Genomic DNA, 72,089 nt, shown 5'->3' with positions numbered 1-72,089 from the left:
ACCCAAGTTTGACAAATTTAGAGGAAAAGGAGACCCTGTCACACATATCAAAGAATTTTACATGCACTGCCAAGAAGTGGCATATGATGACGTCTTCCTCTTGTGTCTCTTTCCCAAAAGCTTGGCCGGACTAGCTCTTGAATGGTTTTATAGAATACCATATGGCACAATTAGAAAATTTGCTGAATTGTCTGAGGCATAGCCCAATATGCCCATCTTGTTGAAATAGAGCTATCAGTAGTTGATCTTGTCCACACTAAGCAAAAAGGTGGAGAAAGCCTTCCCGAATATCTGTAAAGATGGCAAACCCTTACCACTTGCATATCTTGCACCTTACCAGAGCACCATTTGGTGAAAATGTTTATTGATAATGCCCATCCCAGCTTGGCTCACCACATGACCATGAACTGTTTGCAGACCTACAAAGATATCAAAGAGAAAGGAATGATCCTTGAGCAAGGACTCATTAAAGATGGTGTGGTCAAGATTTACAAGGAAGCCAACCAAAATCAGACACATTCAAATGACAAGTCTAGGTATTGGAACAAAAACAAGCACGTTGCAACAGATGGCGTCATTGACACCAGACATGTGAATATTGTTGGTCCTTCCCAAAATCAATCCAACCCACCATATCAACCAAACAATCAACAAGCTATCAACTACCAACAGTAGAATAACCAAAGCTATCAAAACCACAATCCAAGACCCAACTTCCAAGGATCTAGCAATCAAGCTAATGCCATCAATGTAGCTGCAGGGCAAAAGCCCAGATTCCAACCTGCACCTAGAAACTATACACCCCTTGGTGAGCCATTGGATTTCATTTTTGAAAAATTAGTCAAGGAAAACCTCATCAAATTTCCTCATACCCAGCAAATCGACCCAATCCAATCCAAAGCTGCATGGTACAAAGACAATGAGTACTGCAAATTTTATAGGGTAAAAGGTCACACTACCCTCAGATGCATGAAACTGAAAGATTATGTGCAGGACCTCATTGATCAGAAAGAAATCACCGTTGGTGCCCAAACCTCTCCCAATGCAAGCTTACAGATCTATCAAAATGCTTTTCCTCCTCACAACAACCAAAATCATGGAAAAGCACCTATCCAAACCAACAACAACAACACCAACAACCACCAGCCAAACCAACAGCATGGAAAGAACAATGACCACACTTCATCCTACATAGACTATGGTAGCCTCATCGGTTGTATATCTAAAAAAGAGCCTTCTGTCAATGTTATCAATATCCAAAGACCAAACAATGAGTGTGCAGTCACCACTCGAAGAGCGCGATTTAACATCGCAGGCCCACCAGCACCATCAGCTCCATCAAAAAGCCAATATAATATCTTGGAACACCTTGGGAACATGCCAGCCCAAATCTCCATTTTAGACCTTCTCCGCACCAATCCTGTGTACAAAAGCATCCTTGAAAATGCTCTCATAGAATCCTATGTCCCTTCAGATATCAACGCTACTAATTTTTGTAATCTTGTTGGACACCTTTCATCCTCATGTGCCTTATCTTTCAAACCCACTAACATACCTGTGGTCGAGCCAGATCACACCCTTCCGCTTCACATAGCCATCATGGTATCCAATTTTGCCGTGAAAAGAGTAATGATAGATAATGGATCAGCCTTGAATATTTGCAACCCTAAAATTCATAAAACAAGCTGGGTATACTGAGGCAGATATCATCAGTGAGGTTATCACCATCAAAGCTTATGACAACTTGGAAAGAACCATAGAAGGAACCATTTTGCTACCAATCAAGGTTGGGCCAGTCATCCAAGAAACACTCTGCCACTTTATTGATCTAAACTTACCATTTAACATCCTCCTCGATCGCCCATGGATTCATGCCATGAAAGCCGTTCCATCCACTTACCATCAATGCATCAAATTCTCGCATCAGGGCACTGAGGTAACCATCCATGCCGATCCAGAACCCTTTGCTTACTGCAATGCGGTTGAAGCTTCATATGCAAACCATTTCCCTAGAATTGATATCGGCACAGCCATTGCCAGTTCATCCCATACTTGTAATGACCCAGAAACCATCCTTGCCTCCACCCTATCTACCATGAAGATCAATAACAAAGGTTGTGGAGTGTATAATCTGTCAGATGCATTTGTTGTTGGGGTACTCCCACTTGATCCACACGCCCATGGATGACCGACATATCACAAAGCTAAGGAGACTGCACCTCCTCGATACAAACAGTTTGGCCCAACAACCTTTGTATCTTCAAAAATCTCTTTTCATGAGGAGCTCACTCCAGATATCAACAATTGGTTACATAAGGATGCACCTCCAAGAAATCAAGCACGCCTTGATCACTTCAGCCAGAAGTATCCTCAAGAACATAAGCTCATCACTAACAAATGGAACTATCAAGGTGGTGGTCTAGGACCAAAAGAAAGAGGCATGCAGTGCCCCATCGAAGCACACCAGTGGGAAACAAAGTCAAGTCTTGGCTTTGGCATACCCACAACTGGGGGCACCAATGAGAACGGTCACGCTTTTTCGAACATTCACCGCGACCTTGTCGAAATCGAAGACATTCCTGAGGAAGTTGAAAAGAGAGCCTACGACGATATCCCAGACCAAATCTCCCTGGGAGACTCTGTTCTCCAAGAACTATCCATCCATTTCATCGACCTACCACTCGCCCATCCACAACTCATAGATTGGGACCAACCAAGCGTCATACACATTGATGAGTTCACATCAGAGGAAGCACTTCTGAGATTCATGAGAGTCGAAACTCCTCACAAGAAAACAAAGCCAGATTCTGCCTATATCTATAAGCTAGATCCCAAGGGGTATTTTGGAGAAAATCCTCAACCTAGTTCCGATACACCCAAAATTGGAACAAAGGTGAATCCGGGACTAGCTAAGGCAGTGAAGAGAGCCCCTCAGCAAAAAAATCCAGAGTCACAAGCAGAACATGAGGATTTAGCATTGCCTCCTCAAGATAATCTACCAGAGGTGTCTTCTATTCTAATTGAGGATACTAGAGAAGTCAACGTCGGTTCTTCAGAGATCCCCAGACTTGTTCACATTGTTGCATCCCTATCACAAGACCAAGTTGATCTCCTCTTTGAGGTCTTAAGAGAGAACATTGGCCGATTTGCATGGTCATATCAGGACATGCCAGGGCTGGATCCAAAGCTTGTAGTTCATCATCTTGCAGTCGATCCAAAGATCAAGCCCGTCAGACAAAAGCTTAGAAAAATGCACCCCAAGGTGGCTTTACTGGTCAAAGCTAAATTAGAAAGAATGTTAGCTGCTAAGGTTATCCAACCTATTGACTACTCAGAGTGGATCTCCAACATGGTCCCCATCACTAAACCTTCTAGTGACATCAGAATCTGCACTAATTTCAGAGATCTTAACAAAGCTTGTCCAAAAGATGATTTTCCCTTGCCCAACATAGATATGATTGTAGATCTTATAGTTGGACATGAAATTTTGTCCCTCATGGATGGATTTTTTGGGTATAATCAAATCAAGATTGTAGAAGAGGATCATCATAAGACAACATTCACTACCCCTTGGGAAACCTTTTGTTACAACATGATGCCTTTTGGCCTAAAGAATGCAGGGGCTACCTATCAAACAGCTATGACAGCCATTTTCTATGATCTTATCCATAGCATTTTGGAGGATTATGTGGATGATATCTTCGTTAAATCTCACACCTTCATGGATCATCTTGCTGACCTAGAGAAAGTCTTTGATAGGTTAGCCAAATATCATCTCATGCTGAATCCCAAGAAGTGTGTCTTTGGGGTCACATCTGGCAAGCTTCTAGGCTTTATAGTTTCCAAACAAGGTATAGAGATCGACCCCAAGAAGGTCAAGGCTATCTTAGACATGCCTCCTCCCCAAACACTGCGACAGCTTCACTCTCTTCAGGGAAAGCTCCAATCTGTTCGGTGCTTCATCTCCCAGCTTGCAGATAAGTGTACGCCATTTACACATTTACTGAAGAAAGATGAAAACTTCAAGTGGGATCCTTTATGTCAACGCGGCTTCGATCAGCTCAAGCAATATCTCGCCAATCCCCCTATCTTGGTTCCACTTATTCTTGGTTGTCCCTTGATCTTGTACACATCAGCAACGCCTACTGCTCTAGGGGCACTTCTAGCACAGCTCGATGACAACAGCAGAGAAAGAGCCATCTACTACATCAGTAGAACCCTAGTTGGTTACGAACTCAATTATGCTCCTATGGAAAAGCTTGTTTGGCAGTTGTTTTCTCAACTCAAAAGCTTTGCCACTACATGCTAAGTCATACCATCCAACTAGTCTCCAAGATAGACCCTCTCAAGTATATGTCTCCAGAACAACACTTACAGGCCGTTTGGCCAAATGGGTTATGCTCCTTAGCGAATTTGACATCTAGTATGTGGACAGAAAGGCAATCAAAGGGAAAGCTATAGTAGATCACCTCGCTGATGCACCTCTAATAGATGCATATCCTTTGATCACAGAATTTCCAGATGAGCATATCTATCTAATTGAAGAACAACCCCCATGGAAACTTTACTTTGATGGCTCATACACATCTCATGGATCGGGGGCAGGAATTTTGTTGGTCACACCTCAAGGAGATTACATTCCAAAAGCTTTCAAGCTACAATTCCCTAGCACCAACAATATAGCTAAATATGAGGCTCTCATAGCAAGATTAAAGATAGCTACAAAATGCAACATCACTAAGTTACAAATCTTTGGTGATTCTCAACTCATCATCAAGCAAGCCCTAAATGAATATCAAACCAAGGACGAAAAGCTATTACCCTACAAAGAGCTAGTTGATCAGCTAACCCATCATTTTACAAAGCTTCAGTTTACACAAGTGCCTCGAATGCAAAACAAAGCAATAGATGCTATGGCTACTATCGGCTCGCTCTTGGAAATTCCCCAAGCAGCTACACAGTATGAGTTTTTAGTCGAGCAGCTCCTCACACCTGCTTATGTGAATGATGACTCAAACTGTGTTTGTATCTTGGTTGGTCCCCAATCCCCTTGGTACCATGAGATTTACGCTTACCTTAATGATGGTATCATATCCCCTCACCTCACATGTACCCAACGCCAGAACCTCATCCAAAAATCATCCTGCTATGTTATCATAGCCAATACCCTATATCATTGGGGTTATCACGATACTCTCTCTCGATGTTTAGATGAAAATGAGGCCGCAATGGCGTTAAAAGAAGTACACTTTGGACTTTGCGGTGCCCACACGAGTGGTATTTTCCTAATGTGACAAATCCTTAGAGCAAGCTACTATTGGCCTACCATTGAAGAAGACTCCTGTGACTTTGTCAGAAAGTGTCTCCCATGTCAGCAGCATGCAAATATCATGCACGCTCCAGCACAGGATCTACAGCCTATTGCACCACCTTGGCCTTTTGCTTGTTGGGGCCTTGATCTAGTTGGAACTATCACACCTCTCTCATCTGATGGACATAAATGGATAATAACAGCTATAGATTATTTCACTAAATGGGTGGAAGCAATCCCCCTAGTCTTAGTTACAAGAGTTCAGGTCTCCAAGTTCATCTTGTACCACATTGTTTGCCGCTTTGGTATCCCATCCACCATCTTCACCGACCACGGAGGTAACTTTGAAAATCTCAACATGGAAGAACTATGCACTTCCCTCCGCATCCATCACCGCTTTTCTAGCCCATATTTCCCACAAGGTAATGACCAGGCAGAGGCAACTAACAAAACTATCCTGAAAATCCTAAAGAAAGTTGTCAATGATTCTGGTCGCCATTGGCACCTACAAATAAATCTAGCCCTATGGGCCTATCGAACCTCCTTTCGTACATCCACAGGCACAACTCCATACTCCCTAGTCTATGGTGTTGAAGCGGTACTACCCATTGAGGTTGAACTTCCCTCTTTGCGCATATCCTTGCAAGGGCAAATATCAGATGAAGAATACAGAGTAGCTCGGCTCACCCAGCTAGATCTCTTAGACGAGAAGCGACAAAAAGCCTATGATCATCTCACAGTCTATCAAACTCGTCTCAAAAGGAATTTCAACAAGAAGGTGCTTCCATGACACTTTCAGCCGGGTGACATGGTCCTCAAAGAAAACATGAAAGTCCAAGCAGATCGAGAAAAGAAAGGCAAGTTTGAACCTACCTGGCTTGGTCCTTATGTTGTCACTACATCCTTTGGCTCCGGAGCCTATCAGCTATCTACACCAGAAGGAGAACTCTTGAATGGTCCTACTAACATCATTCATCTCAAGAAGTTCTATGCTTGAAGATCCTTGGTATACCCAGCTTTTGAAAAATACAAAAAAAAAAAATAGTAAAGAGAAATAAGCGTCCAATGGTGAAAACTTGGCAATTCAAGTGCCTTGGCTAGGTACCTTGGTAAAAACCTGGTAATTCAGGCACCTTGTGTACTAAGACTAATCCATTATCTATCACTATCCTATCCCTCATCCATTCACCCACCATCCCATAAAACACCTACTTGTTCCCTTGGTGTTCTAGCCAAATATCCCACATCTAATGAAGCTTGTAAATACCTCCTTGTACAGCTTGTAAATCTTGTACCCCAGCTTATAAATCTTGTATCATCCCTTGTATCATAGCTTGTATATCCAAATCTTGTCCAAAGCTTGTACCATATTCTAGCTTGTATTATATACCAAAGCTTGTATCCTAGCTTGTATCCTATCACATGCACACAAAGAACCTCATTTTTACTTAAGCTTTTCGCAAACCATCTACCTATCCGCCTATCAACTATTACAAACATCCCACCCTTCACAAACATTTCCATCTCACAAAACCCAAACATGAACAACCTTGTACATTTGTAAAATATCTTGGTCTGTCAGCTTGTACATCCTCTTTAGCTTAGTACCATTGTATCTATCCAGCTTTCGTGTCAGTTCCTCCTTGATCAACATCTTGCACACATCGCACAACCCTTGGTTAGCTATTCCAATGCATCCTTTACCTAGATCTCCTGTCCCCAAAGTATTATCCTTCTTAGTTCAGCTTGCCAGACACATCACTCATCCAGATCCATCAGCTTAGGTGCTCTCCAATAAATCCTTGTAGGATATAGCTTTCCTCATGTCTGATCTTGGTCTGTTAGTACCTCGTCCTACCCATCTTGTTGGCAAACTGTCCTCTTTTGGATTTTCACTTTCTTTTGATTTGGAATCTTCCCTTTTGGGTCTTGAAATATCTTTTCCAAGCAATCTTTTTGTTCCCTCCTCAAGGTTGCCACGATCTTCCATATCATGGTATATTGCAAATGGGGCAATTTGAGCGTAAGGTCTTGATCAGGTCTTTCATTTATTTTTCTTTTCTGTTTGTGGGTTACCCAGTGTTGGTTCCACGCTGCTTCCTCCGGGACTCATGTGTGATGCTGGGGCAATCCTTGCGTGTTTGTTTTGAGTCAGTTCGTCAGTCCTCTGGATAGTTGGTGAAAAGGCCTTGATGTTCTTGGTAACCTTGGCAATTAACCAACAGTCTTAAGCAAATCTAGTGCTCAACTACATGGTGGTACTTCTCTTTTAAGTATCCCCTCGCTCAAAAAAGATTCAATGGATTTTCTTCATCTCCATTATCCCCCATCCATATCTGGCATCTATATCTCCTACCCCAGCTTATGCATCAATATCTCTTTGAATCAATCTTCACTTTTAGCCTTAGGGATCCACAATCCTAGTCTTAGGGATCCATCAATCAAATCAATCCGCCAAGCCTCATCTTTCGAGATCCACAATCCTAGTCCTAGGGATCTCTGAAAACCATCTTCCACCAATCTGACCCTTTGAAATCCTATTGCATTAGCTTTATAATCCCCTCATCCTTCTCCCTATCCTAGATTCTTTTTTATAGCACTTCGTTTCTTCATCCTCCACCTTCCCTAAAGTCTTAAACTTGCTTTCTCTTGTGCATCTGATTCTCCTTTATCATTCTCCCATAGTGAGAGTTTGAGTTAACTAAACCTCTTCTCTTAAGCCACTCTTTGTCCTCCCACCTGCCAAGATTCTTGTCCTTTTCAAGAAGTCGTCGAGCCTCGCTTTCTCTCCCCACCGCCTTCTTGAGGGGGCATCTCGCAGTCCATTTTCTCCTCTTCTGCTCTAGCCTTGGGCATCTTATTTTCTTATCTTTGATGCCATGCCACTTGCGGCATCACATCAAAGAGGGGCAAAATGTAGACACCTAAAAATCTTTTTAAAAATCATATTTTTATTTTTTGAAAAAAAGTCCCTGATGATATCATCATTTATTAATTAATTAATTAATTAATTAATTAATTTATTTTTATGCCATTAAATCCCTTTATCTTAATTAAAAATATTTAATTAAGGAATCCCTCCCAAAAATGTTTAAATCTTATTTAAACATTATTTCCTTATTTATTAATTATTTAATTAATAAATTGACCAAAAATCCCAAAATAAATAAAAAAATTATTTTTTGCCCAAAACTTGGCCAATTTCCTTAAGACCACTAATCTCTTCCAAAATCTTCTAATCCTTCTTTAATTTTGATTAAAGGCTAATCCCATCATTTTCTACCCCTAATCCCAACTCAAAATAGTTAATTAAGATTAAATATTAATCCTCATGTTTATTAAAAATATTTTAATAAATATCTCCTCAACCCATACCCTTGAAATAAATAAAACTTTATTTATTTCCTAAAAACCTTATTTATCCTCATCCTAGGAAGTTCTAGACTCTTCTAGAAAGTCTTCATCCTCATCCAAAGCCTAGACTCTTCTAGAAGATGTCAATCATTATCTTTGACCCTAATCCTAATCCCCCCCCCTAACCTTGTCACATTCCCTAAACATGGGTTAAGACTTGCTAACCCAAGCAAAAGCCAAAAAATATCTCCTCCTTCACCCACCCTCATTTATTGTCATCCACTTGCCCATCTCTAACAAGCCTAATCTAATCTTAACCCAAGTCTAATCCAAGCCTTAATTATTTGCACATTCCTAAGTCAAGCTTAAGACTTTCTTAATCCAACCTAAGTCAAAATATCTCAACTCTCTCACAAATATCCCAACCATAAAACTTTATGAAGCCCACAAAGCCATAAATGACTCTTACAAGCCCATTCATTGCTCTTACAAGCCATTATGAGGGTCTTTATGAGCTTTGAGCCTCCTTTGTTGACCCCTCAACCCCTCTTGCTCTAACTAATGACCCTGTGACATGTGTCACTCTCTGATTGGCTACAAGAAAACACAATCCATGTGCTCTCCTCTCATTCAATCTAAACCGTCCATAAGCTTTCTCTCATCCTTGCATCCTAGCCCTTGATCCTTCAAGCCCTTTGCCTATTTAAAGAATCCTCTCCCAAGCCATTTTAACACAATCCATGAAGTAAAGTCATAATGCCATTTTAAGAAGCCATTTTACATCAAAACCATACACTCACACCCAAATTCCAACTCTATTTGAAGCCTTTTTTGAAGCATAAGCTTGAGCATACATCCTATCTATTTAGACAAAGCCACTCAACAAGAGAGCTTCTCATTAAGAGAGCCCATTAATGGCTCATATTCTCAATTGAGAGCTCATCTTAGTCTATCTTGAAGTTTATGAATTTTTTTTAGTTTGTAGAAGCTTTATTTAAATTTGTTTTCTATTAGCATACTAACATTGCTCATATACAGTACAGATAACTGTGTTGTCATAGGACAACTCAGTGAATGATGCATACTCCTGTGTTGTAGACACCATGTGCATAATTAGAGTTGCGTAACTCAATGAGAGTTCACAAACTCCTAAGTGTCTCACCTAAAATAATAATAAAATAATGCAAAATAATTAAATAAAGCATTAGCCCAAGTAAAACTTAAGTAAGTGTAATAAGTCAATACTTATTTACACCAACAAGAATACAAGGCCTAAAGAATTCACCCAAGAACTAAAGAACTCAACACAAGCACACAGTAGACCAAAATAGATAGAGTATGATCAGAATGACGATATTCATTCAATAAGTGCATTGAGAGTACACTAGGAGTGCCTGAATTTAAAGGCCTCAAGAGAGCTTCTAGAATGCATAGAAGTTAGCATCATGATATGTCATACAACCAGGCACATGTCATCAGATATGTGTTATCCTCCATTAAGCACAGGATTAAGTGTGATGATGTGGGGATAAGCCTACAATGGTGTAGCATGCAAATCAGTGGTGTAGACAACATGTGCTAAATGAGGAGTGTTGATAACTGTGTTGTCAACATGACAACTCAGTGAATGATGCATACTCTTGTGTTGTAGACACCATGTGCATAATTAGAGTTGCGTAACTCAATGAGAGTTCACAAAATTCTAAGTGTCTCATCTAAAATAATAATAAAATAATGCAAATAATTAAATAATGCATTAACCTAAGTAAAACTTAAGTAAGTGTAATAAGTAAATACTTATTTACACCAACATCCCCCCTTAAGTGCAACTTAGGGGAATGCCCTTAAGCTTACACAATCTAGGATGAAATGCAGTATGGGTCCTGGCTACTAGGCCATGTTAGGTACCCATGTACATAATGATATGCAATCTCTCATAAAGCGAGGAAAGAGGGAAAACCTCATGGGAAAAACCCTCCTCCAAAAAGAGAGATAAATAAGGATGCATGGATGGATGGAGTAATCAAGACCCCCCCATTATAACATACATTCAGTATATACATAAGAGAATGATGAGAAGAGGTAGAGAGACAGGATGGGCTCCCCCCTCCCCCAAAGAAGAATGTCGAACAGTGACTGCTCCGATGAAGAAGCTGATCCAAGGCTGCATAATGGTGTTCCTCCCCTTAGGAAGAAACAATGCCAAGGGTATAAGTGAGACACTTCTGTTGTGTGTGGAAAGAATCCCATTGATAAGTGATGTCTCTGAAACTTGCTCAACTAGCTGAAGAACTTGTCCCAAAGAATTGTCTGTCCCTGCAACTAATGAAGAACCCTATTGCAACTGTTGATCATAAGTATCCACAATCACTTCAACTTGTGAGGATCGATCATGTAGAGAATGACTAAGAGAGTCAGATGGAACCCTCGTGACAATTGAAGAAGGAACTTTTGCATCAAGAAGAAGAGGCAGATCATCAATACTGTCCCCCAAGTCTGTCACTGAACCTGTATCTAGAAGACTGAAAGTACCCTATTGTTCTGGACCTATCACTGTGGCAATATAGGCATGTGGACTCTAAAGTGTGTCACAATAGGTTTTCTGCCACACCATGCCTCAAAAGGAGTTTTGCCATCTAAGGCCGGATGAGGAGAACGATTAATAATGTGAGTGGCACTAGAGATTGGTTCGACTTCTAATGATGGATTGAGAGACTTGGCATGAATCATGCAACTTGCCATAGACTTAAGAGTGCGAATCCTCAAAGCTGCAACATCTGTCTTATGCAGACTGAATGCTGGAGGAGTCTGAAGATCAATGCCCTCATGTCTGCAAAAGTCATTAAGTCTTCTATTCACATCCATGTTTCCATTGTCCATTCGGAGTACTTTGATGGCCTTTTTGGATTTTCGTTCTACATGAGCCTTGAAGTCTAGAAACTTGTCCAATACTTTATTCTTGTTATGCAGAAAGTAGACCCAAGTGAACTTTGAAAAGTCATCAACTAAGTTAAGTATGTAGCGACCTTGGCTGAATGCAAAAGGACCTGCTAATACGATGTGAACCATCTGTAGAACACCTGTTGCTCTAGAAGACTTCCCTCTTTGTAACTTCCCCTCTGGATGCATATCCACTGAATCTATTGAACATTCACCCTTAGAAAAGTTGATTTGAGGTAGACCTTCATCATGTGGTATGTGCAAAGTTGTTGAAGATAGCGGTAGTCAAGATGACCATACTGCTCATGCCATAATTGCATGTTTGAATTGGATTGAGTTAACAAGGCCTTTGAAGAAGACTTGGGTACTTAATAATCCCACATTCATGGGACTGCAGACTTCGGCTCACTTTAAATAGTGAAGGCCACGAATTTTAAACAAACGAGTGGTAGTGAATTGGATGGGCTGCCCGCCGGTTGTTCCTCGCCGGATGTTGTGGCTCGCTATGATGGGCCTTATGCCGAAAATTGCAAAGGTGCGAAGTTTGACTGCGGTTTGAATGTGGATGCTCGCAAATTAATAATTAAGCCCTGTAATGAATAATAAAATATTCCACCAAATAATAGGGCCGAGCTGGGGTGTCACTGCCCAGTTCGGCCAAAATAATTTTCCCTGCCTGAACCGAAAAAATAATTTCAAAAATACCCAAAAAATTTTGAAAAATAATTCTGAAAATACCAGATACGAAAATAAATTGCAGAGAAAAAATTGAATGCAGATCCAAAAATCAAACTATCAGATCAATAAAAATGATCATACCCAATTGCAAATCGGTGCTTTCGAGTGCTGGTTTGCAAAAAATTTCACGATCAACTTTCATCGAATATAGGCAAGTTTACAGTCAATCTTCACCGAATCGACGCTCTGGACGCAACAGAGAGTTCAGATTTGGCTCTAGATGCTCCTAATTTCTACGATTCCTTTGAATGCGTGTCGAGGTGCTAAAGCATGAATGATCTCGAACAGCTACGTGATGATAATCTTCCTTAGCTCTGATACCATGTAAGAATTTGGCTTAGGCCAGAATTCACCCAAGAACTAAAGAACTCAACACAAGCACACAATAGACCGAAATAGATAGAGTATGATCAAAATGACGATTTTCATTCAATAAGTGCATTGAGAGTACACTAGGAGTGCCTAAATATAAAGGCCTTAAGAGAACTTCTAGAATGCATAGAAGTTAGCATCATGATATGTCATACAACCAAGCACATGTCCACCAGATATGGGTTATCCTCCATTAAGCACGGGATTAAGTGTGATGATGTGGGGATAAGCCTACAATGGTGTAGCACGCAAATCTGTGGTGTAGACAACATGTGCTAAATGAGGAGTGCTGATAACTGTGTTGTCAACATGATAACTCAGTGAATGATGCATACTCCTGTGTTGTAGACACCATGTGCATAATTTGAGTTGCGTAACTCAATGAGAGTTCACAAACTCCTAAGTGTCTCATCTAAAATAATAATAAAATAATGCAAATAATTAAATAACGCATTAACCTAAGTAAAACTTAAATAAGTGTAATAAGTAAATACTTATTTACACCAACAAGTAGATACCCCATATTTTGAGAAGCATGCTTTGTAGTAGTCTCATTGTTGATAATTGCTTTTGCACTACTCCACCAAACCCAAGCTTCCACACCATATTACACACCTTAAGCTCATGTCTTTCTTGATGCTAGATCCACATCAACATCTACCATGTTATCAATGCAATGAAAATTCTTTCTTGTTTTAAAAGGAATTGTGTAATATGCTTTGTTACTTTTAGCAAGCTCGTAATGGATGTCATTTTCTCTGTTTGGCTTTGTAGTTGTCTTAATAACAAAATTCTACACGATTAAGATGGTAGATGCTCATGTGAATTTAGCATCAAATAGGAATTTTCTTCTTCCATCCCTAATTCTATGTTCATCTTGGGTTGCATTTTACTTTACCAACTTGAATTTCACCTCTGTTGTATTTTTCTTAAAACAAATCAGATTGGTCAAAATTTTGATCAATCTTGGTCGACATTTCCACCAAGTTTTTGTCTCAATTTTGACCAATTCTTTGGTCATGAGTATGGTATCTTGGTTGTTGATAGACTAGAATTGGTCAAACTTTTGACCAAAACTTGGTGTCCATTTCGACTAATATTGGTCAAAATTTTGACCAATTCTTTGGTCGTGAGTATGGCTTCCTAGTTGTTGATAGACTAGAATTGGTTAAACTTTCAACCACACTTTAGTGGCCATTTCAACGAAGTTTGGTCAAAATTTTGACCAATGGCCACCAATAATGCTCATACCAAATGTAGCCTATTTCGACCAAGTATTTGGTCAAAATTCTAACCGATTGGAGGGTTCGTCAAAATTTCGACGACAAAAAGTGTGACATACCACTTGGTTGCAAATTTGACTAACATGGGTCAAAATTTTGATCAATTTTCATCAAAAAATGCATCAAAATTTACTAGTGAATATGATCAATGTTCTTACATGAGAAACAAACATAGAAAAGGGAAAAAATAGCTTTAATTTGCACTAGAAAGCATCATGGAAAATGTTCACTCTCCTAGAGAGAGACACACGAAAGAGACTGTAGAACTTGTTGTTTTTGCTCATTTAGTTGTCATCCTTTTAGCACTTGGACCTGTTCGTCCAATAACAACACACAATTCTTCAATACCAACACATGAACCTCTCGTGCATTCAAGTGTTAGCATTTTTTGTTATAAATATTTGGTATACACAGTTTTGTGTTGTGCAATATTGTACTAACCAACAAACACAATCATAATTTTTATCCATTTATATCTAATTAAATTTTTTATCCTCCATACATATTTCCAAATAGATGTTTATATATATTGAATTATTTCATTTAATATAAAAATATATTCTATTTCACATACAAAAAATGGATCGTCAATGTCAGTAATGGAGCTATACAACAAAGGAAAATTAAATGAAAATTTAGTTATTCTACGTATCAATCACTTATAATCATTTGAATTTAATGGGTTTACTGTAGCTCAAATAGAAAAAAGTTGTAAAAAAACTAAGGACAAAAAAGTAACCCAAATCATAAATGATATGGAAGATGTTGCCCTTAGACATAAAACTATTGAAAACTATGAGATAATAATGATCAAATAATTGCTTCTCTGGTTGCTAAAGCATTGCAAGGGTTTAATTGTGAGGAGTTATATGATGAGCAATACGAAATGAAGACAAGTGATATATGTATTTATACATATGTATATATATACATGTATACATGTATATACATGTATATACATACATGTATATACATGTATATATAGATGTATATACATGTATCATGTATATATAGATGTATACATGTATATACATCTATATATACATGATACATGTATATATGTATGTATACATGTATATATACTTGTATACATGTATGCATACAAGTATATATACATATACATGTACATATACATGTATATATACATATACATGTACATATACATGTATATATATACATATACATGTACATGTACATGTACATATACATATATATATATGTATATATATATACATATATATGTATATATAACTCACTTAAGAATGAGTGTTAAGAACATAATTATATACTTTTCAGTGTATCAATCTTAATTATAGATTAATATCGTTGTTATTTTTAAGATGATTTGTTAATTTCTTTTCACATCTTAATTATGCATGTGTATACACATGTATATATACATGTACACATGTATACATACATGTATATATATATATATATATATATATATATATATATATATATATATATATATATATATATATATAGATATATATACATGTATACATGTGTACATGTATATATACATGTGTATATACATATACATGTACATGTACATATACATATATATGTATATATATATACATATATATGTATATATAACTCACTTAAGAATGAGTGTTAAGAACATAATTATATACTTTTCAGCTTATCAATCTTAATTATAGATTAATATCGTTGTTATTTTTAAGATGATTTGTTAATTTTTTTTCCTAATTTTTTCATTCTTTATATTTGATCTAAGATATTTAATGTCTCATGCGAAAGACCATACATCTATATTTTATTAACTTCATTTTTCCCTCATTTATAATAAATCACATACTTAAAATATAATTTTAAATTATTATTATTATTCATAACAAATCATATATTTAAAAATAAAATAAAATTGACATTTAATATTTTTCCTCAAATGTAATGTAAAAGACCAATCAAAATAAGCAAATTGGTCTCGGTAAAGCTCGTCGGTAAAACTCGTTTCATTCATTTCATTTCACAAAAGAAACACAAGTGCCGTTTTGGAAAAAGAGAGGAACACAAAAAGCGGGAAAACGAGTACCGAGGAATAAAAACGTATTTGTGACCTGACTCTTCACTTTCCCCCCTTCCGTAAGATTTGAGCGAATCGCTGCCGCATTTTGCGTACTTGCTTAGAGGGCAAATTTCTCCAGAATTATCATTTCACGGCTCCCTGTGAAACTCTTTGTCGCAGGTTGCATTTGGAGTTCAAGTGACGGAGTGGAATAACAATTATAATGGAAGCCAAACTCAAAGAGGCTGACCTAAGGTGTGAGGTTTTTCTATTCTTTATCCTCTTTACATAGTTTAATTGCTGGAATTTTAATGTGAATTTTTCATGGATTGATGCGGCTTTCACGCTTTCCAAACTGATGATTTTCACATGTGAGAATTGATTCCCTTGGCTTGATAGCTTACAGTTTCATGAATATGGACGCAAAAGATCATAATCTCACACATAGTTCAAGCACAAGTGACAATAATCTGTATACAACTGAAACTATGTATTATCTAACATTAACAAAGTCTGCCATTCAAAATTCAGACAACTTCCTAACCTGTTGCAGTTCGCATCAGCAGAAATAGCTGATAATATGCCCTTAAAGTTGACTGTCGTTGCAATCTTCATAAATTTCTTCAGCTTAAGAGTGTAGAAGTCCTCTTTTGCAATTCTATCCACTGATATTGTGTCAAACAGTTTACATGTTTCCTCTCGCAAGAATACAACCAGCAGTGCCTTAGGAAATGTAGCAGCCAAATGTCTATGTACGATGTCTGCATCCAATTGTCTCTGGAAAAGTTCACACCTCCTACGCTCAGTATGCACATTAACATTGTCTTTACTGCTATAGCACAAATGCAAGAAGTCGAAATTCATTAACATACACAGGCGACAATTAGGACAAACAGCAACTTGATCATCCAAGGTTCTTGGTACCTCCACATCAGCCCCAGAAATCATTTCTAAAGAAAGCTACAACCCTTAAACACGAAAGATGATTAGGTTGGAGGTACCACAAGCTCTCACCAGCTCCCACAAATCTCACAGCCGTCCCCGTATTGAGTTCATTTAGTTCTCCCTTGTCACCATAATCATTAAAACCATTAGCTATATGCAGATTGAACACTTCAGCAGCCACTTTTTGTTTTTGGCATATACGATTTACTCTTAAACTAAAATCACTAAATATTAATTTTCCCAAACTAATAGATATATCTTGCAACCTTACTATATGTCTTGGCCTCCTGATAAAGTATCTGCGGACTTCATACGGCTCCTTCTTGTCATGTCCTTTGTCCTCTCTGTGCTGGAGATGTTTCCTTCTCCATTGTTCTATTTTCATTTCTATTTTTGATCTCTCCCATCTATTTAATCTTCTCCATACCTCCTATACGGAGTATTTGCAGACTATGAGATGCTGATTGGACTACAAGTGTTGAGTGTATCTGATCTGCCGAGTCAAGTCTAATGTGATTCTATTTTTTTGTAGTATTTGTTCTCCCCAATATGTCCCCCTCATGGTCGTTTCCTTCCCCCCTTTAATATTCATGCGGATGGAGAAGGGAGTCGGCTAATTCATTTATATTTATAAGGATACGTTCCATGCTAGTATTAGTTCAGGAGTTGTTTTGTTATGGCATATGACTTCAATTCTTATAGGTGTCTTATCTTTTAACAAAGTATTCATTTCAATCATCTCATTAATGTGAACTCTGTAGGAATTGCCTTTATGACTCACTCTTTAAATATGATGTTCCATGTCTATTTATTCTTATTAGTGAACAGATTGTCCTTCGAGAAAATGTGTACAAATCTGACCTTGAATGCCCGAGCAAGAGGACAAATCAGCACCAACAGTTGGATAGGTTATTATTAGATTAATAACCTTCCTCTGAATTTTATCGGGTACAGCTCCCCGTGCAAGGTTTACAATGAATTAATTATAGGTACTTTTGACCAGAAAGCACAAAAGGATAACAAGCATCTATCCGTAAACACAGAATAGACGCGAAACCTAAGAACTAAAAAGAAAGGAAACAGAATAAAACAGATTACACAAAGTTAACCTGCTGTACACTGCATTACAAAGGACAAAAGCCAAAGAACAATTTCCATCTTCCTGAGAAAAGACAAATCAAAGCTTCCAGAAGATCTTGATATCAAATGTGTTCAGAAAATAGCACATCTGATGTGCTTAAAGAAAATTGAAAGTTTCAGCAACATAACCATCAGTGGAAAGAAAAACTACATAGACTCAAAGTTCTAATTTGCAGATATCTTTCAAACCTCCTCTCTTTAAGATGTAAAAGACTACAAAGATCCTATTACACATGCATCAGAAAATGAAAACCATTTCCCCTACATTACATTACAAAATCAAATTCCTCTTTAATCACTAACACAAAGTTTAGCAAGTAAAGCTCTGTTCTGCTACAGCTCCAAAGTCTGCATTCTTTCCCTCAGAATTGAAAAATCTCCCCCTGCCAACAGCACACAGTCTATAGCTACCCAAAAGAAAAAGTGGAACCCATAACTTTTGATCCATAGTGAATATTACAAAACGCTTTGGAGAGGATTTATAGAACTAGCATTCACAACACATATCCAAGATTTAGGTCAATCCAACGGTTAGATTGTGAGATATGACCCTCGCAATATGACTATTTTCTGTCATCTGCATTTTATGACTGTTATTGCTGATCCGACAGTGGTGCACTCAAGAACCCGTAACTTTTGATCCATATGAAATATGACAAAACACTTTGGTGAAGATTTAGAGAACTAGGATTGCAAATACATATCCAAAATTGAGCTTGATCCAACGGTTAAATTGTGAGATATGACCCTTGAAATATGAATGTTTTTAGGCCATCAGAGAATCTGAGATTTCTTCTGCTTGTATATATTTATTCCACTTTAAGATGGATGCATTCTGATGTAAGCTCATTGTATGTATGTTGCATGAAATCAATGCTATTCTTATCAACTATTCAATTCAGTTAAACTTCATGCAAATCCATATCACCAATATAAGGTTAATGCTCATCACCTCTATCAAGCAGATCAGTCTCTTCGAGCTGGAAATTGATTTGTTTTAATGCATATAGACAAATGATAGCTCTTGATCTTTCTCAAACCTTAAGCATGATTCCATGTTCAATATGTGTGTGGACTTTTAACTAATCTTCTTTCACATCTAAAATTCACAAATTGACTATGCCTGAATCTGCATTTAGACTCTGGATCTAAGCTTGATTCTAAAACTGAGCCGCTGTTCTTGTTAATCTGAATCTCAAAACTTGACAAGCTGGAGTCTCCGGATTTGAACTAATTTGAATTGTCTTAAACCCGTCACATCACATGAACTTTTCTGAACATAGAATAAGCCATATTGAATCAACAAGCTCGTAGGATCATTTTGAAGGCATTCAACTTGAAACTTGTTCTCGCATCTGCATATTAAAATTTCTGAACCACTTTGCATTTTTAAACCATTGAACTGCTTTGAAGTCTGAGCCTGAAATGTGAATTGAGACAGAGTTCTAAACCTTTCTGAATTAACAAATCTGCAATTTCGAACTGAGAGTCTGAATTTTGTTTCTATTGAACCTGCAGGATAGATCAATTGAACCATTGAACTGCTTTGAACTACTTTGAACTACTTCAAACTTCGGTTCGAAGTGGTTCGAAGAGGTTCAACATCTGAAACTGAATTCTGAAACTGTGAAACTTCTTGAGAAGTCCTCTGAACTTGGATTAAATGATCCTTATACCTTTGCTCTGAATCATTGAACTTGACAACCTTAAGCTTGATCTGAGTCTGCATGTTGAACCAACAAACCAACTTGGACCTCTGAATCATCGAACTACTTTGAACTACTTTGAACTTTAGTTCGAATTGGTTCAACAACTCTAAACTTGAAGCTTTGAAATTGTGACCATATCGGGTACTAACAATTCTATATCAAGAAAGAGTGCTTAAAGACTATCTATCAGTAAAAGATCTTATAAATTTTGTTCTTATAGCAATTTCCATGTTCTAAATACTTATTCTCAATTGAAGTGTCATAGAAGAACTGTTATGATCAAATTCCCTATGGCAGCACACATGCACACCCACATATATACTCAACTGAACTTCATGAAATCTTGAAATCTGATTTTTACATGTCTAATTATATTTAAACATCCGACTAGTAATCCAGTGAAATTGGTACATATGAATCCTGTGTTAAGTTTTACTCAATAGCCATGAACAAAATCTCATCGTTTTGAGGATCATCCTCACTTTTGGAAGAGTTGTCGCTTTCATCTTTAGAGTATAATACTCTTTTTGATTTATTAGCTTTCCAATGACGTTTGGAGAATCTTCTTGTTCTCCTAGCCTTTGTATTCCTTTCATTTGGGCTGTGATCTTCTTTCTTAATAGGGACTGTAGATGCAAAGTGGCCTTGTTTTCCACAGTTGAAACACTTCAGAGAGATCTTGCCTTTGTTCTTGCCAAGACCATTTTTCAGCTTCCTTACAAGGTCTGCGATGACGTCATTTGAGCTTTCATCCAAACTTTCACCTTGTCCTTATTGGAGTTAGAGGCTTTGAATGCCATCTCACTTTTGGAAGTGCCTTCAACATTAGTCCTCATCTCATAGGCGGTTAGAAATCCATGTAACTTATCAAGGGTAAGAGTATCCAAATCATACATTTCTTCACTAGCGATTAAACTTCATGGTAAGAGAGCGAAGAATCTTTTGAACCACTATTTTCTCCCAAGCCTTTAAATGCATTGATGACCTCATCAATCCGAAGAAAATAGGCAGCAATGCTCTTATCTTCTTTTGCATGAAGACTTTCAAAGACAACTCAATGTGTTTGAACTTTGACGTTTCTGACGTTGACATCCCCATGATAAGCATTGAACAACTTGTCCCATTCTTCTTTGGCTGAAGTATAGTGCATGACTTTGACAAATTCAGACTCAGTCAACCAGCATAATAGGGCATTCATAGCCTTAGCATTGTTCTCAAAACCCTTGTTAGCATCAAGATCGGTGGGTGGTTGAGCAGGAACATTATAGCCATTGACCATAATATGATAGACATTGCAACCTAATGACATAATGTAGGCATCAAGGAGCACGTCATGTTTGAATCCGAGTTAGAAGCAAATGCGACCTCTTTATATGCACAACTTGAAAGGCATGGTTAGTTCCATCAAATAAGGGTACATGACAAGACCTTCTAAAGCACTCATGGTGACATAGGGCAGACCTACTCTCAGGGTTTTCTGACATTGATTGAAAAACAAGGAAATGCAGAGAGGGAGGAGTGGATCAGTATTTCAAAACTTTTAATTCTATAACAAAACCAAAAGAAAGCAAGGAACACCAAGACACAAAAGTTTGTCTCGTGGAAACCCATTTGGGTAAAAATCACGGTATTGCTATCTCCAACCAAAATGGGCAACAACCCAGTACACAAAAGAACCTTAGCTCAACTCAATTACATAGGCTTCAACCTAAGTATACAGAGGCTGCTACCTTTTGAACAATCTCCATTTTTCACAACTGAAATCAATATTAAAGTTGACATACAGTTGACGTACAGTTGACATGCACGTTTCAGATCTCCATATCTTTGGACTTTCTACTAAATAACATGCAAATTACCTATGGTTCAACATTTTGTATGGACGTGTATCAAGAATATTTTGGGAAATTCAAAGATCCTAAGGCCTTCTCAAAAACCATTTTATGCAAAGGTTGCAATCATTTCATTTTATGGGTAGGCGTTGCTTAAAGGAATTTAATTAAACAGATCACATGTATCCACATTGCTTGTATGTTTACCAAAGCATTCAATCAGCTCATTCTTTGTCTAACAAATGATTTCACCCTATGCCAAAAGGATGCATTCAAGATGAGAGCAAATAGACAATTGGGTAGAAACAAAGAAGGAATGATGTGAAAATACTGGAAGCAAATTGGAAAATATAATGGTGAACAATCAATAGAAAACTAAAAATAAGTCCCAGTGAGAATGTAAATACAAGATGAAGAATCTAGTGATCTATTTATATCAGAAGTTAATGGAAGTTGGACCAGATTATAAGTATATCAGTAACACTTCTCTGATAATAGTTCTCCTTATGTCATACAACGTAATATAAAGGTTTTCACCAACAATGAAAACATATAAAAGTCATACCTTCAAGGGTATAGGATTTTGTCCTTAGTAACAAAGATGTCTAGTTAATAATTTCAATCATAGTTTAAAAACTCGGTATCGGCAATATCTTGGCCGACCCAAAAATTTTGAAAAACTCAGAATCGGCAAAAACTCGGCGAAAAATTCGGCCATAAATTGACACTTCTATCAAACATTTGAAAATATAAAATTTCTTAAAATATGCTTAAAAATGCATACATACACCAAATTTGTAAAATATATAATAATTTGAAAATTGAGATATCCATCATATATCGTTCAAAGTTTCAATTTAAACAGTAATTTATACTTATAGCAAGAGGAACTTAGTAGATTAATCATTAACATACTACTAGAATCATATACCAAAAAACAAGTAGAACATTTGAATATAAATAAGTTTGATACATAGAAGTCAAACTCTATGAAACTACTACTTTTGAATACATATTAAGTTCAAGTCTTGGTATCAATGAAAACTGAAAGTAGCAATTAGCAATCATAAATTGCGTCTATGAGTAAAACTCAAAAGAGATCCTTGCTGCTGGGTGGGTGGTGTTGAAGTAGTTGCGGTGGCAACATCCTCAACAGGTGCCCTAATAGGTCCCTCATGCTTGACATAAGCCTTTGATGGATGACCAAGCTCATGTTCCTCCTCACTTGCTGCCACATCTGCATCCCACCCATTTGCTTCTCTCTCAAACTTAGCTAGCTACTCATCTGTCAGTAACGGTTCACCAACATCCGCATCCTCACCATTAGGAGGAGCAATCCAATCGGCTGAGTATGGATCAATGTCATCTAAGTCTATTGCTACATATGAAGCTTGCCCTTTCACCTTCTTCTCGTGCAAGAGAAGGTTGTACTTCACATAAACCAAGTCATTTAGGCGCTTTTGAGTCAACCTATTACATTTCTTTGTGTGTATGTTTTGAAAAGTAGTCCAATTTCTCTCGTAGCCTTGTATGTTTTGAAAAGTACTCCAATTTCTCTCACAGCCAGAAGCACTACAAGGCTGGGATAAAATTCGGATGGCAAGCTTTTGAAGATTAGGCATTGTGGCATCATAATCTTCCCACCACAAATCAGCAGGGATTAGAAAAAACCATTTATGATGTGGTAAAACTTCCAATAAACTTCACGAGCGAAATGAATGGTATGATATAACTTTACACATTCTTTTTTACCTAGCTGCAAGGTGTATCTCCTATGTTTGCAATCAAGAGAAGAAAACAATGGCCGCTCTTCCCTCTTGTAGCTTCGCAACTCATCAAGTATGAGGTCTCGGAGTTCTGTATCAGCAACCAATCTTCGAATACATGTGTCCAAGCCAATTTGAACCTCTGCATCTACTTTAAAAGTGTTGGAAAAATAGTACTTGGGGTTCAAGAAATAGGCAGCTGCATGAATGTGTTGGTGGAGTTGTCGGTTCCACCTACGATCAAATGATGTTCCATATGGGTCTATGTTTGGTCTCATTTGACCTATAGAAGTTTTGAATGGCCTCTTTTGCACTATCTATGGCCTCATATAGAAACCCCATGGGGTTTTTATCCCCACCCACAATTCGTAGAACCTTCACCAACAGTTCTGATACCTAGACATAATAAAACATACAAAAATCAGCCAAAGAAAATATTTCAAAATTGAATATTAAATCATCAATGAATACTTGAAAACTTACTTTGAGGGTCTCTTCCATCAGCTGAAAGCTAGCATCAAACACAATCCTCACAATCTTCTCTGCTTTAGGCCTCCTAGCATAAGGACTCTCTAACCATTTCTTATCAAGAAACATGCGTCTGAGGTCTGGCCATGTCTCAAATATGCTTTGCAAGTTTAGAAAATTAGTAGCAAAGCGTGTGACCCTTGCCCGTACAAGATCCTTACCATTAGTGTGCTCTCTCATAAGACTCAAGACCCATGTATGATTGTAGATTTACTTAGCAATATTCCTTCCGTCTTCAACCACCTTCTCCACCCAGCTCAATTTCCCTAGATCCTCAAGAAGCAAGTCAAGACAATGGGCAGCACAAGGGCTCCAAAATAATGTGGGATGTCTCTCCATGAGAGGTCTATCGGTAGCCACATATGCAACTGTATTATCAGTCACAATCAGGATGACATTAGCCACTCCCACTTCTATTACCACCTCATCCAGCATGTTACTCAAATTTTCTGCAATTTTTACTTGATCAGAGGCATCAACTGATTTTAGAAATACCAATTGACCCCCGAAGCAACTATAAAGTTGATGAGTGTCTTGTTCTTACCATCTGTCCACCCATCAGATATAATAGTGCAACCTTTCTCTTCCCAAACTTTTCTTTGCTCTTCTACAAGCTGATGAATATTTCTTACCTCGTCCTGTAACAATGGCCCACTCACTTCATAGGGAGTTGGGGGTTTGAACCCCTTATCGGACAAAGAAATGGAAGTTACCACTTGATCCCAATATGGATTGCATAAAGAATTGAAGGGAATATCATTGCGGATCCAAAATTTTGTAATTGCCACCTTTGTCTTCTCATGCATCTCCTTGCTCCATGTAGTGCCTAGCAAGCCAGGTTGAGCACCAGGAGTGTTACGTGGAATCCAAAAGTCTCCTAGAGACCCACTCATACTTCCCGATCCTCGTATTTGAGGCCCAATAGAAGAAGAACCCTCGCCACCTGTTTCTGATCTTGTAGAACTAAAAGTCCCCATTGGAGTTGCCATGGCCTCAAATGTCCTCTTTTTTTTTTGCCTTACTTTGTGCATATTTTTGTAGGCTTGTCAAAGCCTCTCTTGTAACCTTTTCCGGGCATTCTTCACACGGTGTAATATCATTGCATGGAATTTTTGCAAGATGGTATTTCAATCGGCTTATCCTGAAGTCGTTTTCTTATGGCAATGGATACATTCAACATGTCCACTGATTACCCCAGGGATCCCATGCTTCCATAAAGGATCCTTAGCTCTGCCAGCACTAGTCATCTTGCAGACTTAGAGAACCTAATAAAAAATAGACGATGTATAGTTAGAAAGCATACATTATCTATTAAATATTCAAAAACTAAATTATAAATCTTTTAAACAATACACTTAACGTTAAAACTTAATACTGTTATTATGTTATATACAAAATTTTAAATTTCAATAAAACAATAAAACAATAAATTTAATTACAACAATTCTATTTTATTTAACTATTATAATTCAGAATTCATATATAACGGTAAGTCAATAACAAGTCTATTTTTTAAAAGATTTATAATTTAGTATTTTAAAATTTAAATATATTATAATTTTTTTATGAATTATAAATGCTGTTAATTTGTTAAATACTGTTAATTTACTATGCAATTTAAGTGTATTTTAAAGTTTAAACCTTAAATTTTTTGTCAAAACCAAAATATTAAAATTATAAATCATTTAATCTATTTTAATTTGTAGTATTTACTATTTAGATTTAAAGTATAATTAAGTTTTAAAGGATTTTTTTACTAAATTACAAATAAATTAAAATATACTCAAATATTTACAATTTTTTTTAATCTAGACTTGGAAGTGTCAACTGTAGGCTGTGATGAATGTGAGAAAGACCCAGTCCTGAAGACACAGTCGAATTGAATATGCAGTTGATTTTGAAGGTTTGAAGACGCCGTTCGCAACAAGAAGATCCACAGCCAAGAAGATCTGAAACACACAAAGACTTCAGCAAGATTTGCGGCAAGAAGAAATCTTCAGCAAGATCCGCGGCAAGAAGAAATCACAACTTTCGAAAATCAAGACACAAACGAAATTGCTCATGACCTAAAACACGAAAAGGCACGACTTTATTGTCTAGTGAAAACCTAATATTTTTTTTGGCATTTTGCGTTGACTTGGTCCACGATTTTAACTCGTGCTTTCAGCGGTATCTCGCGGTTTTAACTGGGTTTTAACGCCGCGTTTTTTTAATAATACCGGCGCCGATTTAATGGACGTTTTTATCTTTTTCTTGGGCATCTCGCGAGATATCGCATTTTTTTCGATTAATCGCAAGTATTTTGAACTATGTTTTCAATAGTAAGTTATAGAGTGAGTTGGTCTTAAATTTGCAAATCAGGCCTAATCTTGCTCAATCTAGGTGAAGGGAGTTAGGGTAAAAACCAAATTCCCATTCTTTGATACTATTTCATAGCCTGAAAAGAGTTTCTATATATGCAGTTTAATTTGGGGATCATTTAGGATTTGTAGGAGAAAAAATTCAAATACCTCATTAGGAGGGCTAATTTTATCATGTCTCATTTAGCCCTTATGCAGCAATTTGGATTGTGGGTTTTTTCGTGGACAAGAACCAAAGTATCTATGGTTACATGTTGGGTCTAAGTAACATGTAAACACATTCATTCTCTATGAGAAATTCTAATTTGATTATATCTTAGTTTGTTTGGTTGGAGAGTTTGTAACTCTACCAAGAATTGTTGGATTGTCTTGTTAGATACCTTAGGAAGGTCACTAATGAGTAGACTATTGGATGGTCATTAAGACCTTGTTAAGAAAAAATATGTTTGGTTAGTTAAACCACAATCCCCTCTGCATCATATTGGTATCAAATCCATTATTGTTGTGATCGGTTTGGTATATGTTAGTCACCAAAGAATCATTATTTCTAGAAATTTCAAAGGCCAACACAATGACTAAATATCAAAATGCAGTACTCTTATTACAGTTTGATTGCTATCCTTTATTTGTAACAGATCGAGTAATAATCTAATATTCATGCATGGAAGTGGTCAAGAAAGGATCGAATACAATAATGTTGATACATGAAAGGGATTGGGTATATCATCCATTCTTCTTCGATGCATATCGATGACCCGAGCTTATAATAATATTGGTTAAAGTTAACTACTCCGATCTGGGCCATTGTTATGATTTGATTAATTAATAGTGAAGCCATGCCATGAACGGACATGGCTCCACATCATGGAGACATGTCCTTTCGTAACATGTCTCCACATCGTGGAGACATGTCCTTTCATGACATGTCTCCTTCATAACATACTTATACCAATTTCTCAAAGCTTAAGAGATATCGAAATCTATTAATATTCTTTCATTTTGGTGTTTGGTGATTTCTGTTACAAACGTAAATGGCAGAATACTTGACTTATTAATCAGAGATCAAATGATCTATATATACAAAGAGGAGAGTCAAATAAAATAATAACATTCTATTCTAGACTACACCTAAATATTAGAAACATTCTAATATTTACAGAAATACAATAAGATACAATAGTGAGCATTAAAAAGAAACATAAAGATTATTCTAATACCCCCCCTTAATGCTCAATCTATTTACTACATCAATAGATCCCCTGAATTTAACAAACTTGTTAGGACCAAGGGGTTTTGTGAAAATATCTGCTAGTTGCTCTGAGGTAGGGACATAGAGTAACTGAATTGATCCATCTTCTACTAATTGTCGGATGTAATGGCAATGAAGCTCTATGTGCTTGGTTCGGTCATGAAACATTGGGTTCTTGGCAAGTTTGAGTACTCCTTGATTGTCTGAAAGCAAAGAAGTCGGACTTGCGTGAGGAATATGCATATCTGCAAGCATCTCATGGAGCCAAACTGCTTCACAAGCTGCCTTGACAGCTCCTCTATATTCTGCTTCTGTAGAGGAGAGTGCCCGTGCCTGTTGCTTCTTACTTGTCCAGGTAACTGCTACAGATCCGATATTGAACACATAGCCGAAAGTAGATTTCCTGTCATCAACTGAGCCGGCCCAATCGGAATCGTTGAATCCACTGAGCTGGGGAGTAGTACTCCTTGTTTAAAGAAGACCATAATCTGAAGTACCATGTACATAGCACAATATACGTTTCGTTGCAATCCAATGATCAGTCTTGGGGTTCGTCATGAACTGTGAGATGTAGCTAACTGCAAAATTGAGATCAGGTCTGGTAGTAGTAAGGTAGATAAGACTACCTACTGGTTGCTTGAAGAGTGTTTCATCTACAGGAGGAGAATTAGATTGTGTGGACAATTTCAGACCAGTCTCCACAGGAGTGGAGGCAGGTTTGCAATCTTGTATTTGAAACTTGTTAAGCAAATTTCTGGCATACTTGGACTGAGACAAAAAAATACTGTTGTCAGTTTGCCAAACCTCAATACCTAAACAATAATGAAGCAATTTGAGATCTGTCATATCAAAAGTTCTGCATAGATCCTGCTTGATTTCTAAAATCAAATGTTCAGAACTCCCAGTTATGATCAAGTCATCCACATAGACAACAAGAAAAAGAATATCATTACCAGAGTGTTTAATATATAGATTACTGTCTGACGGGCTACACTGAAATCCTTGAGCAACCAAGTACTAATCAATCTTTATGTACCAAGCCCGAGGGGCCTATTTAAGACCATAGAGGGCCTTCTGGAGTCTACATACTTTTGGTTCTGAACTGGCAACTTTGAAACCTGGAGGCTGCATCATATAGACTTCTTCCTGTAATTCACCATTGAGAAAAGCACTCTTCACATCCATTTGATGAATTTTGCAACCATACTGAGCTACAATGGCAAGAAGAAGGCAAATAGTGCTCATCTTGGCTGTCGGGGCAAAGGTCTCCTCATAGTCAATGCCTTCGCACTGGGTGAATCCTCATGCAACAAGTCTAGCTTTGTATTTGTCCAAGGTACCATCTGCATGGTACTTGACCTTATAGACCCATTTATAGCTAATAAGTTTCTTCCCAGGAGGGAGATTTGAAAGAGCCCAGGTGTGATTCTTTTGAAGACTCTGAAGCTTAGCATCCATTGCTTGTTCCCATTTTGGAATTCCTTTGGCCTCTGCATATGTTTGGGGCTCAGGGTTACTGTGGATGTTGGCCATAAGAGCAATATTAACTGTGTTGTGCTGAATTCTCTTATTTCTGGAGGTTCTACCCTCAATGAGTTCATCAAGAAGAAGATCACTACTCGTTTGAGCTCGCCATTTTGGCCGAAGAGTAGAGGAGCCAATATTAGATGCTGTCGGAATAGCTGGATGAGCAGGAACAAGAGTAGGAGTTATATTATCTGGAGGTGGCTGAGGTGGTGTATCAATAGCATCAGATGACTTATATAAAATAGAAGGACCCAAGTTAGAGATTGCTCAAGACTGAATCTTGGAATGCGGCGGGGAGGCAGAAAGATGAAATTGTTCGAGTTCCTCATCAAACACAACATCACGACTAAAGATTAAACAATCAGTGTTTACATCAATCAGCTTGTAGGCCTTATGTGTGTGACTGTATCTTGTAAACATGAGTTTCTGGCTTTTGGAATCCAACTAGTGCGTTTGTCATTAGGAATCCATACACATGCTAGAGAGCCAAAAACTTTCAAATGGTTGATCTAGGTTTGCGACCAGACCAGGCTTACTCAGGAGTCTTATGGTTAACTGCAAGGGTGGGTGACCGATTAAGAAGGTAGACAATTGTGGATACTAATTTTGCCCAATATTTTCTGGGAACATTTCTTTGTTCTAGCATAGCCCTAGCCATTTCTGTGATTTTATGGTTTCGATGCTCTACAACACTGTTTTGTTGAGGGGTGTGAGGTGTGGTGAATTGACATCTAATGCCATGAGTAGTACAAAAGGCAGAGAAAGCAGACGAACATAATTCTCCCCCTCATTATCGGTCCTAAGAGTACGGATGGGGGAACCAAACTCTTTTTCTACTAGGGCTTTAAATTGCTGAAATGCAGGAAAAGCATCTGATTTTTGCTTAAGAAAATATACTCACAGTTTGCGACTGAAATCATCCACAAAGAGTAAGAAGTACCTGTTCCCAGTAACAAAAGGAGTACTCATAGGACCACATACATCATCGTGGACCAGTTGGAGTACTTTAGATGCCCACCATGATTCACCATCCTTAAATGGTGTCCTATGTTGCTTCCCTACTTGGCAACCTTTGCAAACGCGATGGTTCTGGGTCTAGATATCAGGTAGGCCATGGACTAAATTATCTTGAGCAAGTTGTGCTAGATATTGAATGTTCAGGTGACTGTATCGTTGATGCCAGAGGCTTTTGAGAGTGGATGATTTTGCAATGAAGGCGTGCTCAAGGGAATCGCCTGAATCTACAAGCCTATAAATACCATGATCCTCAAGACTGATAGCAAGTGTAGTGCGAGAAGCACGATTAATAATCAGACACTTATTTCCACTGAAAATGGCATCCAACTGAGGGGAGTGCTTCATAATCTGACTAACAGACAAAAGATTATGTTTCATGCTAGGAACATAACATACATTGAGGAACGTGAGTCTTCTTCCTCCAGGCTGAATTTGAACATTGCCCTTGTTGACAATATTGTATTCTTCACTGCCTCCAAAGATTACTGAGTCAGAATAGGGAGTGAATTCAACAAACCAATCATGCTTGTGAATGAAATGTCGGGAGGCACCGAAATCTATGTACCAGTCAGAAGATTTTGCATGATTTGCAAGTATGCTGAACATAAAGGCATGGTAGATAGATTCTTCTGCTCTGAGTGTTGGGCAGCGTTGACTTGCTTTTTAATTGAGTCTGACTTCTGATGCTCATGATATGTGAATATCTCAAATGGCACAAACTTCGAGGTGAGAAAATGGAAGACCCAAAAAAATCGGAGTACCCAAAAGAGAGCTCGAAGAACCGAAATATAATATGCTGTAGGAATCCAGATCTGTTGGCTCGAAAATCGAGGCACCTAGAAAGATTTGACGACAACCCATTTGAGACCTTGAAAAACCTACCAAGAATATGTATTCAAAATAAATTTTTGACCCCAAAAATTAGGGTTTCGGGCAAAACCATAGCCGATGGATCGGAGAGTCAAAATTTCAAAATATGGCGATTTCTTGGAAAGGAATGGCCAATTTTTGTCTTAGATTGTTGGTATAGATAGGGATTTGCACGTCGAGATTAGTTTGGCCTCCAAAATCCCACAGACGGCACCAAAAAAGAGAGGTGACCTTCCAAATGGTGGTGGATGTTGGTAGACACAGGATTTTTGAAATCACAGAGCTGTCTGTTTAAAAACTAGAGCCGTGAGTTCTAGTTTGTAAAAAATCTCATGGGTTACAGAGGTAAATGTCACCTAGTCGCGAGTGCAGGCCTTAGATCTCCTAAACTTGATAGAAAAAAGTTGCGATTTGTTGCTAGGAAATCCGCGATTTCTTAAAAAAATGGCCACAATTTTTTTCAGATGTTTGGTAAACCAATTTTGGATAATAAACCCTAGCTCAAGATTTCTCAAGTAGAAAACCCTAGGCGGGTTTTAGAGAAAATCTACTGAAATTTTTTTGAAAAAAATTTAAACAAATAATTTCACGAAGAAATTATAATGTTTTTTTTCAAGATTAGCTCTGATACCAAGTCACAAATGTAAATGGTAGAATACTTGACTTATTAATCAGAGATCAAATGTTCTATATATACAAAGAGGAGAAGTCCTTCAATTTATGTTCCTCTGTCAGTTGCAAATTGGAGAAGTCCTTCCACCCCGAGTATAAACGCACCTCTTATTGCATCTCCTCCACATAACAATCCACTGTGTCCCCCCATTCTGCCTCCATAATTGGAATAAGATCTTCAATTCCCTCAAGATCAGCCAACCTACTCAAACCATTCCAAGAGTCAAACCAAAAGGAAGCTGTTTCCCATTTCCTAAATGCCAAAAGATGTGGTTAGTGATGATAGGCCTGCAATCCAACATAAAATTCCATAGCGCTGAACCCTTCGGCAGGTTCCTAACAGTAAGGATCCTCAATGGGTCTCTAGACTCTAAATATTTAGCCTATAATATTTTAACCCATAATTGATCTGGATGCTCATACCTTTCTCAAATTAACTTTGCACCTAGTGCCCTGTTAACATCTTGCCACCTACGCAGACCCACACCCCCCTGTTTCTTTGACTGACGCAAAGATTCCCATGCTACCAAAGGAATTTTTTCTTCATTAAGGGTACTATTCCAAAGGAATTTCTTCATCCTCTGTTCAATATACTTTAGCACTTCCAGCGGGATTTTCAAACAACTCATAGAAAAGGTTGGAATCGCTGAGATTACAGTTTGTAGCAATAAAATCCTTCCTGCGAAGGACAGCCACCTCCCTTTCCAACCATCCATTGCTTGATTCAACTATCAATCAATTCCTTCCATAGGTTCAAATTATTTCTACCTTGAAACAAGGGTATACCTAAGTACTTATTAGGTAACATCCCATGTCTCACCCCAAAAATTCTACATATCTTTGCCTGAAACTTACTTACAATATTAAAGAAAAAGATCTCAGATTTCTGCCAATTTAATGAGCTGCCCCGACACTTTCCCATATTCCTCTATAACATTTTTAATACAACGAGCCTCCCTAACACTTGCCTCCCCCATTAAAAAATTATCATCCACAAACTGTAAATGCATGACCGGATCCACACCTCTAGCAACTTGCAAACTATTCCACCTTTTTTCCTTTTTAGCTTTTAAAATCATTCTCCCCAGTACTTCAGCCAAAATAATAAAAAGAAAGGCAGATAATGGATCTCCCTGACGAATTCCTCTCTTCATTTCAAAGAAACCTTGAGGGCTGCCATTAACTAACACCAAGATACGGGGGGAATCTATGCAAGAGAAGATCCACTTACACCAACTGCTGTAGAAACCAAACCTGTCAAGAACCTTTAGCAGAAAAGGCCTATTCACATTATCATAAGCCTTTCGTATATCCAATTTAATCATCATCCCCGCCACCTTGTTCAATATACGAATAGACCCTCTTATGAAGTGTGTGTGAATTAATTAATATAAGGAACATTAAAATTTTCAGTTCTTGCTTGACAAAGAAGGTAATCAATGAGCCTATTCTACGATGAAGGAAGAATCAAGCTCAACTTTATTCGCAAAGTCACAGTCACACCGTTGAGTAACCATCGCCAGATAAGATGTCATCTTGCGTGTTGTTGAGTTCGAAAGAAATATGACAATGTTTGTCTTCCAACGCACTAAATAATAACAGGTCATTGACGTCAGCGCTGCCAAGTAAATATTTACGATAGTTTGTGAGGCGTGATAGTCCTGTAGCATTCTAATATTATTCTTGGCTAAGAACCAATTTAATGAGGACTTCGCCACAACCCCTACAAATATTTGAGAACTTGAAGTTTCAACCTTGGCCAAAGTTTCTAAAAACATTCATTAGTGTTACAAGATTCTTGTGATCAAGATGTTTAATGAGCATGGACGATAGAAAATGACTAGTGATGGAGCCCAAAAATTCAAAATTTTAGGCGACCATTTGGGCATATTTTATGAGTATCAGCCTCCATGATTAAAATCCATTTCTGCAATGCATCTAAAGATGATATTGCTTTAAGGGATATCGGAGCTGGTCAAATAAATGATGAAAATGACAGTCAGCAGAAAACAGATTGTATGGAAGGTGGAGGCAAATCCCAATCTGAAAATGCTAAAACAAAGATTGATTTTGATACATTTGAAACTGGTAAAGATACCAAATTGAATATATGGGAGAAGAAGCTCACAGATTTTAGAGGAAAGCTGTATCTTGCACTTCTTACAATTTTTAGAAATCTTCCTCTCCGAAGATTATGCAAGCTTTTAGGAGCAGACATCACTTGTGGTGAAATGGCAGTGTGTTCCAACCTTTTGCAGGGACAATCTTCAGAATGGGCATTATTAAGACATCATTCTAGTGAGGATTTGTTGGGGTACTAATTTGTGGCATATCCAGAAGGTCATAAAAGCTGCTGCTGCAACCATGGAGAAACTTCTCACAGTTAAGGTGCAGACAGGCTATCTTGAAAGGAGGAACCTGATCCATTCACGAATTTCAGATATTAGTAAATCAAGCGCAGCAGCACTAACAATACATGGAAAAGCTTGGCAGCAGAATGTAAGAGAATTGATTTTGTTGTTTATTTTAAGGAGTACAAAAAAAATAAAAATAGATATGATGAAAAGCTTTCAGACAAATGCACTCAGCAAACATAGAGAGATTTTCTGCAACTTTTACCAGCATCCTCCTTGTGTAAGGATGTAGAAGCACAAATTGTGAACTGTTAAGAACAAAGATGGAATCATATAGCAGGCAGAAATATGGAAGCCCTGGAAAGCTGCTCTTTTATATGATTCTTCTGCTACAGGAAATACTACACTTGGGACAGGGTATGAGTCATGATTGTTATAAGCTTGTGCTGGCAGTCATTAACATCCTGTGCATCATTAACCTGAGATGTTCGAACAAAAGTATCCACATCCCTCTGCCTGACTTGAAGATCTTTGAAGGCGAGGATACTTTTCTTACTGAAGTAATTGAAGCATCAGATGATCTGTATGCTTCTTCTGTTGGAATGGGGATCCATTTGCATTGTTTTCTATCAGGATCATTAGAAACCACAGATAATATAGTTTTGAACTGCATCAAAATGGCAAGGAAATCAACAGAAGTTTCTTATCCTGCTATGATGGAATCAGAAACACTAGGAGAATTCTTTCTCACAAAGTTTCCTTCAATCAACCCTGTTACTGCTCATGCAGTATTATCTTGCGCAGGTTATCTCTCTGAGTTTATTTGTCAGACGCTTGAACATCGACTACATTTGATGGCAAAATTTAATGTGCTCAAACTAAATGCAATTTTATTCAGTGTACAGTGTAAATATGGTGAACTGGGAGAAACACAGTCTTGCACGACTGACTGCTCATCAACGTTGACTTCACCTTTTAATGCAGATAGAGATTATGCTAGAACAGAAATAAACTCGGACAATCTGGACACCACAGTTCAAATTCATTCAGATGACATCCTTGTAAATGACTATTTTGATACTAATACGCCATCACTGTCCTTTGGATTCAAAGAGCAGCCTTCAGAGATATCTCAACGATCACATAAACAAATTTCAAAATCACGTGAGTGGGTTGATAACTTTGATTATCACAAAAATAATGAGCATATCACAGAACTAAATTGGGGCCGTACATTGGATGATGCTACTGGATATACTAACAGTGGCTTAGTTGATGAGTTGAATCTTTCTCCAGGCATTGAAGAATCAGTGATCATCTGCAAGAACTTCCAGCAAGGAGCCTTTGGCAGACCCCAGTATAACATTTCTAGTGGGTTTTCTAATAGCAACGTAAATACTGAATATCCATTACTGGCATCATTAAATATTAGAAAGACGAGTAAGCCTTCAAACTTTGATGTTTTCAACCAATTGGAGCAGTTTCAGAATAATCTCCGACAGTATCCATCGTGGTAATCTCACGTGTTAAGATTGTGGTGAAATAAGGCTTGCAAGGCTTGGAGAAAATATAAGAATAAAGCTAACTGTCATTGAAGAGGAAGCTATCTCAGAAGGCTTTGTCTTGTTTTCAATTTCAAAACCCATACCTTCAGTTGTCAGGCGTGATGCTTAGTTAGAGATCAAGGAACTACTGGAACATTAGACAATATTTACTGCCAGCTATAAAGCTGTATTGCAGATGCACTCCATTGTGGAGGATTGTGAGATTATGGAATTGTTATATGAAATTGATCAAAAGACCAGAAAACCGCTAAAGAAGGTCCTTTTGTTAAACCCGGTTCAGTTATGGGGTGTTGTGTTCAGACTCATGTAACGTGTATGCAAATGAGGAGCAGCGGATTCCTTGTGGCCAGACCGATTAGGAAGGAGGATTTATTCCTTATCGTTGACATCTCACGATTTGTATTTTTGCTTGCAGGATTCAGGCTATGTTTTGGAGGGTGAATAAAATGCGATGAGAAGGCACCAAGGTTCAAACACCTGTCTGTGAGGAGAGTCCAATGATCATTCTGGCGCCAGTTAAGAAAACGTCTACTCCAAGTCATGATCGCGCCAGCCTTGAGGAGGAATGCGAGCAAATCGGTTAGAGGAAGCGTTAACGAGATGTTCAGTCTTGTGCAAACATTAAGAAAATCTCAATACGCATTTAATTCAAAAGATGCAGATGATAGCCGATAGAGATATGTGAAGAAGAATCAGCAGTTACATTTCATTTTATTTAAAATTAAATTAAAATATAGTGTTGGTTAGTTTATTTATGAAAAGGTGCGATCTTTTAAAGAGCAACCGACACCTTTTACCTTCAATATAAGATGTAATATCAAATGGTGGACACAACATTCAATTTTCATACTTGAACCTTTTTTCTTAGCCTATCTTATGATATATTTTCTCATCGGCAAAAGAGTGACTTGTTGAACTAAGCATGTGGATGGTGGATTTTTGAGTCAATTTCACTTGATTCCGATAAATTTACTGTGGATAGATCACCCTCAGGGAGTGTCTCTACTTATAATTTTCTCGGGCATAATCTATAAGCGCATTTATTTTATTTGCATTGGAGTTAATCTTATTATTGAGTTGTGTCTTTTATAAATATCTTTCATTTATTTTTATAAATATTTTAATATTCAGATAAGTGGATTGGATCATTATCGCATTTTAAATTTGATAAACATAAATATTGTGAAATAATTTATTGTTTTCGTATTTATGTCTAATTTGTCTCAGTAGGAGTTAAAGTGCATTTTAGATTTATTTAAAATTGCATTTAAATAATTGATCCATCGCGTCTGATTATTAAAATTGTTTATAGTTTAATATATTGAACTTTATAAAATTGTACGTTTCAACTAATAATTTTGACTCTATTGCCCATCTAATTAAACACTGGTCTTTTGCTCTTAATTTATAATCCATATGCTGGCAAATGTCTTACTTCTTGCCTTTGAGGAATAAAAATATTCGTCTGTTGCATTAATCTATATTCATACTTTATTTCAATCATTAGCTTTTGTTCTCAGTTCATAAATCGCAAGTTTGAAGTTTTCCTATATTTCTTGCTATTTGGAAAACATTTATTGTATTCCCGTTCTAATTAATCTGCTTTAAGCATCTTGGATATAGGGCTGTTGTCCAGGATTAGGTGCACCCGCCTCGGTCTTGCAGAGCCGGAAGTGCAGGGAACTCGGATCTCCTTGTTCAGTTCCGTCAAGTTGGCCTCAACCGGTTGGATATCCCAGCATCGAGCAGGCAAGGCAGTTTTGATAACCAACAAATTGGCGACTCTACTGGGGAAACGTCGCAAGTAAGGTTTACTTACTCTAGGACCAGTTTAGAGTTTCATCTAGGCAAAAGCCTAGAGGTGAGATTTTTGATTTCGTCTTTTTTCACTTAGATATAGATACATTAATAAGTTTTCTTTTGTTTCCATTTGTCGTTTATAATTTTCAGATTCCAACATTCAGATTTTTAATCATCATTGTGATAAAATCTACAAATCCTTTCTAAAAATTTCAAAGCTGTGCTCAAAAATCTTAAAGTTTTGGCTAAAATTTTCATTTTATTTAATTCACATAAAATCAGCAACTAAAAGGAGATCTCTTTTCTTACTTTCAGCAAATTGTTTTTCAAGTTATTGGCATAGAGCTTTGCTAGATAAAGAACCCAAATTTTCATGTCTTTGTGTTTAAAAGAAATTGGCGACTCTATTGTATATTTGGATCAGCATTTGTTTAATTTTGCAAGTGTATGTGGGGTAGAAGGTCGGTAAACCCCCAGCCTAAAAGACTTGCGCAACTCACTTTTGAAAAGAAGCCAAAGAATAAGAAAGGTAAAATTCAAAAGGTAAAAATGTTTTATATAGGACATAGAAACTTTCAGGAGAGAGCTAATAAACAACTTGAAGTTTGTGAATCAAGCCATAATAGCCCAGAAAATGAAGAAGAAAACCCGTTCTTTCACAGTCCTGGAATTGATGAAGAGCCTCAATGTGAAATAACTCATATAGAAGACGATGATGAACAAGAACAAATAATGCAGTAGGGCATGATAATAAGGAAAATGGCTGAAACTACGAATGGAAATAGCGCAATATTGGCAAAAGCATTAAAAATGCAGCCGGATGATATCCTAGCGAAAATAGGAATGTCAAAAAACCTTATTACTTCCCCACCTAAACCTTCTAATGAACAAAGATTAGATAGGTGGAGGGAAGAAAAATCAGATCAAAATACTCCGCCTAGGTATAATCCGCCTCACAGAAAGAATTTGGAGGCACAATATGCTACTAATCATGATAATCCGCTATATGAGAATAGAAGAGAGAGAGATCAAGATAACAATTTTAATAGATATAATAATCAGCGAGCATGGAACAATGGACAAAATAATAGAGGAATTCAGCAAAATAGTGGGAATACTAGACAACCTTATGGGGCAAATCAGAATAACAATAATCAAAACCTTCAGGGATATGTGGCTCAAAATCAAGGCAATAGAAACCAAGTGATGCGGCAACTTATGGCAATTGAACGCTATAGGCAGCTTGATTTCAATGGGATTCAAGGATATCCGAATCCTATTTCAAGTGATTTGAGGAATGCTATCCCAAAATTTTCAGGAAATGGAACTGAATCAGCCGAAAGACATGTTATCAACCTGAAAAATGTGATTGAAGATTTTGAAGAAGAACATGAGGATGTGTTCATGAAATTATTTGTTCAATCATTAACTGATGACGCTGCGGAATGGTATAGGAGTTTGCCAGATAGATCAATTTCTGGCTGTTGTAATTTTGCAGATCAATTTATTGAGCAATTCGGGGATCACACTGATACATCTTTCGCATCACATGAATTGACTAACATTAAGAAGAACTCAAATGAATCAGTGTCAGAGTTTAACAAAAGATTTAATAAAATTCTCAACAGAATCCCAAGAGAAACTAGGCCTGTAGATTCATTCCTGATTGACTTTTATTTAAGTGCCTTTGATAGCAAAACTCACTATGAAATAAGATCTCATAGACCTTCCTCGCTACCCCAAGCTTTCAAAGTTGCCATGACCATTGAAAATGATAGGAAAGCGGCAGGAAGAATTAATAAGAGGGATGATTCCAAATTGTATAATCCAAAAAATCCTAAGAAGGATGAACTCAAAGAAATAATGGATATGTTAAAAGAGATAAAAGTCAAACAAGGTAGAAGTGAGAGGCCACCTTTTAATAGAAATGACAGAGTAAGATTACATGATATGTCTTATAACACAAATTGGAAGGATGGAAAACCGGAGAGGCCAACTCATGCTAAAGATACACTTGATCCTTTGAAGAAAGTGAATATTGTTGAGGATAGCCCATGGTGTGATGTGTGCAGGCTGCCCCACGATCCTAATCATTGTATTGTTGCACAAGCTATTTTTGAAGAAGGAAATCAGGAAAGTGAGGAACAACCCGTAGTCAACACAATATCATCTGAACCAATATGGGGAAAAGATGAAAATGATTCCGAGGATGAAGATCATAATGCTGATTATTATTATAGGGGTTCTAACCAGCAGCAATGTACTCAACAAGTCTTTTCAGATGAGGAAGACAATCCTACCTTTCGTAGATTAACGCCAGAAGAAAGAAGAACCTATACTATCGCAGCAGTTGAGCATGCTAAACATACATATCAAAGAAGGAATAAAGATAATAATGCTGATCAAGGGACTCCTGCTGGTATATTTGTAAGGAATCAGCAGCAGATTGAAGCATCTAAGAAGCCTGAAAATCAAGCTCAAACCAAACAAAAGGAAGGTAATCAAACTTATAAAATTACCAAGCAACTAGCTCTGCAAACTAATGGTAAGAAAATATCTGGTTGTCATAGTTTTATGAGTCATGCTTTATCTCAATTAAAGATTACTGTGCCTCTAATGGATATGATGAAATTTTCTGATTACAGGCAGGAAATTGTGAAGATATTGTCTAGTGTGCAAGATATTGACAATAAGGATGATGTTAAAAATAATGAAGAAACACCTATTGTGTATCTAGGAACAACATTAAATAGAAGGACAAATCAAGTAGACCCGTTCTATTTAACATTGTTGATAAACAATAAATTGGTAAAAAATTGTATGATTGATTCTGGCGCAGTAGTCAATATTATGTTTGCTGATGTAATGAAGGAAATAGGACTTAAAGTTGATACTCCTTATGGAAAGTGTTATGCCATGGATAACAGATCTGTACCTGTAGTTGGAATAATTAAAAATGTTGAATTTCGTTTTCCATCATTTCCACATATATCATACAGAACTGACATTACAGTAGTAGAAATATCAGCAAGCTATGGTATGTTGTTATCTAGGCAATGTTCAAATTTGGTTGGAGGTCATGTGCAGTTAGATATGTCCTATGCTACTATTCTTGTCGGAGGCAAGGAAATACGAATCGAAAGGGAACCCCAGTCATACTATTTGGTTGAGGATTACAGTTCGGATCCCGAGGTTAACTTTTGCCATTCGGACATGGACAACTTCCAAGTAAGCATAACCAAACCTACTTCTAAGATTGCTGATCCAATTTCAATTTATGTAAAAGAAAATTGTAATGATATTTGGCAAATGTTTTTTGATGGTGCATGTAGTAAGGAAGGAAATGGGGCTGGCGTTATTTTTGTTTCGCCGTCAGGTAAAATTTTTAAATTTTCTTTCTTACTAAATTTTGAATGCACTAATAATATTGCTGAGTATGAGGCGTTAGTCATTGGTCTTGGTATTGCAAAAGCATATAGGATTAAAATGCTCGCTGTTTTAGGGGATTCAAATTTAATTGTTTCACAAGTTGGGCATAAATTTTGAACTAGGAACCTGAGATTAAAACAATACTGGAACTATGTATGGGATTTGATAGAATTCTTTGATGCCTTTTCAATCAAATGGGTCGATAGATCAACTAATTACCTAGCTGATATAATGGCTAATTTGGCTATTAGGCAAATGGATATCCCATTTGATGAAGTTATTCAGGTTGAAATGAAAAATAGACCTTCTATACCTGACAATGTTCAAAACTGGCAAGTTTTTGAGGATGATAATGATATCATTAAATTTTTTACTTGCCAAGGAGATTATGAAAATCAATTCATTGATTGGAATGGGTGAATAGAAGAAGAAGACGGTAAGGAAACATTGTTTGGAAAGGAAATAATGCAATTAAAAACCAATAAAATACCAAAAGGTCTTGTTTCTTTAGAGCAAATCTTTGACAAAAAGGAAAGTCCAAAAAATAGCAAATCTACCAAGATCCAAAATGAAATTGAGGAAATAAATTTGGGAAGTGAAAGATCTCCCAAAAAGGTTTACATAGGGAAGAAATTGTCAACAAAAATAAGGGCCGACCTAATTGCTTTATTAAGAAAATATAGACATGTCTTCGCTTGGAGCTATGATGAGCTTAAAGCATATAGGGAAGATTTGTTTCAGCATGAAATACCTTTGAAACCCGATGCCAAACCATTTAGACAAAGACAACGTCCAATAAATCCAACATTAGCTCCAAAAATGAAAGATGAACTCATCAAATTAAGAGACGCCGGAATTATAAAGCCTTTAAGGCATTCTACATGGGTTTCGAATTTAGTCCCAGTTAGAAAGAAGAATGGAGATATACGGTTATGTATAGATTTTAGAAATTTGAATATATCTTCCCTTAAGGACAATTATGCATTACCTAACATGGACTTACACTTACAAATTCTTTCTTTTCATTTTTTTGTATTAATAGGTGTCTGTAAATTTCTGTGGGCATGAACATGAAGCATAACTAACTTTTGCTTTGGTTCAACCTCTTTCTTTCAACTTGACAATTAGGTTAAGATATTGCTCAAAAATATGTTTTCAAAATTTCTTGCTTAACCTCTTCTCTCTTTTAGGAGGTTATTGCTTTCAACAAAAATGTGTTTTTTAAGAGCTTTTCTTAACCTCTTTTGTGAGGGAGGTTAAAGAATGAAAAGAAAATATGCATTTTTCATTAACTTGTTTTTCTTTTTGAAGTTAATGAAGCAATTAAAAATATGCGTTTTTAAAGCTTTGATTAATCTCAGATAACTTTTGACTCAGGCAGTGGATTCCGAAAATTCCAAACGCTGGACAGAGCTAAGGACGAGATTGAAACTTTAGAACAATAAAATCACAGAGAATCACTAATGACTGGTCTTTTTGAAGCTCGAAGCTAGGCCTACTTTGCTTATTTTTTAACTCAGAATGATGGAATTTCAAGCGTTTGACTCACACAAACAATGGAAACTATGAGCCACTGCATAGTTACCATTACCTCAAAAGCAAGCTTAGTTAACACGTGAAACTTTTTGAAAATTTGGGCCAGGTGTAAATCCAAGTCAACAACTCCCTTTTTTTTTTTCTCATTTTGACTCTCATTATTTTCTTCTCGTTTTCACTTAGTTACCGATTTGGATGCAGATCCGGAAGCAGATGTGGGAAGTGGGTGCGGGATGTGCGATTTTTTGTTTTTTTGGGGAGGGGGGTGTAGATGCGTACACACACACACACATTCTATGTATATGCAAAGAAATGAAATAAATATACAAAATTAAAACATTTGATAGCTTGTAACTTCACCAATACATATTCAAATACTTAGTAAGATAATAAAATTCAAACCATATCAATGATATGAATATCATATACATCTATTTTCATGATTCCAGTGCAAATCAGAAAATCATCTCCATTGCAAAAATTAAAATATAGTTCATTATTCAATGTTTATCAATCTGAATCCGAATCATATGAATTTGCAGAAATATTCTAATCATCTTTTTCAGGATCATTTTAGGGCTTAGGAGCAAAAAATAGGTTGAAAGAAGTTCATGTGCTATTAAAATGTTTTGAGTGGCAAAAATAAAATAAAGCCACACTTTTCAGCTGTTTGGGCCTGGGGAGGCGTCCAGTTGCTCGCAGAAGCTGGCTGAAAGCCACACCCGCATCTGATTCTGCCTCTGTAGGCAGGAAACCCGAATCGCCTGCTTACTTCTAACTTCCTATTCATTCCAATATGAATATATAACTCAGATTAAGAACTTGATTATATATTTCTTTCTTTTACTTTAATCACTCTTCACATTCAAACGGCTAACTTACATCTTAAAACTTCATCTCTTTTATATCTCTATTTTTAAAAGTCACATCCTTTGACATAAACATTTCTTAGAGGATACACGTTTACTTCTTTTTAATTATTGTTCTTAATTCCTTTATTCATTGTTGTTTCATCTTAGATCTTTTGGCATGACTTTGTTATTATTTTTAATCATCAAACAGCGTCGCTCCCTGTTCCATATTAATTTCCTTCAATCAACCAACCTTAATTGCACCATTTGACTTCAAATGACTTTGATCAACAGAATATGGAACATAGTCATTATAATATTCTTAACCTTTTATTAAAATTATTGAGATCCTTGTATCATCATCAGTATTGCAAGTATTACAAATCTGACGGCATCTGTATTTGATTATATCATATCACTGATTATTTTGTTAATGTGGTTTTGCCTTCTTTGTCTTGCTCAATATTGCTCCACACTATCTGTCTGGGTTGAGCCCAATAAAACTCCAAGTCATACGCATATTTGCATTTCAAATAGTTCCCGATCCCACCATTATTGTTATACTGTATAGAAGTATCGAACATACAGTTCTTAGCCTGTCTACGTACACATACTCCAAATAGGTCTTGTCGTTGTCTTTGGTTTGTCTTATTCTTAACTTTGGTCTTGTTTGTTATATATGTTGTTTATATACTGACATTTTAATCACAGTAAATGCTGTTTGTCTTTATCTGTTTTTTGTTTTTATTCATATTTCTCTTCATCTGATTTTGTCTCAACTTGGCTGTTCATTATACCTTATGTTTCTTTTTCATACTACAGATGCCTTCTAAGGGTATGTAAATTTCAGTGTACTTCAACATAATGGAATCACGGTATATATATGTATATAGGAGTCTAATGAAATGTTCACACTTTTTGATATGAGTAGATGAAGTAACTGTATCATTAAGTTGCTATCATATCTACCATTCAAATCGTCACGAGCCTGGGCGTTTTGTATGATATATAGAATGAGCTCTTTTCATCCATAACTCTATGTATTATACTGTTCATTGAAAAGCTTTTTCATACTTGTAATAATGCCATCTTTGCTGTCTTATATTTACTCTTCTCCTCAGGTCAACAGTGTTGTATATGTCTTGTCAATATGCTACTTTTTCAATATGTGATATGCTGAAGACAATGATATATTAAAGTATTACTAACAAGGCTGCCTTGCATTTCTTAAAACTTGATGATGATTCATTAATATTATCATCTCTACCTTTATTAATATCTTCATCTCTGTCTTTATTTCACTACTGAACTCCGTAGTTTTGGTCTTATACAAAGTTAAGCTATTGAGATGTATTTGTCACTCATAATCTTGCTTATATACTTTTGACATGCATGATGCTAATTATCTTTCTTGTATTGACATCAATGGCAATACTTCCATCAAAGTGAACCAGAAAATTAGCATGTTCCAGTTTAATAAGAAGTCCGAATCTCCAATTTGTGAACTTTGATGCACCATCAAGCCTTTTTTCGATCTTGAGTCCATTCACCTACATTGATGCTCAGAAAAACTTACTTAGATGATAAGAAGACTTTGTTGCTTGAATGAATTTTTATCTTGATCTTGCTTAAACCCGCTATGATACCATGCTAATTTTATAGCAGAAATGAAGATAAGAAGCAAAAAATAATAATGGACAATAGCCAAACGCTAGGCTGAACTGAATCAATTTTAACAGTAATACCTCTCTTGTTGTGAATAAACAAACAGTAATCAAAGTCTCCTTAGTATCAATCTTATTTAAGGATAAATATCAATATGCGTATATATGTGAGTTCCTTCTTGAAGTATATTAAACTTGTCTTGACCCTTCACTGTCTTGACAATGAAGGGTTGGTTTTCTTACACAACAGACAATGTTACAAAAAATGAAGTGACTTCTATGTGAAGAATTGGCTTCAGAAAATATAGATTATTATTTGAAATGAAATGACACTTCACAGCCACGAATCTATCGGTTATGTATTTATTTTGATTTTAGTGGAGAAAGATAAATCCTGTTTCTATAACAGCAGCATTTATACTTGTTGTAGCAGTGATGTACTAAGAAGAAGGTTGGCTGACATATTATCTTATATATTATGTTACTTTTTGTACCTAATCATGCATTAATTCAACAAGTCGGTCAATTCCTAAATAAATTTTAAGAATTGAAACTTTTGTGTTTATGAATTTATATCATCTTAATCTCTCATTTTTTCCACTTTATGTTTGATTTTCTACTCTTTCTATATTTTGTTTATGTGGCATGTGACGTAGAAATCGGTTTCATGAAATTTTATATTGCACTGAATATGTTTTAATTTTTTTAAAATTTGTTTTTGCATTTTTGTCTTTTTCATTTTTCTGGATTAAAACTCCCTTATCTCTCACCTACAGATTCATATTTACATAGTCACAACCATTTGTAATCTAATAGGACAATTCTTTCTTTTCTGTAGTAAGATCACAATCATTTCTAATATCATAGGACTGTTTTTGTTTTTTCTACAGTGAATTCATGATTTCCAAGTGTGAGGTTGGGGAAAAGATTGATACAGGCAGCAAGGGTGCTGCTTTACTTGAAGGAATCTATCAGTATTGAAAGAACGTAGTGTTCAAGCGTATGAAAAAGAAGTATATGAATACAATTCGAAAAGAAATAATGCTTTTGTTAGAATTGGATACTGATCCAAATATCGTAAGATATTATGGCGCTGCAACAAATCAGAAGTATCTGTACATTGCACTAGAGAGATGCAATTGCAATTTACGGGACTTGGTTAAAGTGCAAGAGAACTATATCCGTCTTAATATAGACATCGGGAATGAGATAAAAGATAAGTTAGAGAGAGAGAAATTAAAATCCATAAAAGAATTATGTGAAACTGAACAAATTGGAATGCTGAGTACTATAGATAAAAATTTGAGGATTCCAACTGATCAAGCAATTGACATATTGAGGTTAGTTATAAATGGTTTTCATAAGATTAATGTATATTAAGTTCTAAAATTTGGTAATATATTAATTTTTCTTATTTTCTTGTTTTAATTTTTAAATAGGAAAACTGATCATTTTTTTCTTGTATTTTAGGCAAATGATGCTGGGTCTTTGTCACATCCTCAAAAGAAACATTGTTCACCGAGATTTAACTCCCACAAATATCTTGCTGAAGTTTGAAGATAACTGTCTTCATGCGAAAATTGCTGACTTCAACTGTGATAATAATGGTAAGATGATCCATTGTTTTAACTTTTCTTTATTGATTCAAACTTTTTTTTTTTTGGTTTTCATTTTTTGACATCGCGAGAAAAAATTATATATGCAATTTTATTTAATTTATTTGTAGTGCAATCTTGCACTTTGTCTAAGTAATTTTACATGTTTGACCTCTCTATAGATGGAGGATATTTTTGTTAATTGTTTTTTTAAGGACTAATGTTTCCGTTCTGCTCTTAGCAATTAATTTATCTTATGTACTAAAACTGAATTTTCGTTGATCGTTGCTGTTTTTTCACTCCAAAATAAATGAGATATTTCAGTTGCCAGGATGTGTTTTGACTCTGTTTGATAACAAGAGCTGCAGGGCAGGAAAGTTCCTGCTGTTTTGGTTTTGTCTAATTTACCTGTACTTGTAGACGGCAGAATAATTCAAAAGTAGAAATTAATTGATAATAAAAGTGCCATAAATTTACAAGGTCTGAGATGTTCAAGCTAACAAAATTCTTTGACTGAAATCAACTATATTATTTTCAGGCCAAAGACAAAACTACATTGCTGATTTCAATCGACACAAATATCCTTGTGTTTTTTTTCTTGATCTTCGTAGATGAGCATTAGTTTCATCTTGAAAGGTAAAATTTGAAACAATGTATAAATTGAGGGAAAAAAAAATCTTGATTCCTTAAGAGGAATTCATAAGCCACATAGGCATGCTAGTTGGGTCAGTACCTAAATTCTTCCTACCTCTATAGAGAAAGATATCTGTAATCAGTATATTCTTTTGCCAGTGATTTTTTCAGCTCTATTGTTTCACATGGAGATTGAAGGAGACCATTATAAATTGTTGGAAGCAGTGGAATATATTTATAAAATGCGAAGTTTGGTGACAAGCATACAGCAAATATAAATTTATTTACCTGGGATAATTCGTTTAAGACATTGTATAGGAGCAAACTGATGTATAGCTTAATAAAAACTAGTTTTGCCTAAATATCCTGGGTATTTCTCACTGCCGCTGATGGTGTGTCGCATAAATTTTGTTATAGGGTAATCTTGAAATACTATCGTTGATATCAAAAGACCTAAATATTTTGTCACAAGGCATGAAATACTATTGTTGATTATTAAAAGACCTAATGAACATGTAAATGCTACCATTCCTATACATGATAAGCACACAGAGAACCTTAAGACAGAAAAGTAGTGCAAAGAGGGACTCATTATTTTCTTGTTTTAGAGGAAATTGTTCCTTATTAGCATTTAATACGAGGAGATGATCCTTTGGAAGTGTTCTCAACAAGCACTTGGATTGTGAGGATAATTAACTAAATTATCTTTCTTGTCAACGGACCATAAAACGCTCTGTTTCCATGACAGAAAATTACATCAGGGATTTTTTGCAGTAGAAGTAGAACGCTCAAATTGGTTTTCTATGAATGCACAGTCTTTCTTTCTTCTCACAGCATTAGTCAGCGCAGATCTTGATACTATGTTGAGTGTATTTTGGTAGCCAAATGGGATGCTCAGTTGTGGTGAAATGGACTCAGTCCTAACAATTGGTAACCTTGAGATTCAACAGCTGAGTTAAATGACTGTTCACATATAAAATGTTAATTTGTAACCCAATTGATTACAAATGCTTGATGAATCATAAAAAAATTATTGTTTTTTCTTTTGAACAATAGGTGAACTAAATCTGGTTGTAGATCCCTCATGACCTGTGGCGATTAGATGATCAAAACAATAAAGGGATTTCCTATGCCGACAACTAAGCAATACGAGTCATTCAGAGTGAACGCAGACCATAATCAGAGGATCAATCTCACTAAGACTACAGTTGGCTTAACAATGTCTTAAGGAGGTTCAGTTCTATGGCCAGGAGTTTGACAGTAGGAAAATCCTCTAATTCCCTGTTTTTCAGAAAATGGATATCCAATATAAATATATATAAAAATTTATGCATAATTTTTCCTCCAACCTGGAAACGTACAGGTATGAACTGACTGATGTCAAAATAATTTGAATCTTCTTAGAGTCTAAAATGGTGTGCTTATATCATTAAAATTTAGACATATATTAGGAAAGAGAAAAAAAAAAAGACTTTTTTCGAAATGAGCTAAGTGTAATGTCCCTCTTCCCATTAAGACGGGAAATAGGGATGATTGCGTAGTAACCCTAAATCATAGGGAATTTCTTTCTTCAGACCTTTAGTTTCTATTATGCATAGATGATGACTTATGAATGCAGAGTCCAGACAGTGTAAGTGCTAATAGGGAATTGTTATTGCCAAAGATCGTATTTCTAATTCAACGATGATAGCCTTGTTGGACATAACATAGAGAATGGACTTGTCTACTTATATTGTGATAAGATTTTCATTTGGATTATATTCCTTGGTTGTATGTAATGACAAAGAAGGTAGTAATGGCAATGGTTATTTTCATTCTATATCTGACCTGACCTTCTAGACATGCGCAACACTAACTTTCATGTTTCTTATAGCGATAATATTGTTATCATAGTTCATGTTATCTTTCTTATAGATATAGATATAGCGGGACAATGTTACTCTCTTAGACAATTGCATTGTTCAACTTAATCTTCATCTCCAATTTGTATACTTTCTATTGACTGAGTCTTCGTCTGCATATATCAAATTGGTCTTTTAATTAGTATAATAGTTGTTGAAGATCTCTCAAATGTAATCATATTGTTGGTTAGCCGTCATAACTGAGATATTTGCACACGGAACATTGTTCTTGAGTATTGTCAAACTATCTAACCAATTGGGCCTTCTACAGCCGTGGATCATAATTGCAAATTGTCTTCTCTTAACTGGTGCATGTTTAATTGTTTTTACTTATGATTATCCTGTTTGGTTATTTGGTGCTTGTTGACAATCGTATCTCTTCCTAAATGGTTTCCTTATCATATTTTCTTTCTAGCTCACCCATTTCTTTGGTTACCATAGGATGAGTCTCTTCCATGACCCGTATGTTATGCAATAAGATTTATTTATTCCTGGCTGGCTATTTTTATTTATTACTGATCGTTGCCATCATTTATATATCTCTTCATTATAGATATCAATTATCCTATAGTTTGTTAGCCCCTCTTGACGGATGCTGCTGTGTCAGTTGATGGCTTAATGAATCTGTTATTTCAATCATTTAAAGGTTCTGCAACATTGATACTCTCTAATTACTGTAACTATCATTAATGATTGTCGTCTTTGACATATCTTTCCAAGTTATCATCATTTGCATCTATTGTGTTGGGTAATGGTCACTCCTTATTTCCTTTCATCATTCTTTTTGTCAGCTTACTTCAAGAGCACATATCCATGCTATACTCCTACATTTCATCATCTTGTTGTCCATATACATATTGCCGTTCTTATGTTTGCTAAATTCCAGATTTTGTCTATTTTCCCCAATCGGTTGTTAGCTTGCTGAATGTGGAATGCAATGGGATATTTGAAAACATTCCTCACTGTATTCATCTGTCTATCATTCTGTCATGTACACCTTATGCAGCCTCCGCTGGCTGTAAATTTATAAGTTACTATCTATCTTAGATGGCTTCTGTTGAGTTCTCTATATATCATAATGATTATCTTGTTTCTTGTGGAGAGCATATCAACATCTCAGGTATGGAGTTAACTATTTATAATGTTGGGCATCAGTTCTGCTATAACAGTGATAGAGTTGCTGTTTTGAATGGAGATATAGAACCTTGAAACCTTATTCTAATGTCATTTAAAGAGACTTGTAATTCTTGAAAAGATTAGAAACAGTCAACGTTGGTTCCTCTGATCCCTTTGTCCTTTTGTTTTAGTGCCAAAGCTGATATGTTTTTAATGCTAATGTAGTTGTCTTCTCATTGATTTCCCGGTCTTTTATTTGCTGATGTTAATCTTGATCTATCATAATGTTGATTCTGATATTTCGGTCTTCTATTATTCATGTAATGAATTAAGTACAATCACGATACTTAACTGAAACAGAGAAATGTTAAATTACCATCTCTATTCCTGCAATCTCTGGTGACTATATTGCATTGTTTCTCTCCTCCTTGCTAATCTGATTCATACAATTTATGATTTCTAGTTTAATAATTCCCGTATTAGATGATGATCCCCTATGTCTTTCTCTTCCACATTCTTTTCCCTATTTATTGCTTGTTTGATTATGGTGTTGTCTTTCGATAGTATGCATGCAATGACTTGGAACCACATGCAAAACAACATGATCTAAAAGGTGCTCTCTTCAACCATGCTTCCTAAGTGTACAGCCTGACCATCAACATCATTAACATAACTTGCTTTCTGAGTAAATTGAAATATCTCACCTGAGAGCAGAAAGTAGAAAAGCAACAAGAAGGAACAAAAAACACCTCATGACAGAAGAAACATAAAAGGAAGCCCTTAACAGTAAGGAACTGAAGGAAATGTGCCTTGTAGAAATACATGCACACATATGTCGTAATCCCTTGATGGATTTTGGAAATCAGTATTACTGCTGCCATCACATTCTTTATTAGAACTGCAAATAGGTGCAAATGTTATGGAGATCATCATGGGTGTCTTATTTTCTTCCCAACCAATCATAATGTATGGCAGACCCCCAATGCATCATTCAAGGAACACAAAAGAGATGGTAGTAAGTGGTCCAGATCATAGTATTATCTTTGCAAGAAATAAGGTTAGTAGGTACATCCAAAGGCCTCTGGATTCTGATTTGTTTCAAATGGGTTTATGGCCACCTTAAGCGAAGGAACTCAACTAAAAAGAGAAAAACAACATCCAAATTCAGACAAAATTCTGCTTTCCCACTTCATGCAAATTCTATTCTAAACGTCATACTAAAAAGGCCCAACAGTTCTCATGAAACTAAATGGGAGGAATTAATCTTATGCCGACATGTTACTTTGGTAGTAAACATATCACAAAGTAAAGGGAGTAATGGAACACCATTGTTATAGGATTGTTCAGGCAACTTGACTTCAGACTGAGATGTTGGCGCTTCCTTCATACATGGATGCCTTGACTTGATTGTACCCATTTCATTCAAATTAGTACAAAGTGTTTGGTGCTAAATTTTTCCTACATGGGTTTTACAATGCAATTTCCCTCAGCATCATCAATATGTTACAAGATTCAAGAATTGGCAGATTAACGGATTTTCGGATGATTGATTTATTAACCGAGGAACAAATGTGTTCCTTATAAAGAATTACAAGGACGTTGTTTCTAAAAGAAACAATGTAGACTGAAGATGAAATTAGAAACAAAACTGAAGACAGGATAGGAAACATTCCTATCTGGACTGAAGACAAAAGACATAGGATATGAAACATTCTTATCTAGACTGAAAAACAGACTACAGACAAGTAGTTGACCATTATGGAAAGTATTTAACTAAGGAGATGATATCTTAATAAAGATATTAAAGATATTATCTTAATACAATAAACTACTCCCATAAATATATGCGAGTTATACAACCCTGAGATAGAATTAGGGGACCAAATAAGTGGCTAGCTTAGAGTTAGATCTGGAATTGATTATTGATTATCTCCTCACAATCATTGTCCCTAAGATAATTGATTATGGTATTAGCTATATAAACAACTGTCCATCCATTCAGTGCTGATAATTGTTATTTTTTCAAAATAAATGCCGACTAGGATATTGTTCATCTTTAGCAGTCATCAATATTAATCTCAGATGCTTAACATATTATTACCGATGACTATTTCTTGCTGCTGCCAAATGAATGGCTTAACATCATTTTGCCATTGTGAGTTTCTTCATGATAGTGGTTACCATATATTATGACGGTATTGCATCGACTTGAAACATTTATTTAACCATGTTAAAAATATCCCGGCATCCGACTATGTTTATTTCTTTATTAATTTTGGTGAATAGTAGTTTAATAAGTGTTATCTAATATCACCTATCCTATCAAAATATTATTAATATTATTTTGATATTATTGATATTTTTCTGACTGATTCATTATATGTGGATTATTATATTGGTATTTATATATCGATTAATATTTTACTAGTAGTTATAATCAGCATATGGTTGTATATTATTATTAAGCTATTCCAAAAGAGGGATATTACAAGAAGAATAAAAAAACAGTAAACCCCCCCGCTCCCCCGCGCCCACCCCCACCCCCCACCCCCCCCACACCCAAAAACATGGAGAATGGACATGATTATCAATCAATATGATTTTTTATTTCTGAATGCTTATTTATCTAAGAGCAACTTATATTTACAGATTCAAAATCCTAAGAATCATTCAACATTTTAACCATTCAACAGTCTTACCTCCTTTTAAATTATATTATATCTTCCATATGCATACTACATGCATCTGAATTTGACTACTGTAGTGTAAGTAACAATAGTATGAGACAAATGACAGACGAGCCTTGAAAGGCTGGAATATTCTGCAATCTGTAAAGACATGTACCAATAACTCTATAAGGCTCGAGGACTGCAATACTGTCTTTGAAAAGAGTTCGTGCAGAATGGAATACCAACCGACCCTTTATAAGCACTTGGAATATTGATAATGTACTCATGATATTTTGGTATGAATAAAGTAAATCATTTCCTCGCCAAATTGGTATTGTGGTATTAAGGTACATTCTATGTTTCGCTTTACATACATATCTTTATTATTCTGTGAACTTGAGTAGTATTTCCATTCTACAGTTCAAGCCTCACTTTTTTCTTTTTTCTAGTGTAGGGTTCAAAGGCCTATCTTATACTCTTAAAGACTTTTTACTACTGCTGCTTTTGCTAAAGGATTGCTTCTTTGTCTTCACAGACTATTTTTCTTACCACGATTCACTGTTGTTCTGACTCTATTTGAGAGTTTCTCTTCAATATCTGCTCTTCTCATGCATTAATTGTTGTGGTTCCTTTATCAGATCTTCATTTTCTTATTTTAGATTGCTGTTCTCAAGCATTTATCCACTATTCCTTCTTGAATGGCTGATCTTCTTATTATTTAAACTCACTTTCTCTCAAAGAACGTGCTTTCAATGAGAAACTTGCTGTTCAGAAAGGCTATCTGCTATTCACTAGTGTAGAAATCCTCCGTTTTCAATAATGTCTCGTGTTCTTCATGCTTGTTGGCTGTGAAAAGCTGAGAGTAAAACTAGGTTTTCTCGAGGATCCTTTGAACCTTTGACTACCTTTGACTTTAACCATGGGTTGGCTGTGAGTTTGCTGAGGCTTAAAGAGTTTAAACAATTTACTTTCCTCTCAAAACCCACTCAAACAAGGCTGCATGACTTACATAAGGATTTTCTCTAACAATTTTATAAGGAGTGCAAAAAAGTATATAGCAAGCTTTTAAGAGCTTTTAGATGTTCAAATGTAATTTAGAGGTTTTCTAAGAATATGAAACTCTTTTAAGGCACAAATATCCTAAAAAGTCTAAGATTTTGACCAAGACTATAACTGAAAATAGAACTATGTGCAAGCAAGGCCTAAGGATTGGATTGGACAACCATAATCACACAAGGAAAGTGGATACGTTGTTTCAATGGAGAGTTCTGTATGAATGTTAGCATAATGTTAGCTGTGGCTGTGGCTTTTACTATCAAACAATTTTTATTTTGTTTTCTTAACAATAAGACTGTAGCCATCGTAAATTTTAGAATAGATTACGCAGTCTCATCTATGTTTCATGTGTCTATTGAAAATTTGAAACCACATTTGCCTACAAGAATTTTTGTATTTCTAAGATATTACACAAATATCTCGTGATAATCTTAAATTCTGATATACTTATTATGATCATATTAATATGTTATTTTTTGGTAGGTTGTGGAACATATGGATGGAGATCACCAGAACAAATTAATGGGAATGTACAAACTGCAGCAACAGACTCATTCATGTTTGGATGTATTGCTTTCCACTGCATTACTGGCGGTCAACACCTGTTTGGTAATAACCTCGAGCAACATGAAAGAAATATAAAAAATGGTATTGCCTGTAATCTTTCTTCTATTGAGCATATTCTCGAGGCCCATGACCTTTTGTATCGTCTAGTTTGGGATAGGTAAGACCTTTTTTTAATAGAATCTATTTGAAATATATTTAAGTATTTCATTGTGTTATTTAATATTTATATGTTTGAATACATAATTATAATTATTAATTTGTTGATTTTTTATTTCAGATAAAAAATACATCATGTTGAGCGGCATCTGTTCTTTTGGAGCCCTAAAAAGCATCTCGAGTTTCTTTGTGCTGCAAGTGATCGAGTAGTTGTAGCAAAGAGAAGGATTTATTACTTCAGAGAGAAAGACCGTAAAGCAAGAAGCAATAATGTAGAAAAACATGATGCATATGCATTAGAGAGAAGAATAATGGACGATTTTTCTTGTGCTACAGCCAGAGTTTTAAAAAGTAATAAGAAGTGGTGTCTACGATTACATTGGCGTGTAAGAGACCATAAGCCAAAGAAATGCAATTGGAATTGTCGAAAGTTAAGTGGTTTGCTTCGAATTGTTCGAAACTTATCAAGGCATTATGAAGACAATCCTCCAAAAACAAAGGTATATTGTATTATAGAAGTAAAATAAAAAATTAAAACTATACCTAGATGTAATCTATATTGAGAGAAAATGCGAAACTTGTTTCTTTTAACTTTTGTTATAAACAAATTTAAAAAATGTTTGGATGGATGGCAGAGAATTCTTGGTGGCAATGATGGTCGAATGCTGCATTATTTTTATCGGAAATTCCCAAGGTTTTTTTTGAAGTTTATTGGATTATGCACGTTCATTGTTCCAATGAATGTGCTTTTGTTGAATATTTTGGATAAGTGGATTCTACTTGTATTTCTTGAGCACGTACTTGCATACCATTTATTTTAAATTTTTAATCTGTATAAAACTTAAACTGGCAGTTGCATTATTTTCTGTTTGCAACAATGAGCCACCAGTGTAAGGAGAACTTATATTTAGTACTGCAATACATTCAAGTGATCTCTTCATTTTATAATTGTATGCCTCATCCATCTTCAAAACTTATGATGTATTTGATGATATGAATTCCATTCCTTTGGGTTGCATACAATTTTTTTGTGTTCCACTCTTGTCTTAGATTGAAAGTATGTTTATGAATAGTATTATTAGTTTATGACTATTTTTACTTCCATGTTACCATTCGTACCTTTGGTTGTAGTATCCAAGATATGTAACTCTCCGCATAGCTAATTAAGTAGAAAAGATGCTAGATATGTCTAGAATGCAGACAATGTATCTTGACAAATGAGTAGCCAAATACTCTACGTGGCTGGATAAGAACATTTCCTTCAAAATAATTTTAAACCTTACCTTTGCTCTTCTGTTGGTGTATTCTTGAATGCCGTATAGATGTAAGTGCTAGTTTACTTCTGTTAACATTTACAGCCTCCTCTTCGCAAAGAATGTGCTAGTTTACTTCTGTTAACATTTACATCCTCCTCTTCGCAAAGAATGCACAAATAGTGCTTTTTAGGATATCTCACACTCCTATTATGAGTTGCATTTATAAAAAAAAAAGTCAAGGCGGGACACAAAACTAATTTTTTTCTTGAATAAGCACCAGTGTCACATATTCTAACACTCGAACAGTCAAATCAATGTTGGAATAATGTGATTTTAAATCACAAGCTGAAAATGGGGTTTGGTAACGTGAAGTGGTCCATCAGGTCTAAATCCTATCCAGGATTTATAAATTTAAATTGTATTATACACTAGTGTTAAATTGGCGGCAAATGTCGTTCTTGTGTGTAGCTATTTAATCTTTGTGGTTTGTATGTGAAGCCAGCCAGACTGAATTAATCTCTCGTTGTATGCTCAACACGGTTTGGTAATGATCCATTGCCTGTGATTCAATCTAAGTGTTATATTTTACATTGGCGCAGACATATTTTTAGACAAGAATTAAAAATTGATGATTAAATTTGTACAATATATGGATCTTATCCTTCTCTACCGTTGATGGTATCAAAGTATAATAATTAATATTCTAATGCTGATCTGCAGATCATCAACACAGAGATGCATAAATAATTAAAACACAAATTTGATGATAAATCTCTGACCAAACTACATTTAGTTGTGCAATAGAATTGGCACGGAATCCAATTAAGCTGTCTCAAAACTCTCTGCAAGTAACATAAACTAGTTGCAATGTTTATTGTCTTCAGCAAGAAACTTGGCTATAGATATAATCATCAGTAGTCCAAAGATATTCTACTACAAGAAAAAGGAGGCTGCAGAGTAATGAAGAGTATGTCATTGAACTAGAAGCTCCACATATAACGAAATAAATTATGCAGAAAATTTGATGAAGTCACAATCATCAAACAAAACTGAGGCCATCTCCTGACTAGAAAGTCGAGGAAAATTTCCTGACTAGAAAGTGAAGGTGATTCAATAATTTGAATGCATTAAAAGTGATCTGCAGAACATTCCAAAATCAAAAGATGGTACATTAAGAAAATACCAGCCAGTCCAGCTGCCCAGGAAAATATAGACTTTTGCTATGTAACTTTTTGTTTTTGTTTTTGCGGTTTAAGCAAGTCTTTTAACTTTTGTCACATATAGTAAGCATCTTGTTTAAAGGTTCCCCCATTCCCATTTTTAGTTCCTGCCAAAGGCAGGATACTAAGGATACTATTGCTTTCATTCAATTGAATTTTTCAATTCAACTGACCAATCAACTCGTAGACTTTTAAAAATTAAAAGAAATTTTAAATGTTTATTTCTTTTTCTAATTTTTCATTATTTTATAAATCGCATTTTTCATACATTCTATTGGATCATTCTATTTTTGGCAAGTGGAAAATTCAATTTTCTTCAACAAAAAATACAAATATTTTCTAACAAGTTTGTCACGCATTAATGAATGCATTAATTACCACTCTTTACAACATTTGTGACAAGTTGATTAGATTTAAAAAAAAAATTCATTTTTATCTTCCACCTCACAAATGAATGTCTGGTCAATATTAATTATCACAATTTATTTTTCTTACCAAGTTCAAATATAGAGTTAAATGTTTTATATTTATTATTTTAAATATATTTATTAGTTTTACATTTATATTTATTTTTGTGAATTGTAAAATGTTATTACTTTAAGTTTACACTATTTTACTAGCTATTATTTTACAATCTTACTCTAATTTTTTATTATACCATTTTATAAATTGTGAATCTAATGCTACCTCTCAAACTTGCTAGATATTTTGGCAGTTTGAATTAAATAATCAACACAATTTTTTTTTTTAAATCAACTATTTCAACTTATAACTGAATTGGTAGAAATGAGTAGTTCATTCATATAATATAGTTTTTATTGTTATTTATATATTTCTTAAAATAGTATAATTATTAATCTTTTTAAATTTCCCTTCAACTCTCTCTATCATTCTACCTTTACTTGGCCTTATAATAACATATCATTTTCTTTGATGAAGTCCTGTTCTATTAAAAAAATATACTTAGAATACAATTCACAAAAAAGGGTTCGGGGGATACAAGATCACCCCGTGAGAGAGTTCAAGCAACCTAAGTCGAAACTAAACACATGACTTCAGTCGGAAATAGCAACTATTCATTAAAAAAAAACATATATAGCAACCTCAGGCTGCCAAAGTAGTGGCAGCCGAGGGGGGAGGATCATCTTTGTCATTAAAACTCCAATCATTTGTGGGATTGGGGGGCGGGCTAGGCACAAACCAGCCGTCATCAGGAGCAACAGTAGCAAGGGGATCAGTGACAGCTTTCGCATCTTTGACCTCAGGCCGCGGAGGAGAGATCGCCAGCGCTAGGCGAGGCCATTTGCCAGCAATATCACGACGAGTGCCAGGAGGAGGAGTTGGGGACCAGCCAGAGCCACCACGAGGTGGGGATGCAGAGCGACGCCTCCAGCTACCAGCCCCACCACTGGGAGAGCGGTGGCGGGAAGCTTGCGAGCGCGGAGTGTGCAAGTGGCGGCCTGAGGAGTGGCGCTGCTACTAGCGGCCACGAGGCGTTGAGGTGTCTGCTGAGGCATTTGGAGGAACTTGAGCCACAACGCAAGGGGCATTGCTCCAGTGGTTGAGCAGCTCCTGCAGGTGAGCAACTTCCAGGGCAACCTTGTTGGCTTGCCCCTGAATCTGCATAATAACATTGTTACAAATACAAGCTTTAGTGTACATTGCAATGTTAACATCCAAAAAGCTGTGAGTGAATAAAACAACATTTCTATCTTTCCACAGAGTAAACAAAATTTCCATCTTGAATGTATGCCAGATCTGGGAGTACTTTCTGGGAATTCTGGGGGAATCACCCAGCAAGATCATGTGCCATGAAAATGGTTCTAGCCTAAAGAGCTTGAAAAAATCATGAATCCAGTGCCAATAATTCTGCGCACGTTTAGAAAACCAGAAAATAAGCAAAAAGGACTTAGGCTGACCACAAAAGGGGCATCTGGGATCAGGAACCCCTATGTGCTTGAGCTGAGGCCCCAGGGGAAGACCTTGGAAGGCAAGGCACAAAGCAAAGTGAGCGATCTTGGGCTCAGTAATAGTGCACTAGATGGTATCGAAGCGTTTTTGCCATTGAGAAAGCGAAGATTGCAAATGCCATCTCTTGTTGAGCGTGTCTACCATCGAAAGATGGGGCAAAAGCCATCAGTATCCCTTATTGGGCTTGTAGTTGGCAAAAGGAGTGTCAGGATACCACTTCTAGTCATGCCACCAAGGACGACCAGACTATATTCCAACCTTGTGCACCAAATGTACAGGGATGGAGGAAAGCAATTGGTCAAAAGTCTGCCGATCTGCACGGACAAGGCGGTACTGCACTTGCATGTCTTTCCAGGTCTTGAAACTCATAGTGACTCTGGAAAAGAGATCTTTGACAGTTCTGATGCCACATTTGAAAAAACGAAGAGCATTGGCACCTTGGGTCTTAGCAAGAGGATTACCCTGAATGGCAAACAGGGGAGACCACCAAATATTCTGTTGATTCAAGGAGAGACCATTATGAAACTCATCCCCAGCCCAATGAAGCCAGGGCTTGATAGCCTCCCAAGCTTTCCAGATGCTCTTGATAACAAAAGAGCCCTGTATGACAACAAGATCACACATGATGAGGAGGGTCTGAAAACCAATCCCCTTCCACGCAAGTTTGTTGATAGGGAAGCCAGCGGAAATGCAATGGCGAACTAGAATCTTCCAAGCTTCATCTCTAGTAATAGCTCGAATGATCCACTTGGCACAAAGCGCAAGGCCTTGTTTCTGAGTGGAAAGTAGACCGAGGCCACCAGATTCTTTAGGGAGGCAACAAAATTCCCAAGCGACTTGGTGAAATCCATGCTTATCGAAACCAAAAGCTCAGAGGAAATCTTTGAGCAGGCTTTCCAACTTAAGATAGGAAGCTTTGGAAGGAGCCCAACAAGAAGAGTAATATACATGGGTGGCCGCCAGAATCTTAGAGCAAATCTGAAATTTACCGGCAAGAGAGAGCGGCGTGGTAATCTAGTAATCAAGCTTCTTCACAATCTTAGCAAGGACAACATTCCAAAGCTCCAGAGGGGAAGCCTGAAAGGCAAAAGGGATGCCAAGAAAATGAAACATTTCACCATGAGTGACCCATTTCCACTCGAACTGGCTGAGCCAGGGAGGAGCTGGCAAAAAAGACTGGCAGTAGTAGATCATTTTATGCCATTGAATGGCAGAGCCAGAGGCTTGACAAAAAGTCTCCAGACAAGACAGAGCATTGTTGATGCTTTCCTCCTCTTCAAGAAGAGTAAGGAAGGAATCATCAGCAAAATGACCATTGACAAGCTGGGATGTAGAATCAGGCAAGGTAATGCCGCGAACCAGTCCCGAGGAAACATAATGAACAAGCAGTTACCCAAACCCTTCAGCAGCAAGAACATAAAGCGCTGGAGCTAAAGGGCAACCTTTTCTGATGGAGCAAAAGAGCCCAAAGGCCTCAGATTGCGAATTATTAATGGTAATGCAAGCATTAGCATCACCAAAAAGCATCTCCACGGATTGAATAAAGTTCGGACCAAATCCTAGGGCCTAAAGCATAGCTAGGATGGAGGGCCATTCAATGCGGTCATATGCTTTGGCAAAATCTATCTTCAAAAAGATAGCCTTTTGTTTGAACTTGCAAGCCCATTCCATCCCTTCCCAGACATCAATAATGTTATCAAGAATGTATCTAGATTTGATGAAGCCAGTTTGTTCAGGCCGCACAATTAGAGGTAGCATGTGCCTGATTTTGAGAGAGAGTGCCTTGGCAATTATCTTATAAGCCACATTCAGAAGGGTGATGGGCCTCCAATTACATATGTCCTCCGGGTCACCAGCCTTAGGTATGAATTTAATATTTCCTATATTAATAATGGCTCCTAAGCTTTTAGAATGATATGCTTCAAGATAGACTCTGTGCAGATCAGGGCCAATTTGCTCCCAGAGGTGCTTGTAAAACTCACAGGGAAATCCATCACACCCAGGGGACTTGTCATCTGCCATAGAAAAGGCAGCCTCCTTAAGATCGCTGAGGGAAAGAAGTTTCTCACAGAAAGCACGTTGTTCCCCCGCAAGGCGGGATGGAGTAACAAAGATGCATTTTCGGAGAGCCTCTTCCTGGGCAACCGAATTTCCCTGCAAAGCAAAAATGTTCTCATAATGATGAATGAACGCTTGCAGGATGTCGGGGAGACTGGACAGAACAGTCGTGCCCTGCTTGAGTTTCTAAATCCCAACTTTGGTATGATGGGTCCAAAAAGCATGAAAAAATTCCTTTGAGGCCTTGTCTCCAACCTTCAATCAGTGGAGATGAGCCTTGAGCTGAGCTCCACGGGCAACATAGTTGTCAGCAACTTGCTTGTTATGTTGAATCTTCACAAGCTGAACTTGCAGATCTATATCAAAGGGGTTAAGAGTGAGAGCCTCAGAAGCTTTTCTGAGGGCAAGGTTGTTAGCTGCATAAGCCCTTTTTGAAAAAATGGCGACTTGATGCCCATAGATACGTAGGAATCACACAGTTCTGGCGATGGCATCATTCCACCATTGAAGCCATCCCCTTTGAGAGTGCGGACGTGGCTCCAAATTCCAGACACCTAGGATATGTGAGATGGTGGAAGCATGCATCAGCACTGACGTGTTGAGGAAAAACTGAGACTTAGCTACCTTGGGGATAGTTGTTTCCCAAGTAATGCCAAAATGAATAGGATAGTGGTCAGATAAAGTGATATCTGATAGGCGAATGACAAGCAAATCTCGATCCTTAGAAAAGGAGAAAAAAGATTGTGCAGAGATCATGGCACGATCAAGATGTTTTAATATATGATCTTGGCCAGCTCGAAAGTTGGACCAAGTGTGCCAGACTCCACCACTCTGGCGGCGGTTAGTGTTGGGATCAAACAGGCCCAATTTATTACACATGTAGTACCAAGCTGCTCTTTCCCTAGTTGTCCAATGAAAAGGCAGAATGCCTTCTTTGTCAGATGCCACTTCAACCATATTGAAGTCCCCACACATGACCCAAGTGGCTGGAGGCAAATTGTTAGCCAGCTAGGCCCACAACTGGGCTCTTTCAACAGCGTCATTGGAAGCATAAACATTAATGACTCCAAAAGAGTGATTGTTAATGGAAAGTAAAAGCCACACAATTCTATGCGAAGGGTCAGTACTGTGTGAAATAATGGCAGAATGAAGGTGAGGTGACTATAGAGTAACTACACCACCTCGGCTAGCATCATGTTGCGAGGAAAACATAACGCCATCTTGCCAAATGATGCGGCATGCAACAACAAGCATGAAACCAAAGTTCTTAACTTCTTGTAAACACAAAAAATCCAAATTACCAAGTCTATGACGGGTATCCCAGACATAGTACTTTCTGATGAGGTCTGTAAGACCTCGAACATTCCATGAAAGGCAATTCATGTGAACTCTTCCATGTCATCCTCATCCTCAAGAGAGGAGTAGTTGTTTTGCAAGAAGGTAGGAGCCAGGTGAAAGTCAAACGAGAAATCCTCTGAACTTACAGCCTGACGCTTTATCTTTGGTACCTCAGCACGTCTAGGAGGACTGCGAGAACACCGTGTTGCTAGTGGCACAATGGAAGAAATCGCAAGTGGAGTGCGAGCCCCGACCAAGGCAGAAGCCCTGGCGGCGGCCTTGATCCCCTACAAATTAGTAGGGTTTGAAACCTGCGAACCCCCCAGAGGAGGAACTGTCGAAGCCGCCTACGTCCCCACGCTAGCTGGTGTAGACCTTCTTGTGGGAAAAGGAGGAACAAAGACAACCGCCACATAAGATTGTTTGGGCTGTGAAGGGGTCGAGGCAGCCTTGCCCTTGTGTCCAATAGTAACCCAATCTTCTTTTTTCCCTTCGGCTTGTTTGGCAGGCACATCTTTAGGAGCAGGGTTTGCCTTGGAGGTAACTAAGGGGCAATCTCGAATCTTGTGTTCCGCCGATTGGCACCTATAGCAGGTGTTAGGAAGGTTCAGATAAAGCACCTTCTGAGAGACAGTCTGCGCCCCAATCTATATTTCCATGGAATCACAAAGATCCTTGGAAAGATCAACTTTGATGCAAACGTGACGTTGAGGGTGAGCATTAAAGAATTTCTCAGGCTCCTTGGTGACAACCTTGCCAAGGGTTTGGGAAATGGACTCAATAAAATGCCAACATGGCAAAGGGTAAACCTAGGAACTCAACCCACATAGGGACCCTAAGCTTTTTATCATTCGAGACACTAAAGTCTCAGGACCATTTTTGGAAAACAAGCAGAGAAGAACGGACAGACCAAGGGCCGTTGGTGAAAACCACCTCTGCTTGTGATGGGTTAGCGAAGCAAAATTAAAAAAACCCTTTGGTAAGGTTTTGCATGGCATCAAGGTGGACTCCATGAAGGGTCCAACTCTTGTTAACCCATTCTTTGAGCATAGCTTTAGGAGGAGTCCGACCCACAAAATATCCTATCAAGGTGTGGTGCTCTAACCAGTCACATGCAACATCAAATTTTTGCAAAGGAAGGATAATATTAGGATTACCTTGTGAAAGACCTTCGGGACAAACTTGCGTGGGCGTTTGTTCGGAGGCGGCGCCATGGTAGTCCGAAGCAACAACGTGCACACTAGAAACAACTAGGTCACCGCTGGCCAGAGCCATGATAAAAAAGCCTAAAGACTCCTGCAGTAAATGCGGTTTGACAGGTGTTGCCTCGAGAAGGAAAGTTCAGACAAAGAGACGTACTCAAGAGAACTGAAAAATCGCATGAGGCAAGAAACCCTAGCAGAGCGAAAAAAATCTTCCTTCAAATCCTACCTCTCTCTTCATATCCTAGCTCTCTCTTCATTTTCTCTTTTAGCTCTTTTTTCATATCCTAGCTTTCTATCTATAAATCTCTATTTTCCTTCTTTTCCAATTATTGGCAGGAACTTTGAGGCATTACGTCTCTTCTTGAAAGTATGTCGTGAAGTTGTTTGTTTTACTAAATTGTAGATTGTCCAAAATCTTTATATGTTGTATTTGCTTAGTCATAGGTTCTCACAACCTTAAAAACCTCGATCGTTAGTTCTTAAGTTAGGATTTTGACCCATGGAGCGACTGGTGGGTTCAATCCTTAGCATAACAACACTAGGTTCTCCTATGTGCTTGTTTGTCGTTATCTTTTTCTTAAGTAGGTTTTGCACGAGATTTCATCCACATCCAAGAACATTAAGGTTGTATTAATTGTGCTTCACATCAAATTAATATATTGTACAGATGGTGAAAGTTTTATTTTCAGCTTGGCTTCTTAGATAACTAATTAACATATAAGCATATCATAATTAAAAATCATTAAAAAAACTAAACAATGGCCTACTTGATCCAAACGAAACACCTAAATGTCCTCTCCAAAGTAATAGTGACAATGAGCCACTAGGGGCTCATCCAACCTATATATAGATTTAGGGGGCTCGTATCAGGCCATACCACGTGTGCCACATTGACACCACTTCCAACACCATATAGTTTTGCCTGTAAGTGTTATGGTTGGACCACTTTTGTTTATAACCCTTCTAACTAGAACACCCTTGGATGTCCTAAAAGGCAACACAACTTTTTTCTTTTATTGATATAGTTAGTTGTTGAAATTTATATTTGGCAATAAGTATTAGAATATTGATCCTCTCTCTGGATCCTATGACCCTAATGTGCATGAAAGTATTTGGCCAATGTATTTGGCAATGTCACTGAGAATAATCACAAGGACTATCAATAAGGCTTGATATGCACTACAAAGATCATTAGTTAAACATGCTTCAACGTAAGACGTAATGAATCTACATTTGATAAAGTAGAAACCTCTAGTGAAGAAGGTGTGTTTGTTGTCTCATATGCACTATCAATGAGGATGTTACAGTTATCTAAGCCCTACCTTTTGGCATAACCAAAAGTTTCAAACCCACCTTTTCCCAATTATTAGCGGGTGTCAGGGTATCGACATGTCTAAATCTATTTGATAATCTGCTTAAGTGTATAGTGTACATCATAATACAAATAAAACTTTGTAAACAATTCTTTGCAAAAATAGAGTGGAATCTCATCCTTCTGGCCATTTATGATGAGTGACCAATCAACGAGGATATATAAATGGTACAAAAAGCTCACCCATAAACCTAGTAGCCATGTAACCTCTAAATCTAGCTTTGTTGGTATAAAATGGAAACATGGTCTTCACTATAACAATGGAGACCTTAGTATCAATATGTCTATACTTTACAACATCAATGACACTGCGAGAAAGAGAAGCATAAAAAATGTCTATACTAATATTGCCCTATGGGTTATATAAATCAACTATCTAAATCATATGAACTGACTCATCTTTGATAATGATCACATTCTCCATATCATGGAGGTTGATAGAAGTTAGGATGGTAGAAACAAGGACATCGGTAGTACGAGTCAACCTAGTAATGGTATCAACAAATGATTGTTGTCTATCCTGACTAGGTGATGTTAATTTATGTGTTATACTTGACTGAGCACTAGAACCCCCTCCATGAATACTACCCTCCTAGAAACATGTAGGTGTTTCCCTAGTACCAGATGCCATGATGTATGATAGTTAAAGTAAGGTATTTAAAAGTATGTGCAACTTCAAGTATATCTCAAGATAGAAGTGTCATAGAGACCTCCACACATGTGTACACACATATACATGTAAAATGTCAAAAAAAAATGTAATCGTCTTAATTTAAAACATATGTACATCTAACATTACATTATCATCTATTTTCAAGAAACATGTGACAAAAAAACTAAGCAAATGGAACTTAAATCTAGATTAATTAATCAGATTTAAACAACTAAGTTTAAAAATAGGTTTCTAAAGTTCTAGGTTTGAAGTCTAGATAGAACAAGTAACTAGGTTAAAGCTAGATTTGAACAACTAGAAGTTGGCTCTAGATTTTAAGTTATATTTTTACACTAGAGGCTAGTTCTTAGTTCTAAGTTTAAACAAAGTTAGGTTAACTAGGTTTTGAATTTTCTACGTTTTAATTAGATGAAACCTAACTAGGTTAAATCTATGATTTTACAACTACTTGTTAGTTCCAAGTTTTAAGTTATTTTGACTAGGTTAAAGTTCAACCAAATATGTTTGAATAGGTTATCTAACATTAAATCCTAACAATAAAAAATTCAAGTATTATTTTACATATTATACAAACATCTACATTTCATCATGTGTATGTACATTTAATCTAAACACAAGAAAAAAAGAATAATTTAAATTTATAATGTGTGTTTACATGTACAACTCATGAATAAAACATAAATATACACGGTTATCTTTATGAACTATATTTATGTTTATTATTAGTTTGAAGTATGGTTAAAACTACCTTAAGTTGTATGTTACTTTAGGTTTACTAGGTTAACTACATATAAAATATGGTTTAGTTGAGTTAATCTAGGTTTAATCTACATTAACTTTGTGCAACATATGATAAATTGTGTGATAATGGAGTATTGAAGGATGAGCACAAAATTGTTGTCGAGAAAGGGCAAACCTGTGCCCTAGCCTTTCCAAAGCTTTTCAAAGTTGAATGGATAAAGATCGTCTTGAGTCGTGTACATGACATGTTGAACATGATTCTTCAATTGTATGTTGCCATTGACATTACACATATGTTAGTATTAACCTATAAATGAAGAACTTGCAGTATTAACCAAGCAAATGCTAGTATTGACCGATCAATCGGGTAAAGAAGAGCATTTCAGTGTTAACTGAGAAGTCCGTTAATGAAGGTTATCCCACTTGTAGTATAGACCGAGTGGCCAGGCAACAAAGGAGTCACAGTATGAACTGAGTGTTCAACCTCATTATTGACTGAGTGTCAGTAGAAAACAATTATCTAATAATTAATTGATTGAGGCTAACTATTTGGATGTTTATTGATTATTTGAAAGGGTATTCAAGCCAACTTGACAAACCTTAAGATATATAAGAAAGGTCGAGTTGTGAGGATAAAGTGTACAAGTGGAAAGTCAAATAAATTGGATATGTGAGTGAAGGAAAAGACAAAGAAGGAAAGTGTGGAATATAAGTTGCAAAGAACATTTGATCAGTAAGGATCTAGAGATCAAGCTAGAACAAAGATATGAATGTGCAATGGTAGTTGCTTCATAAATCAGATCAAATTGTTGTTACCTTCTAACCATTGTAGTAGTAAAGAAATCTCTTAACGGAGTTAACAGTCATATTGTAAATCCTCTAGCAAGGTGACATTTCAAGATTGAAGTGTTTGAAGACCTCTAACTAGGCCACTCCTAACAGGCTGACCTAAATCCTATAACAAGGTCATAACAGTATGTTTTGTAACCTTTAAAATGGTTGGCTCCTAAAAGGGCTCATTTCAGAAGAGTGAAAAATATTGTAACTAGTTGCATGGTGGTTTTCCCAAATTGGGTTTCCACATTAAATCTTGGTGTCGTCTATATTCATGTTATTTGTTTTATGCTTTACATTTCTGCAACTAAGTTACTAAAGGTTAAAACAAATTAATTCTCATAACATTGCTTTGTTAACAGAGTTACAAAGATATCTCAGTTTTAATCGAGCTGGACAATATTGCATTACCATTGAAAAGTTTGCATTGACATATAGGGACAAGTAATTGTTTTTGTGGTAATTGATTCACCCCTTCCCCCTCAATTACTCTCTTCCAGAGATTACTTTAGCTGCGAATCTTCGATTTTTGGTGATCCTATCTGACGGGTCAATCATCATTTGGCGAATAGTGCATGCAACATAGGTCAACCGCATCGCTAGATATTTATTAGATTTGGGTCCAACACTCAGGGTAGTCACCCATTAGTTATCACATGATTGGTCAAAAAAATCGATGCAATCGCCAATGCAATATACAATTTGGATACATTTATTTTAAACATATCACCAACCTTTGCATGTTGTTTCTTATTGGCCCATGTTCTTTCGTCATTACTACAACCAAATAATTTTCCCTTGGGTTGGGTGTCGCCAACGATTTTATCGACGTGTTTCGACCACTAGCCCCGTTTAGCCAACTGTTTGCTACTGTGGTTTTGCATAGGAAGGTGCGTTTCACTTGCATTTGACATTCCCACTTGTTAATCCCACCTAATTCGCCAACCTAGATTGGACTATAAGATATTATTATTCTACACAATTTGCCATTTTCTGGTCTGGAGACTGACATTTCTTATTGCTGCCGAACTTTCAAAGTGCTTAGTGCATTGGCCATTGACTCATGAGCCTTGGTTTTTGTAAAAGGCAAGTGATTTTTAATTTATTTTTTATGTCAATAGTGGTACTGGTTATTTTTTTAGTTTTACTGTCTAGTGTCCACTAGTGACTAGACATCTCACATGCTAAGATAGCCTATAGGTTTGCGAATTATATTGGGTAGTACTGTAGCAGTAGTACCCTTTTTTTGAGAATGAATCATATTATCGTTATTATATGTAGTCTAAGTAGTTGAGTCTTTTTTTCAACAACTAAGTTGATATTTTTTTGCAGCCTTTATCGGTTTGCCATGTAAAACAAGAGGGGTAACAAGGGTTCCAGTAGGATCCCTGAAAGCCAAGAGAGGCCATCATTACCAAAATGTAGAACCATAACAACATATTTTGGTGGTGAAAATTTTGGCAACTTACAAGATTCACAAGTTAGATCTCCAGTGGTTATTGAACAAGGAGATTCATCACAAGTTGGACCCTCATACTGTATTGAAGTTCAAGTTGGCGAACCTGATGTCTTAGTTGAGGACGAACTTGAATAAGATTTGGAGGCACTTCCCCTGAGTAGGGAGTCAGAAACTTAGATTATAGATTTGGAGTTGGTCTCAGATCAGTCAGGTGAGGAAACCAAAACTGATTCTATAAATCGTGTTCATGCACAAAAGGGGAAAATAAAATTGGAATCGAAGAAAGATTGATCTCATTGAGATCTATCCAAAAGAAATTTTTAGTTAGAATGGGTGGAAAAGTACTAGTTCATTGAACCAATGCCCAATCCAAATGATGGGGAGCCTTGTGTAGAATGTAGATGTAAGATTTGCACAGATATAACAAAGATTTGCAATACTTTGAACCTATTGTCTGTTGCTTTCTCCTTTGCCTTCACATTTTTAAAGTCTGCCTGTAACTTTTCTATTTGCTTTGTAAGCCTTTTGTTTTCCCTCTCTGCTTTCAGAAGTGTAGAGTAGAGCATTTTGTTGCTCTCTTTTGATATATTGATTTTGTCAATATTTTTCACTTTTGACAAATCCATTTGAAGACTGGTAACTTGCATATCGTTACAATTTATTACATTTTGTGGTGGATTATTATCTCTACCCAGGGGCATAACAACCATGAAGTTCATCATTTAATTGTTTGGAATATATGTTGGAAATATTCTATTAGTAGATCCTTGACATTCGACAACTGCATCACTTTTCAAAGTCTTCATAATTTGCCTATTTCTTTCGCTTGTCTATTCAAACTTTGATGCAAACTCGTTCAAACTAAAATCTGGGTTTTCTGACACAATTAAGTGTTTGAAAGGTGAATTATCAATTGTATCATTATATGCTGATGCTCCTCCATCTCCAGTTAAACTTACTCCACCTACAATTGTATTTTGAGGATTACCAACATACTAAAGATGGCCCATTCCAAATCCTGGCGTTTTAGGACTATTTTCAGAGTTTTGTAATGGTTTTCTTTTCCTGAGTTCTATAATGGCTTTCTTTTCCTTTATGCTTGCACTCGTACTAGAGGTTTTTGACTTTGTTTTGCCCATGCGTGGCTACTATTGCTTATTAGACTTTAGGCCCTATTTAAAATAATTGTAAAGTGTAAACCTAAGACAATTAAAATCAAGATTTCTATTGCTACGAATTGCAATGAATTTTAAAAAAATAAAAATTAAATACCCAGAATCGAGATTGGATAATTGGTGTTTTCATTTGATACCCAAGTTTCACACTTTTAGTCTTCAGGAATTAGAACACAAAATGAAATTCTGTCAGTTTTTTAAAATTTGAAATTTGAAAACCCTATCATATCAAACTCTCGACTTGCCGTCTTTAATAATTATATCAAACCGAAATTCATCTCAGGCCGTCGATCGATATATATCATATGGCTATAATTATATTATATTATATGTTCTATTATATAATAAATAATTATAAATAAAAATAATAATAATAATAATAAATCTTAAATGATTATATAATATAAGTAATATTATTTTTAATTGAATGACAAAAAACATATTATAATTTATTAAAAAAATACATTATTAAAATATAAAATATAAAGCAATGCACTTACATTAGAAAAGAAAAAAAACTATTAGATTCATAAATGAATTGAAGCTACTTTTTAATTTACTTGAAGAAATTGATCAAATTAAGGAAACATGATCTAGAAATGAAATCAAAATATGATACCCTGTCCATATGGTCTGCCCAAATATATGCAAACATTCATCATTAAGTTTTTCAAAAAATATATTATTCCTTGCAAGATAATAATGTGATTCGTAGTTATTGTAGGGGATTGCACGGGCAGTTAGTGCATTTGATTATGAGTATAAGATTGTATATTAAAAGAAAAGATCAATCTTTAAAGTACCTAGAAGTTGGGGTACTTTTAGGGGAAAACCATTTTCATTGCTAACAAGCAATTGATCACAATTATTTAATGTTTCTGTACATCTAACACGGTAATGTCCAGGAAGGTCCTTATTGCCTCCTACATAAAATGAATCAAATATTACAAAATGCACCCTAAGAAATAATAGTTCAAGTGAAATAAAAATATGAAAAATGAGAGAGGAAAAAAGGAATAGACTCACCAATAGATAGTGCTACTATATGTATCACCGAGCTATGTGTTACCAAATTTGTAGTCGGTAGTGCCTCTTCAATTCTGTTCCTAATACCAGGCGACATAGTGAATAGAGGATCAATGGTAGGAGCTTGAAAATGAGATTGTTAGAGCACAATAAAACAAGATTGTTAGAGCTATTAAAAAAAGTTTTGTTTGAGCAAAACACAAGTGTAGGATAGAACATGTGATGTACTTGAACCACTTGAAGTATCATCCTCTATGGGATCACCCCTTAACATCCTTGCCATCCTCTTAAAAAAAAACACATGCATTCTATTTAATGACATAAATAAAAGAGTATACTATAAAATTTTTTTATTGAACTTTTGTTATAATTAAAAATTACATTAATACTTACTAAATACGTGTGAACTAGGGTCAACAACCTATTGATCATATCTTGTGTTGCAGGAGTCTGAGGTTGAGTTAATGCTACTTTTGATAATTTTTTTCCTATATCATTAATACACTTTTTCAATGCTATAGGATCAATGGTTGAATTAAAATCAATAGTAAATTTAGCTAGCTCATTGTGGCACAACTCATCGTTCTCATGGACTGCTTTTTCCTTTCCCTTGTCCTAATATTTAAAATCATTCCAAAAAAGTAGTGAAGAATAAAAAATAATAAAAATTATGCATTAACATATTTTTGTATCTAATTTGTACAACAACGAGTTTTACTTGTTGGGAAGAAGAACCATCACTGTCGTGCAGATCGTGTGGGTGTTGATCCATATTGTAGCCTTGCATTTCAAAAAAAAAAATTGAGACATGTCAAAATACATGTGCTATTTTTCTAAGTTATAAAAAAAATATACAAATTTAATGGTGTGTTTATCTTCATTGCTTGGAGTTGATTTTAAATGTGTATGTACCACCTTGCCCATGATAGTGGCTTTGATTGTATCTATGTGATTCAAATTGTAATCAATACAAATCTCTTCGCCTCCATGTATTGATTTGATCACACATATAAATACATGATTTCCATCACGTGCCTCAAATATGCAGTTGGGTCTCTTCTTTATTGAGACTGTTCAAGTACTATATATTAAAACTACAATATTCCTTGATGCTTTTGACCTTCTATCAACGTATATAGCTACTATTTCACTTTATTCACTAACTTTATATTCTATATAGTTTTCCACGAGTGCATACCTACACATACTTTTTTTTTAATC

The 72,089-nt window shown here is 36.4% G+C and overlaps 2 protein-coding genes across 6 annotated transcripts; both read left to right on the top strand.

The window, feature by feature from the left end:
• The first annotated feature begins 15,999 nt into the window (after positions 1–15,999).
• Positions 16,000–55,488, top strand: LOC149570847 (serine/threonine-protein kinase/endoribonuclease IRE1a-like). 4 transcript variants are annotated; one of them, XM_089812416.1, is made up of 6 exons: positions 16,000–16,074; positions 16,214–16,288; positions 46,318–46,454; positions 54,301–54,541; positions 54,662–55,040; positions 55,176–55,488. In XM_089812416.1, exons 2-5 carry the CDS (start codon positions 16,257–16,259, stop codon positions 54,663–54,665), a joined length of 414 nt encoding a protein of 137 aa, XP_089668542.1. In that variant the 5' UTR covers positions 16,000–16,074; positions 16,214–16,256; the 3' UTR covers positions 54,666–55,040; positions 55,176–55,488. The 4 variants fall into 4 exon arrangements, with proteins under 4 accessions (XP_089668542.1, XP_089668543.1, XP_089668541.1 ...); XM_089812417.1 differs by having other exon boundaries at positions 16,020–16,110; XM_089812418.1 differs by lacking the exon at positions 16,000–16,074 and adding an exon at positions 37,191–37,371 and having other exon boundaries at positions 16,094–16,288.
• On the top strand, positions 37,803–45,880 carry LOC149570848 (uncharacterized). 2 transcript variants are annotated; one of them, XM_089812413.1, is made up of 3 exons: positions 37,803–40,595; positions 40,704–40,743; positions 45,738–45,880. In XM_089812413.1, the coding sequence occupies exons 1-3, from the start codon at positions 38,112–38,114 to the stop codon at positions 45,746–45,748; spliced, it is 2,535 nt and encodes an 844-aa protein (XP_089668539.1). In that variant the 5' UTR covers positions 37,803–38,111; the 3' UTR covers positions 45,749–45,880. The 2 variants fall into 2 exon arrangements, with proteins under 2 accessions (XP_089668539.1, XP_089668540.1); XM_089812414.1 differs by having other exon boundaries at positions 40,700–40,743; positions 45,738–45,845.
• Positions 55,489–72,089: the final 16,601 nt, after the last annotated feature.

Source organism: Cupressus sempervirens, chromosome 2 (genome assembly GCF_028749045.1).
Source record: "Cupressus sempervirens isolate cs-2001-9-10 chromosome 2, ASM2874904v1, whole genome shotgun sequence".
Taxonomy (NCBI): domain Eukaryota; kingdom Viridiplantae; phylum Streptophyta; class Pinopsida; order Cupressales; family Cupressaceae; genus Cupressus; species Cupressus sempervirens.
Note: the sequence above shows the minus strand (reverse complement) of the source record. Positions and strands in the feature narration are given on the sequence as shown.

Bases quoted from the DNA above. Each gene is read 5' to 3' on its own strand.
- LOC149570848 (XM_089812413.1), top strand. From the start codon at position 38,112: ATGATAATAAGGAAAATGGCTGAAACTACGAATGGAAATAGCGCAATA. The intron at 40,596-40,703 runs GTAAGCATAACC...GCATGTAGTAAG, and splicing joins CGGACATGGACAACTTCCAA to GAAGGAAATGGGGCTGGCGT.
- LOC149570847 (XM_089812416.1), top strand. From the start codon at position 16,257: ATGGAAGCCAAACTCAAAGAGGCTGACCTAAG. The intron at 16,289-46,317 runs GTGTGAGGTTTT...CTTGTATTTTAG, and splicing joins CTCAAAGAGGCTGACCTAAG to GCAAATGATGCTGGGTCTTT. The intron at 46,455-54,300 runs GTAAGATGATCC...ATTTTTTGGTAG, and splicing joins CTTCAACTGTGATAATAATG to GTTGTGGAACATATGGATGG.